Below are 56,550 nucleotides of genomic sequence, written 5' to 3' on the forward strand. Positions count from 1 at the left end.
AAGGCTATAGCCTTGTGAAATTGTCAAATTTTGGCTGAAAATGTTCACAAGGCTATAGCCTTGTGAACTTGTCAAATTTTGGCTGAAAATGTTCACAAGGCTATGTAAACTTGTCAAAAAGGTCGACCTGAGGCTGGCTTTAGAACCTGCAGAGTGCAAAGCTCTGTACTAAATTCTGTAGTAAATTCTGTAGCACACCTGTATTGTTATAAGTTCACCATTGTATATTCTTTTCACATATCATTAATTATATATTTTTGTGCTTCGACCATTATGCAATCATGTACAGGTAATATGATATTGAAAGAAAACAAAATCTTCTTACACATAATCAGGTTCCATTATAAAAAATAATGTAGAATTGTAATTGTTTTTTAACACGTGCCACGAATGATGGTACAAAAACGCCAAGTGCATGGCGTTCTGTAAATATATAACATGTAAAAAAACTACGCAGAAATATGCAAAAACCAACTCTAGATGAGGGGTTGAGGATGAGGTCCTACGGCCAATTTCATGAAGTTGCTAAGCAAGGAATGTATACTTAACGCCTTTCTTATTAGCAAATATGCAGGATACCTGTTACAACAATATTAACTTGATTACAGTTTGGCAGTGTAAGCAGAGGGTTATCTGTGCTAAGCGCAGTATTGTGCTAACAAGCTTTATGGAGTTGGGCCTCATGGCCTTCTTTAGAATTGAAATACAATTGTGGTTATTGTTGTTGTTGTTGTTGTTGTTGTTTTCTGGGGGTCCTTCTCAAAAGTAATATTGTAAACAAATTTAACTATTGAAAAAAATTAAACAAAAACAAAATGCTGTACATGTTTAGTTTTCTCCTGGTAATAAATGATGGAAATGGATGTGCAGCACATTTGCATAGCTCACGAATAAAGATTTGGCTGATTTGTAAATCATGAATTTGCTGATTTTTGAATCTGTTAACCTGTCAATCTACAGTGCACAGCTTTGGAAAGAACAACTCACTATGAAAAAAAATTTACTTACTGAAATTTGAATCTGAGAAGTGTAACTGCACAAACACTTCCCAGATTATGTAGTCCTACTAAAAGAGATAATGTTTTCTGCTTGGACATTATTCTCTCCGGATTTGCAATGATATCTCAAAAACACAACTGTTTCATAAATGACTTATTAGTTACATGCCTTGGCAACAGTTTGTATCAGGAAATATTGAAAAAGTCTTTTCTTGCGCTACTATAAGGCATCTGTTTTAAGTTACAAAATATTTGTGCATACTTGGTTTTCAAAAAATGTGACCTTTGTTACAATAATAGCTTTTTTACATAAGCACAAATTTAAGCCGCAAATCTTAGTAAATTTGAGCAACCACTCTAACACTAAGAAAAAACGAAGAGCAATAAAGTGTTGACCGAAGAAAAGTGTGACTGTACATTTAATACTTTTTTTAAAATATCACAATATGCAAAGAGGAAAACAAAAACTCTCCCGTTTACTGTTACAACAAAGGCAAGTTTGAAAATTTTCTCAACGTGTATTTTTTTTACCTCCACTGGAAATGGAGAAAGGTTGGATAGCACAAAGCATCATCGACGCCCATATCTGATGATTAACAATGGGAAAGTGCATGCGTGTATGCGCGACTCTCAGCCAATGCACGCATGCAAGTTTCATCAACGATTGTGGTCAATGACGTCACTGTACAATCCATCATTAAGTTACCGGATGTTCAGACGTCTTCAAACAGTACTGACGGATCCTCCTGCCTGGTGCCCAACACCCGGTGAGCCCGAATAGCAGTAAAACAGTGTAAGTTGTATTGAGCCGAGCAGAGCACCGATGATATTTGGTACCTGTTGGGAAATAAAGTTCAAAGTTAAGGTCATGGGGCCAATTTCAATAGAGCTGCTTTTACAAAAATATCGCTTGACACGTTTCTGCTAAGCAAAAATAAGCAGGAAAGCAGTCTCACATGCTGCACGTGAAACGGTATTTTAAAAAGAAGTAACAATAGTACATGGTTCTTATAAAGCACTTTATCATGGGATAATCAAAGTGCTTCAGCAGAGCTCATTTGAAGATTGAGACTTTTTTCACTTGGAGTGCACCGGGTAACGGTTTAGAAAGTGATGGGTGCATTTACTGCCAAATTGGGTCTCAGAATTCATCACTGCCATAACCTATGTATCTTTCAACCTAAAAGTTTGTATATACTCAGCGCCTTGAGTTCCTTGTTTGGTAGATACGTGCGCTATATATAAGACTTCGATATTATATTATTAATCAAACCAGGAAGACCTAGACGAACCCCTAATCTTTTTGTGCACTGTTGTTTTTTACGTGCAGTACACAACACCTGGGACAAATGGCCTTACGTGTACATCAGCAAGTGTCTTGCTTAAGGACACCAGAATTAGCTGTTCAGTTCAGAAACACCAGAGTTGAGTTTAGTGTTCTTATCCATGCGGCTACGACACGCCACCAAAGGCATGCAACTCGAGTGGGATTTGAACCCACCTTTCTAGAAGGAATGAGACCCACCTTGATGAAGCTATCCATGACAATGTAACCATAGAACGCCCACTCCAACGACACCAAGAAGTTAGCTAAGCAGAGCATGAAGGCCATGGAGGCTGTGCTCTTGGTTCTTATTACCTCCGCCTGAAAAAAAAAACACAGAACCAAAATCTGTCTTTGAGATGATCTTTAAAGGCACTGGACACTATTGGGAATTACTCAAAATAATTGTTGGCATAAAAACTTATTTGGTAACGGAGAGCTGTTGACGGTAAAAAACCTCTGAAGTACTTGTAACGTAGTTTTTGAGAAAGAGGTAATTTCTCACTCAAATGTTGCAAGACTTCAGGGCTGATACTTTTTATTAGGCATCTGAAAGCATGCATGTGCAACAAGGTTTTTTCCCATTCAATATTTTCTTTCAACTTTAATGACCAATTGAGTAAAAGTTCTCACAGGTTTGTAATTTTATGCATATATATGTTGGGACACATCAAGTGAGAATACTGGTCTTTGACAACCACCAAAGGTGTCCAATGCCTTTTACACCTTGCGAGTCCCGAGACAGGAATGATAGACTGGACTCCAGAACCGAGACCAGTGGTTTGAGTGTCGAGCCAATAACCTCATGACCGGACAAATCTTGCCATCTTGTTTAAAAATTAACAATACCTCTCTTTGTAATATTTTGAACAAAAACAAGTTCTTTAGTCTTGAAAGGTGGGTGCGTTTTTGAGATATCGCCTGAAATCCGGAGTGGTTGTGTCCATGCAAGAAAAATTAAACCCAATAAGAAAACACAATCTGAGAAACGTTACACGGTAATGCTTCTCAGATTCAAATGTTGGGCATGCAAACTGATATCTTTTTACATAAACACATTACTTCAAAGTGAAATGTTATACAAAATGTTTTATAACATCGAAAGCTGCGCTAGGCTTTTAACAAAAGCTTCTTATTGGCAATAATTTTAAGAGTGATTACCAAAGGCCTTCTCTTTAAGGGCTAAACCAGAAATAAAGCAAAGACTCACCACTGTACTTAAAGGAGATCCGTACATGACGACGGAACAACATGAGCAGATGAGACCGAGCTGAAACAATGCCGTGTCCAACTCATCGACGTAGAACTTGATGTAGGCAAGCACAGGGAAGACTAGTAAACTACTGTACAGCATCTTCCTATGGAGGCTGTCCTAAAAGAGAGAGGAGGGAGAAAAAAACCTAAGTATTTAAAACAAAAATGTGATGGACAGGCTACGCTCAATAATTGCAAAATAGTTTTTTTTTAAAGCCATTGGACACTTTGGGAACAGAAAAAAAAACATTACCACAATATCAATTCTCGATATCGAGAATTGCGGTTTTATAGTAAACACATGTCATGACACGGCAAAACGTGCAGAAACAAGGGTGGGTTTGTCCGTTATTTTCTCCCGACTCCGATGACTGATTGAGCCTAAATTTTCACAGGTTTGTCATTTTACATGTATAAGTTGTGATACACGAAGAATGGGCCTAGGACAATACTGTTTACCGAAAGTGTCCAATGGCTTTAACTCAAAAACAACTTCTTCTGGCGTTGACCACGGGTGTGGTCGTTTAAAAAAGAAACATCCTTAAAGTCAGTCAAAGTATACCTCTGTGACCACCCTATGGTGGAGGCTTTCTCCAGCCTCTACCATGTCTACGCGCCAGTCCATGATTAAAAATCGCAAATGTCGCCCGGCCTCCCATTTAATAGACAGATTACGCTGCCAATATTTACATGTGATCACCTGATCTATAGTGGGTATAGAAAAACACCGCTAGACTGCTACGCAGCGAGCTTACTCCACGTGCCGTGGATTTTGCATTGTACACGGCGTGGAGACGGGCTATGCCAAGGGGGACCCTTAGTTGTCCGAGTCTAGCTGACAGCTACCCGCCTCTAATTAAATAATTTGAGGGTGAAAATAAAGGAATTTGCAGCTTCTTCAGGAATTTTTTTATTGAAAATATTGGCAGCAAAATCATTAGAATGAGGGCAATGTAAAACCACACTTTTGTGCACAAACACATGACATCGTGTGAACATTCCCATGGATTTTCCTAGTTGATGGAACTGTGTTTTCCCATTACTGGCATTGTTCAGCCACCGTTCAGGTCTCATGTTACAAACTACGCAATATTCTTCCATGATTTTGAGAGTTTAGTCTTTAAACACAAAATTGCAACATTATTTTATTTATTTATGCATATACGTTGATATGCAGTCACCATGATTGTTTACATTAAATACCCACTATACGTCACGTGACGCACGAAGCACAATCGGTCTATTGTTGCTTGGGTCAACATGCAGGTTCTAGTTTGACGATTTGCTCAAAAGACAAGTCACATGTTGAAAAGTGGAAACCAGCTTACCTTTTCGTATGAGTTGAGGTAGAATATAAGAATGTAAATTGATTGTAGTATCACTCCGACTGTGTTGACGACAATCAACGTCCCATCCTGTCGTAGAATCCCGTATTTCAACCACAGAATACAACTGCAAAAATAAAAAGGTCAATTATAGTCATTAAAGACACTGGACACTATTGGTAATTGTCAAAGACCAGTCTTCTCACTTGGTGTATCTCAACATACATGTGTGCATAAAATAACAAACCTGTGGAAAATTTGAGCTCAATTGGTCGTCGAAGATGCGAGATAAACATGAAAGAAAACACACTCTTGTCACAAGAACTTTCAAATGCTTGATTTCGAGATCTCAAATTCTAATTCTGAGGTCTCAAAATCAAATTCGTGGAAATTTACTTCTTTCTCGAAAACTACGTTACTTCAGAGGGAGCCGTTTCTTACAATGTTTTATACTATCAACAGCTCCCCCATTCCTCAGTACCATGTAAGGTTTTATGCTAATAATTATTTTGAGTTATTACCAATAGTGCCACTGCCTTTAAATAATCAGGGCCAAATTTCATGGCTCTGTTTACTGCCAAATTCTTCACTTATGATCAACATTCTTCGCTTACATGGCAAGCGCCGAATTTCTGCGCTAGCTGTGTAAGAAAAAAATGCATAGTAACAAGGAGTACCATTGCAGATTTGTCCGCTGTAAAACTTTTATTGGTAGAATAATAAAAGCAATGGCAGTGGTTTGGGAAATTTGCCTGCCCCACATTTTTTTTCCAAAATAGGTAGACCAGATTGCTCAGTTGGTAGAGCGCAAGTACGTTCATCCGGAGGTCTAGGGTTCAAGTCTGTCTCTTGTAAATTTGGCTGTCTTACCTAACATCACTGGCTACGAATGGGAAGACAGAGATGTTGTTGGTGTTACCCTGTCGTCGAATCTTCATACAAATTTGTCTGAAATTCAAATTGGGATACAATGTCAGATTGTAAGCACTGATAATGTTTTGGTTACTGGCCACCGAGGTAAATGATACAGTATTGGTCGGCTACAAAATGAACAAATTATTGCTTATTTTTAGTATGAAAGCTTACTATTTTATGAAGTTCAAACTTCACAAAAGAAACTAAAATGAAATTAAAAATCAAATTCGAGAAAACTTGATATAAAAGCCTAAGAAAACAAAACAACAATTTAAAAAATCCAATGTTCAGTTGATTTCATTGGTCATCAAAATGTATCTAGAGTCAACCCTTCTATTGTCTGGCCAATATGTCTCTCTTAAAGCCAGTGGACACTATTGGTAATTGTCAAAGACAAACCTTTACAGTTGGTGTATCTCAACATATGCATAAAATAACAAACCTGTGAAAATTTGAGCTCAATCGGTCATCGAACTTGCGAGATAATAATGAAAGAAAAACACCCTTGTCACACGAAGTTCTGTGCGTTTAGATGGTTGATTTTGAGACCTCAAGTTCTAAACTTGAGGTCTTGAAATCAAATTCTTGGAAAATTACTTCTTTCTCGAAAACTATGGCACTTCAGAGGGAGCTGTTTCTCACAACGTTTTATACCATCAACCTCTCCCCATTACTCGTTACCAAGAAAGGTTTTATGCTAATAATTATTTTGAGTAATTACCAATAGGCCTAGTGTCCACTGGCTTTAATACTTATGCATGACGTCATAATTCTTACCCAAAATGAGGCTATGGGCGCACTTCCCCCATCACTTGCAGTGGCTGCGCCCATCGCCTCGTTTTGAGTTAGCATTGTGACGTACCTCATGCATAAATATTAAGAGAGGCGTATGGATAACAACCAAAGTGTTTTAAACATGTAGGTCAACTGTTCAAGCCTTCAATGCTGTGGATGCATACACAGTCAACCCTCTTACTGTCAGACCATTTAACCATCTAATGTGGTTTAATAATGCACTACATATATGCCTGCCTGCAATATTATCCCATGAGGTGAATAAACCTACAGAGTAACCAGTCAACCCTCCTACTGTCATCCACTTTTGTTTTGAACAATAAGCCAGCATGCAGTATATGATATTACAGTGGTGAATACAGCTCAAAAGTACTTAGTCAACCCTCCATCTGTTTGACCATTCAATATTCAATGTGCTTTTGAATGATAAAATAATGCACTTGATGTACGCCTTTAGTATGATATCATAAGGCCTGATACTTCACGGAGGCAACGAAGGTGATTGCCTCCGTTGCCCCTGGTCATTGCCTTGGTGCCCTTGAAATGCTATGTAGTAGAAATTTACAATCCCCGCATAGGGTGCCCTTTACCTAGGAGAAAATGCCCTTGCCCTTTCATAAATGATGCATACAGGCCTGTATCATGTTGTGAATGCATCCAAACAGTGCACAGTCAACACTCTACTGTCTGACCGATTAATATCATCAACTGTGGCTTGGAACAATGCATTATGCCAGCCTGCAGTATAAAATAGTGGAGTGAATACAGCTCCAAAAAGCACAGTCAACCCTCCTACTGTCTTGACCATTCAATAGTAACCAATGTAGTGTTGAATGATAAATGTATTTCAATATGATGCAGTACCAGCTAGTACACAACCAGTGCCATTTAATTGTTTCAAACCCACTGGAAAATGGAAACAATAGTAGGAGGGTTGAGCTAATCAAATACTTACATTCCTGTCAAGAACAGAGCTAGAGTTGAAATGGTCGCCACCATAGACACCACATCCCTGGATTCCAGGGCCATAGTGAATTATATTGACTGCTACAGCTGGGTATAATATGGACTGCTAATGCTATACTAAAAGACCTCCTGGTAGACTTGCAACACTGATGACCACTGCTAACAACCCTAGAGCCTCATGACTGCCAGTTGACGTCAGACTGCTAACTGTTTGGTGCTTGACAAGCAATAATGGTTAGGGCACTTCGCTCCTTCTTTCGGAGTCTCAATCACAGTCAAGTTTTAATAAACAACCTGTGAGAAAGAGAAATTGATGTTATGAAGTTTCAAAACAATTTGGGGGTGAACAAAGAAATATTGAATAGGACTGGACTTGAGCCAGCAACCTCCGGACTAATGGCTGCTGTAGTAGTAGTTGTATTTGATTGTTGTGTGTGTACTGTCTGTCTACAGCAGGTAGGTAACCATTGTTACGAATATGAAAAAAGTGTAGCTAGTGTTTTACTAGTTAAGTCATATTAGATAGTGAATGTAGTCAGGTAGGAACAAGTTTCCGTATCACGCCACCACTTTTTCATTCGATATGAAATAGTATTACTTATAACACATCTCTTGCTTGTTCTGTATTCTGGTTGGCTGAAACACGGTCACGTGGGATGAACTATAGCGTGCTTTGCGGGAACTAGTACCCGAGCGGGCACTAGTCTTTGAAAATAGTGCCCTGTTACAGCGCCCTCTCTTGACTTGAACCGTGAACAGCAACTACAAAACTTCCTTTCTTTTTCTAGATTTCTGTTCTTATTTGACAATTAAGACCCAGCTGTGTTATAAAACACATATTGACTGGCATAATTTGGTAACTAGTGACTTAGTGTATGTCTACATGTATTCCCCCTCGGGCCTATGAGTGACCAGAAGAGAGGCCTATTTCTCTGGTCACTCAAAGTCCCTCGGGGAATAGACGTACACTTATTACCTCATTGCCAGTCAATGTGTGTATACTTACTAATAGTAGTACAGGATAGTAATTGGAAAAGTTTCCGTATGACGCCACCACTTTTTCATTCGATTATAAATAATATAGTATCTAATTAACCTCAATGAGATATCCCTTTTTGTAAAAATGAGTGAAAAGGTGGTGGCGCCATACGGAAAGTTATCCACACAGTGTACTGCACCAGGTGGTCTGTACTGCAGTACAAGCCATACCAGTGATACCCATGGTTAGGTAGTGACTGCTCTGCTGAGTCTGCTGCAGCTGTGAGCTGTGCACTGCCCGACTTGATGACCGATCACTTCACTGCATGCAGCAGTTTAGTTCTGGAAATTTGAGGTGGAAAATATATATCAAAGGCACAATATCACTGGAAAATTTGATGGAAACAAACTCACCTCGTTGATAAAGAATTTACCTTGCTGATTTTTTTAACACGTAAGCAATATTGTTGTACGACATGTCATCTCAAACCAAAAACTAATGTGCAAAATGCGCCCTCAATAATCAAACTTAAGCCAATTTTTTTATTAGGTTGAAGAGCGCCCTCTCGTGTGACTACGCGTAATGTTATTCGGGCAAATCATGGGGCAAAAAGAAATACATAATAATACAAGCAACACCGACCTTTATCTAAGACATACGCACATTAACGGATAATGTAGATAAACAAATAAATAACGGATATAAACAAATGAATAATAGTATACAATTCATCTGTAAGAGGGCAAGGCCATTTTTCATTTTGCAAAGGGCACTTCCATAATCTGACAGGGGCACTAAGAAGGCCAAGACCAGGGCAACGGCAGATGGCCTCCGTACTATTCCAGACCTGATGAAACATAAATGCTGCCATTTTTTTCTTCTCTCACTCTTATCCGGATTGCAAACAGTGGATGCAAATTCTTCTGCATACGGCTCATCTGACTAATACATTTTAATAAACTTGTAAGTTTAACTAATGTGTTTATAGCCGTACTTTTTCCATAACTTTCTTATTTCGCGGTTTGTGGTTTTAATTATTGGCTGGTCCATTTTTGTAGTTTATATTTTTAGAATTAATTTTTTGTTTATGCTCTTTGGTTGTTTCTGCCTCTTGTTTGCAGCAATTTTTAATGTGTACAGCGCCTCGTGGTCCAGTCATGGATGTAAGTCGCTTTATAAGCGTTGTTGATTATTATTATTATTATTAAACTGCCTTCCTCATACCTCGCATTTTCATCATCGTAAAAAATAATCTCGAAAAGGAAACAGTTAAATGTCTGTACTATAAGCTCCTTGATATTATTTGAAAAGGAAGTAAGATCTGCACTTGACATGCTACACTCACTCACGGCAACCGACTTGGAAGCATTATTCACGGGGATAAAGAGACGGCCTTGGCCTCGCATCAGGACACTTGTACGACTGATACAAAAACAAATCTACAAATCAACTCTTTTAACGAGAGGCGGATTGTGTCAGGTAGTAGCAGATCAGAGGTTTGTGATGCAGTAATAACCCTCTGAGTAGTGTAAGGTATAGGATGGGTTGGTTGTTTTAAGTGTCATTCACACGACAGCATTTTAACTGGGGTCCCTTGCTAAATTTGAGCATGGATGTAAAATGTTGCAATGTTTGACAAGATTTTGCAAGAGAGCTTGGACAGTAGAAACAAATGTTGTCCTTTCATAAATTTCACAACTATGCTACACTTTTAGCAAGGGACCCTTACTAATAGCTCTCATGTGAGAGGGCCTAATTACTCGACGTTTCGACATGTGCGTGTTCAGATGGTCTTCACGGAGAAGACTAAAAGGATAAGCATCCTCGGTTCAAGCTTGATTAATGTTTCATTAAAAACGATTTTCTTATTATTATTTCAATTAAGCTTTTCAAAACACACATTTCTACAGGTATACAAAGAATAAACGAAAAAAGAAAGAGTTGACTTCGCAGATAAACAATAGTCTTCGCTCAAGCTGTTTTCTCTTTTTCTAAATACGTGCGAGACGAGGCCTGGAAACGAGAGCCGAGCTCCAACCGGGCCGCACCAAATTGTCTCCAGGCAACATGTAATGAGGCTATGCACGTTTACTAAAGTCGATAATTAACCTAGTATCCTCTGAATAAACTCAGACAGTAAACAAAGACAGATCATTAATAGCGGTCTTATTAGCTTACCGAATCAATCTTTTAAAGGCACTGGACAATATTGGTAATTACTCAAAATAATTGTTAGCGTAATACTTACTTGGTAACGAGCAATGGAGAGCTGTTGATAGAATACAGCATTGTGAGAAATGACTGTCTCTGAATTAACGTAGCTTTTGAGAAAGAGGTAATTTCTAACTCAATATTAAAAGACTTCAGGCCTGAAGCCTTGTATTATTCATAATGAAAGCACACACAATGGGCAACAACTGTTTTTTTCTTTCTTTCAGGTCTCTTGCTGCTTGCAACTTCGATGACCAATTGAGTCAAACATTTTTACAGAATTATTACTTTATGCATGTGTTGGGATTACACCAAGTGAGAACACTGGTCTTTGACTATAGCAAAGATGTCCAGTGCCTTTAATACACAGAATGTAATCTCTCTATAGAGCAATTCAAGCTGCCATAAGTGCCGAGAACAAATAATTATTACTTTATTAAAGAGGCGAGTAGAATACTATTCTTGGAACAGGACATAATACTTTAGCATCATGATGGACAAGACAAACGGCTGCGAATTATTAACTCGCCCAAAGTCCATATCAATACAAATTACAAAGGGATTTTTCCCGCATCTGAAATTGTGTCAATAAGTCTAGGCAACCGCAGCATTTTGCAAACTAAGCAAACCACTCTTGATAAAACATATAATAGTCTAGGACTATTAAACACCAACGACACCAGCGACGAAATCATCACAAGATCAACAGCAAGAACAACAACGGCGACAAGAGGAATAACCAGAACAAGAACAAGAAAAAGCAACAAGAAAAAGCAGCATGAACAACAACAAGAACACCAGCCACAGCAACAACAATTGCAATCAGAGGAAACAATACACATGTACAACCACACACAAACCGTCACGTCCTCCGCCCCCCATTTAGTCACCCCCACTTCTTTTTTATTCCACCTTTAAAGTTTTAAATTGTCACTATGAGGAGGACAGAGACCTCTTCATTTTTGTGCTAACAAGTCAATAGCTTATTATTGTCCTTTTGCGACTCCACGGCCTCTCGGCTTTGGATTCGGCTTCAGGCTCCGTCATCTCGTCTGAAACCCTGAGCACGTACGCAAAGCACGTGCAAACTCAGTCAATAAAAACCGGGGCCAAGTTAGCCTGGAGCGAATCTGGAGCCGAAGCCGTGGTTTCGAAAAGGGGCCAATATTTGGCCACATTATTTCCACTGTTATCGTTTAACTCCAGCCGTTTCAAGCCAAACCTTTAAATTATAATCTTCAAGCAACCAAACAAACACTCTAATTCCATGATTTATTACAAAGTTAACAAGCGTCCTCAATGAGTTCAGCACGATGGTGCATTATAGGCCCTGCTCTTATTGTAAATATTTTGTTCCAGTCCGAAAGCGAAGAGTGATTAAATAGACCTAGGAAATCGAGAATATTTGCTGCAATCTGCAAAAGCGTTGGTGTTTGCACTGCACTTAATATTCCAAGGAGTACTAAGAGTGGCACTGGCTACTGAGTTCAGAAAATATAACGAGCCTTTAGTTTGTGTTGGCGTTTCATTTTTTTTTTGCGGTATGCCTTTTATTATAACTCGTTATGGATCATACAAAACCACTTAAAAGAAAATAATTCATTTAGGATGTTTTTAGTTAAAAATTAAACCACAAGCCAGATCGTTAATGAAATGACCCCCTCTTTATACTGATCGCAATGGGGTTTTTTTTGCACTACGATTTTGCCATGTCGTAGTGCTTTTCAATTGGGATTTTTTTCTTCTTCTAAATCGATTCAAAAAAGAGGATGACTTATGGGTACACATGCTGCCACCGTTTTGGTCATGTTCCCTGACGGCAACTGAAGATACGACTATACTGATTCACATTATGGCAAAAGTGGGGATCAGACTATTTTGACCACAAAAATATGACTCGGTTTGGTCCGACTGAATTGAGAGCATGGAATGAATTTCTACAAATCAATAAATTCCTCTCACAATAAAACAGGTCAAATAAATTTGCAGGGAAACAAAATTACATCAGAGTTGCATAGAAAGTCCAGGCGGTTCTTGATTTGTCTGCTTCTTCTGATTAATGAAAAAAAGCTTACAAAGCTGCTGAATTACAGATCAAATCAATAAAACATTTATTTCCACATTCACATCACATGGAGGCATCATCCTAAAAGCCGAGGCTTGGCGGATGTGCCCGTTACGGTAGATAACTACACAAAGGTTTAACCATGGTTAAACAATGAAAATATAACTATGAAGCAGAACATGTAAGTGAAGTAAACAAAGGGACAACAATTAAACACACAATACAAATTAGAAAACATAGACGAATAAGTAGGTAGGTAAGTAAGTAACGGCTAAGCCACCTACCAGTATAAAAAAGCAAATCGATCAATTATGTTGGGAATTTAGTAAAAACGTTTTTAGTCGGTATTTAAACGAGCTAATTGAGGGGCAATTAGTAATTGGTGGTAGAAGATTATTCCAGTTTTTTGGTCCAGTGAAAGAAATTGTGTGTTGGGAAAGAGTTGATCTAAATAGGGGAACATGAAATTTAGCTGATGACCTAGTATTGTAATCATGTACGTTGCTGTTAAAAACAAAAAGATTGAGTAATGATTTAGGAAGTTGGTTGTTTACAAACTTATACATAAAAACATCTTGCTGAAATACATTTATATTCATAAGAGACAATAGCTTATGTTTCTTAAACAAGGGAGTGGTGTGCTCGAGAAAGGGGGCCTTGCATACAATGCGAATAGCTTTTTTCTGAAGTTTAATCAACTTATCCAGATTTGACTTGTATGTATTGGCCCAGATAATGTTACAATAGGAAAGGTATGAAAGAATAAGTGAACAATATAAGGTACGCAGAATGCTCGATGGGAGTGTATACTTCAATCTACTCACGATACCAAGATTTTTTGATATTTTGTTTTCTAATTCTTGGATATGGGTGTTCCATGAAAGACATTCGTCAATATAAACCCCAAGAAATTTTTCATTATTCACTCGGTGTATGGGCTAATTATTAATTTTAACTTGACAATTACGTAAATTCAATTTCTTTTTACTTTTTGAAAAAGCCATAAATGTACATTTCTTCAAGTTGAGTGACAGTCTGTTTGCCTGGAGCCAAATTGAAACTTTGTCTAATTCAACATTAAGTACATTGATAATAGTTTCTACATGTCTGATATCACTTGAGTAGATAATAATAGTATCGTCTGCGAAAAGGATAAAAGAGAGGACCGTTGAGGCATGACAAATATCGTTTATGTACAAAGAAAATAACAATGGCCCAAGAAGGGAACCTTGTGGTACTCCACAAGTAATATTATTCAATGAAGAGGAGCAGCAGCCAATTTTAGTATATTGATTTCTGTTCGTAAGATAACTACAAAACCAATTCAGAGTAGTACCTCTTATGCCATAATAATTAAGCTTTTGAAGCAGAATATTGTGATTGATGGTGTCGAAGGCCTTAGAGATGGAAAAATATTCCCCAACCCTCCAGATATTTTCTTTTCAACTTGCTGGAAGGGGGGGGGGGCAGTTCCATAACATTTCTGAGAGCAATCCGAAGGGTTTTGGCGTCTCAGTTGCTGACGATAGAAGTCATCGCCATTTTTCTCATTTATTCACCCCGTCAGAAATGTGTGAGGAATTTCTTCAACGGGGGGAAAAGAAAGAAAGGAAAAAATAGGACCCCCCTACGGGCTGCGGTTGTGAATAACTTGACTTTTCCTCCGCATCTCTTCAAAATTTTTCCGTTTCTACCCACCACAAAGCAACCTGTCAAACCTATCTTTTATGCTCTGTAGCGGAGCAAGCGCACGAACCCCTCAGAATGAGAAATAACCCCCTGGGCGGCCAAGAACGCGTGTAATCTCAAAAGCTTCATTTTGAGCGAGAGGTAGTAAGACTTGACTCAAGTCACAATCCAGTGTAAAGTCCTTTTACTTTCAGTCCATCGCCTAAACGTCAGAAAACTTTTGCACTGCCGATGTCCCAGGGACATCTGTCCGCCGGGAAGTTCGGTGCCCAGACGTGGGCTAACCTGACGCTGAATCCGGAGTTAGAACCCCGGTTTAGTGTTTAATTATTTTAAATCAACGCAACTCAATAATGTGATCAATATTCCTGCACGTAGGCCTATTTATAAAAATAGGCCTAGAAATGAGGCCGGAATCAACAAACAATGAACAGCGCTAAATTTAAGGTTATGCCTATAATATAACCAGTTTAATGACCGAAATTATGGTACTTAAATTTTGATATGATTTAATAAGCCATTGTTTGGCTTAATAATTCCAAGCTCTTCAGCTGTCACACACACGCATTCTATATATCCCTATGGACACATCTTTTGTTCTTGCCTTTGTCCCTGTAGTTAATAGCCTCCCTTATATAGACTTTGTACACATAATTCTTGTGGAGCATCCAGTCTTTAGAAGTCCCTTATGGGGAGACCTTTTGTTTTTCATTTTCTGTTTTGTCTTCGGTCTCCATAAAGGTGGTGAATGTCAAACCACACGCACACGTAGCTCTGTGATGCAGTCACTGTGTGGACATTCAGTCACTGTGTGGACATTCCTTTATATTATTATAAACTTACGGAAAATCGTATTCTTCAACACTAGTGAAAACGCTGTGTGGACGCGTGTTAAAGTCCATAAAGTAGGGATGTTTAGTTGCACGTTACCCGATCAAAAACGTGAACGTGAACGCCAGAAAATTTTGTTGCAAAAATCTCACGATTTAAGCATACGTGAAGTTTACATTCCTCACGTCAGGCACGTGCGTGCAGACGTCATATTATACGTAAAGCCCAAAGTGGTGACATCATGGCGCGTCATCTTGAATCGACACAATTTTTTGACGTTCACGTTCACGTTTTTGCTCGTAACGTGCAGCTAAACCTCGCTCTTGTTTCAAAACCCTGCTTCATGTGAACCTCGTTTGTTGTTGTTCTTCTTCTTTTCAAGTGCTGAATGGGTGCGTTCGTTTAGCTTCCCTGGGTCGACCCCGTCAGTGCTCGCCTGTGAACGCCTAAATGCTGTTCAAGTAGCTTTAAATGCCATCAATCGATTTGTATCCCTTCAACAAATTGATAACCTGGTGCACTTCATTTGTTTCTTTGGTCTTAAGAGTCTTATAAGAAGGAATTTAGTTTGTCTCAATGATTTTCTTCCCTGCCTTTTTAACTCTTTGGCGGTTCGGACTTTTTTTCGTACCGGAACATTGCATGTTAACTTTTGAGTCCCTTGCGTTGGTCTTCGTAGTGTTTTCCCTCCTGTGTCTAAAAAAGAAGAAGTTGCAAACAATTTCTTCGCACATGTATATTCAGGCCTGTGGGTCACAGTGCTACAGTTTGGTTTCACATACTAGTCGCACACAAGTCGCAATGATGCACTTATGGAGACCGAGAACACAACAGAAAAGGGAAAACAAAAGGTCTCCAAAATGGGAATTCTCACGACTGAGGTGCCAATCAGGAATTATGTGTACAAAGTCTAAAGGGAGAAGGGGAAAAACAAAACATATCTCTACGAGGTAAAAAAAAAAAGGGTGTTTCCTGACTCTTTGTTTCCATTTTATTTGTTTGTAAATTTATGATGGCATTGGACTGAAAAGAAAAACTGTTATTAATTTACAATGCTGATGCAAACTTGTCACGAATACTATAGTGTGTCCTGCAATTAAAGGGCGTCCATCAGACGTCGTCAGCTCGTGACTGATTTAAAGCCCAACTCCACGCGAGCATCAATAATGTCGTTTCGCGCCGTAAAAATGTCCTGTAATAGTGCGTTGCCATGGAAACGCTACTGTTCAACGCAGAGTTCAAGTGATTGTGCCATCCCCACAAGTCGCAATGATGTGCTTTGTGTTCATTTCCCCCCTCTGTGACGTTTCATATTACATAAACGATTTCAGTATTGAGTAACAATAGTACAGGGGGAAAAAAAAACCAAGAAAACAAAAAATATCATTCTCTGATAACAGTAGTACTCTTCGGTCGATTCTAATCGAGTCATTCGTTTCAAACCGTTTTCAACAAAAATGTTGTTATTTAAAAATACCTCGCTGAGGTAAAATCTGCTTTTCATCTCAAACATTTGGTAGTCACGTATAACTTAAAAAGGTTTGCACCCGATATCTCAAATTCAAATTCAAAACTGAAATGGCTATTACCGCGTATAAGTGCTCTCTTTGTCTTAGCGAACAATCACGGCCAACGCTAAGCTTGTAAAAATAACCCATAATTATGAACACCTCAAGGCCTTCCATTTTTATCCTCATAATTCAAAACAATTGAAAGGACAAAGCCAAGCTGATAACCAACTTACTCCATAGCGGCCCTGGAAACAAAGTGGGAATTAGTGCAAACGCACTTAACACTTCTTAACTCAAGGACAAAGGCCCATTTAAACCGGGTTAGAATGTGGGTTTTGTTTAAAATTTAAAGACCAAGTTCATACTAATTATTGTTTGACAAGAGCGGTTCTCATAAACCGTTGTGAAGCGCCCAAACTGCTAAGCTTTTAATAATAATTAGCACATAGTGCAGGCTGGGGTCCCAGACTCCCAATTAAAGCCGTCGATGTTTAATGATACCTGAACAGTGTCGATTTGATGATGGGGGCTTGAACAGAGGGAGATCATTTAATTACTTATGGTTGAAAACTGAAAACGTTCAGCAGGAACAGGCTTGATATTTAACAACACTGACAGTACGATACGTTACGTTTCAGGTAAGGGTTTGTTGGAGGGGAGGGGGGGGGGGTATACAGTCCGCCGGTGTGTGAGCTGACAAGAAAAACTTTACCCTCTCTACGACCCACGGGCCCTTACTTGTTTGCAAGTAGTAGGGAGAGGTTGATAGTATAAACATTGTGAAAAACGGCTCCCTCTGAAGTGTCGTAGTTTTCGTGAAAGAAGTAATTTTCCACGAATTTGATTTCGAGACCTCAGATTTAGAATTTGAGGTCTCGTAATCAAGCATCTGAAAGCACACAACTTCGTGTGACAAGGGTGTTTTTTCTTTCATTATTATCTTGTAACTTCTCAAATTTTCACAGTTTTTTTTAATTTTATGTTTATGTTGAGATACACCAAGTAAGAAGACTGGTCTTTGACAATTACCAACAGTGTCCAGTGTCTTTAAACGAAATCCCTGACGTCAGCAATTACAGCGGCCGTGGGTTCTGAATCCCAGCAGTGTTATTAAGCCCGAAATTTGTTTTCTCCACAGGTCAGGGAAAGGTATGAGTAATGCAACACTCAATGAGTAGTACAAAACCAAAATGAATATACCCTTGTTCATATATATATATAGGCCAGCCTGGCGAGTGACAAACTGTGAGGGGGGGGGGGTCTGACGTCAGCATTTACAGAAGTTATAATTTCGTCAGACCTAGGTGAGTGTTCATGTTCGCACTACTTCACTCCCTCAGCTTCTCGAGTGATAGCGAGGATGGTCGTACGTTTGGCGCCATAAATCCCTGGCCTCAAAAAAACACACTTAAAGGATTTTATTGCGTTGAGTCTTAAAGTCCTTCAAAATTTGCTGCAGTCGAGCGTGATTTCTGTCTTGGAATATTGAAGACGTGCCGAGAGGCCCGCAATAAATTATGCAGTCGTGTGTAAGAAACGAATCAAAATTAAACAGGGACAATGTTTATACATTTATGGCATTGAGAGTATATCTATCTGATTTACGATACAATCTAATGGGATCTTGGGTTTGCAAAATATGCCGAAGGTCTACAAATTACAACTTAAACAATCCCAAGATAAAACCAACATAAAATAAACTACACCCAACACCTTGGAACCACACCCCAAAACAATAAACAAATACCCCCATCCGCATAATAAAAAAAAACCCAAAACGTGCAAGCAAACAGACACCCCCACCCCCCCCCCCCAAAAAAAAAAAAAAAAAAAAAAAAAAAAAACGAACAAAAACACACACAACACGCTGATTATAAACAACGAACACCCGTAACTTCCGAACACACCTCCAAACAAACAAAACAAAAACCCACAAAGTAAAAAAACAAACAGCAACTTGTCTTGAAATCTATTCCCGCAAATCATTAATATTAGTGAAAGGACGATAACACAGCGACGACGCAAGCGAGTGTAGATTAAAATTGATATAAATGGCCTTGCTGAGTTATGTAAATGCTAATGGCGATGTAGCTAAACTAATAGGCGAGTCTTAGACTTGATTCCAAGTCTGAGACTGCGGTTAATTCTCTGCATCAGCCACGCAGAATTCCCCCAGTAATGTATCGGCTATCAGGACGACTAAAAACCACGATCACATGACTTGGAACCAAGTCTATGCGACGCTAATACCCAATGCAAAATTGATACCTTCTTAAACTCCCGGGCTCGAGGTTGACAACAGACACACTCGTGAAAACTAAGGCCGTATCCGCATTGGAGGCTACAGCTAAGGCTGTTGCCAAGGGGTTGCTTTGAACGTGTCCCAAACATGGTGACGAGGTGATCCAGCAAGCCATAGCGGAAGCCGACCGTAGCTGCGAATTTGGACACGGGCTTTAATACTCTGATTCTTTTTGAGTAACGACCCTACGTCACTTTCCAATAATAAGGCTACTTAAAGAAACACGTTGCCTCGGATCGGTCGAGTTGGTCTTTGAAAAGCGTTTGTAACTGTTTGTTATAAAATGCATATGATTAGAAATATATTTTAAAAGTAGAATAAAATGATCCACACAAGTATCACTCAAAATTGCGTGGTTTTCCTTTCACTTTGCAAACTAACACGGTCGGCCATTTGGACTCCCATAAATGGCCGACCGTGTTTGTCGACGGGGTAAAAGGAAAACCACGCAATTATTTTCTCCCGAATCCGATGACAGATTAAGCCCAAATTTTCACAGGTTTGTTATTTGATATAGAAGTTGTGATGCACGAAGTGTGGGCCTTGGACAATACTGTTTACCGAAAGGGTCCAATGGCTTTAACAGCTACGACTTGGACTGTTGTTAAGGGGGTTGCTATGAGGGCGTCATTTACCTCACGCACAATGACGCGGCGTCACAGCCCTAGACATAATTGTATTTTTTACACTCTTGTTATTCCTTTGTAATGATCCTACGTCACTGACTAATGATGCAAGTGACCTTTACATACTACATGGTTTATAAAAATGAAGAGCGACAATACGGTAATTCAACTTCAGAATCACTACATCAACCTTGAATTGAAATGTTCCCGCCATGCTATTATCAGCGGGCGGTCACAGTGGATTTCCCGCCCTCGTGTATGGAGGTAGGTAACCTTTTCCCGCGTTCATGTTTGCGATCCGTGACATTTTCCCGCGTTTATGTTCGTGGTCCCCAGACGGCCAGACACGCGAGTCGTTACATTTCCCACGGGGAGGCAAAACTGAGTTTGTGTCTCACGTGTCTGTGAGCAGTTTCGTGCCATTCATTAAAAAGAAAAAAAGCGCGGTAATAAACGAAGTCACCATCTTCGTGACATACACGGAGTTAACGATCACAGTGACTCAGTTAATTTGAGCGTGTCTAGAGGGGAAGGTTGATGCAGACAACTGGCTGGTGTATTGACAGTCGGAGGGGGAACAACCTATGACTGTATTCTACACATCAACATGAGATGCTTTCGTCATGTGTATTCATTTTGTTTTTCGTGAATGATCGAGACCTGCCCTCTGGGGGAAATGTGACTCCGATGATAAAATGATGTTTATGGATGTGTTTCTGCAGGGCGAATCTAACTGCTGTGTTTAGAATAATATTAACGTCACTGCAATGATTGAGTTTTCGATAAGGGGCCAACCTTCACCTTTTGGAGAAACTAGCCATATTTTTATTTAAAGTGAAAGCTGTTTTAAAAATAAATCGAGATAAGAAAGCGGGATCTGCTGTGGAGCTAGCTAGAGGCGCTGATTTTGAAGAGTATTGACGAAGGAAGTGGAGTCGAGAAAGTTGAGTCGGCTGGCAAAGAAAGGTGTCAACGACAGTCAAGGGAGGTGTAGGGGTGTGGAGTGTTGCGAGTAAAAACATAGAAAGGGCGTCAAAGAGAGACACTTTAGAACCGGGGCCGACAGTAACGCGTTTTGATCAACACAAACGCCGAAACTGATCGCCAAATACACAATCTATCGCTATTATTGATGGATTTTGGATAACAATTAAAACTATGTGACGAATTTACTCATCGAAAAAAAAAAAGACGGCTTATTTAATACAAACTGAAAGACGACTAAAAGCAAATAAGGAGAGACGAAAGTGCAGTATTTCAAAAGAGAAAGCCTTGAGTTCCCTGAAAGTGTCGGCCAATATTGTGTCGAACAAGGATTCCGAAAGTTTGAAACATAGTCTACAGAAAGAAGAAGAGAGAGAGGGGGAGGGAAACACGAAAGCTCTCGACATAAAGGCATCGTAAAGAAGATCGTCACTTTAAAGGATAAATAGTTTTAACCATCCTGTGTCGACGAAGAGCTTCGTCAAATAGAGCGTCGAAGATATTTAAGAAACTATTAGTGAGCAGTCGACAAAAATGCATCGTGTAGTTTAAAAGAGCGCCACTATAGAAGGAACCACAATTTTTTCCAAAAACTATCATCATCTTGTGTCGAAGGAGGAGGGGTTCGTCAAACCAAGCGTCGAATATACTCTTTAAAAAACAAAGAGAGAGCTGTCGACGGAAAAGCATCGTGAATGAAGGATTTGAGTAAAGAGCGTCATTAAAGGAACCGCAAATTGTTTTTTGTTTTTGTAAGTAATTACCTCGTAATTTTGTGTCGAAGGAGTAGGGTTTCGTCAAACTGAGTGTCGAAGATATTCTTTAAAAACAATTATTCATTAACGAAACATAATGTTTGTCCAAGATTAATATATACTCAATCATCTTGTGTCGAAGGAGGGCTTCGTCTATAACCGAGTGTCGAAGAAACAAGCAAAGAGCTGTCGACAGAAAGGTGTTGTTAGGGACGTAAGTGAATCACAGCCATTCACGGCACCCAGGGACATCCTGAAGGCTTTGGGATTCACAACTTCATGGCCAAAGCAGCCTGGACATCTAACCGCGCTGTCCCTACCATGGCTCTGAAAGACTTCCCCTCCTCGCAGAAGAGGAAAGTTGCCTTTAGACTCGACCACCAGGAGGAGGAACACCCGGGTCCGACCACGCCCCTCAAGCTACCATTGAGGGGGATATTCGACATTGGGAGTAAACATTATGACGTCACGCTGGAGAAGGACAGGATCAGTTGGAGTCTTATACAGCCGGCGAGACACGATGGTGAGTCCTCTGGGTTGAATGGTATAATAGTGGGAGGGTTAATTTCGGTAATTAAAAAGAAGATATTGAGAAGAAGGCAAGTGGTCTATACACGATTATGTAAATGAATTTTCAATCTTTCATGCGGAACTCGCTTAGGCCTATACCATTACAGGGGGGGGGGATTTTGGCATTATCCTACCCCCAAACCACACATGCATCCTATATGGGCCTGGTGTTGAAATAAAGGTTTTATACGGTGTAGCGGTTTGGCAGAATTACAAATCTTATCATGAAATCCTAAGTTAAGTCACACAATTCAATGCTGCATCATTGTCTATCTCAACGAAAACTTGACGTCAGGTTTCTAGACTGTGGAATCACGGTGCTTACAGTGAAAGTAAATACTTTTGGTAATCACTCATGATATATAAGTTATCCCCCAAAATTTAAACCTGGGAAGTGTTACTACAGTAACGCTTCTCAGATTGTGTATTCCTGTTCAGGGAGTATTCTTCGTGCGTGGACACTTTTCGCTCCGGATTTACGGCGATATCTCGAAACGCGAACAATCGAACGGTTAAAAAAAACTAAGGGTCAACCTTGTCTTTAAGGAAGCGAAAGGTAAGGCTAAGCTAAATTTATATTTATCACGAGGTTACAAAATCGGGACACTTTCTTTTGAAATCTTCACGGTCGTCCGGAAGTGTGATTAATTTAATAACTGATATTATTTGTGTCCCTAAGAATAGACTTCAAAAACACCAAGGTTTTCTTAAGACATTTCTCGATTGCGATTGGAGCAGTTTGCGACATAGAAACTCACACGTATCTATTTGAGATATTTCTAGAACCTGGAACGAACAAAACAAATATTGAAGGTCTTTATGTTTACGACTTTTGCTTTTGAGACGTGCATGCTTGTCGTGCTTTGTGTTTGTAGTTCATCAGGATGAACTCGTTCGAAATAAAACAAACTTCATTGTTGCCAAAATACAGAATGCTCCCCTGAACGAGGTTACACTAGTTATGTTGTTGGTGTAAAGAGTCACCAAAACAGCTGCTCGGGTTCCATATTTTGGTTTGCGTCGTTGTCGTTTACTTGTCGTCGTTGGTAGTGTTGTTGTTGTTGTTGTTGTTTTAATTGTTTGCTAAAAAAGATATTCAAAAGACCACTTGGTGTGTCTCAACATATTTTATGCATGAAATAACAAACCTGTGAAATTGGTCGTCGAAGTTGCGAGATAATAATAAAAGAAAAAACACATTGTCACAAGAAGTTGTGTGCTTTCAGATGCTTTATTTCGAGACCTCAAATTCTAATTCTGAGGTCTCTAAATCAAATTCGTGGAAAATTACTTCTTTCTCGAAAACTACGTCACTTCAGTGGGAGCCTTTTCTCACAATGTTTTAAACTACCAACAGCTACTCATTACTCATTACCAAGTAATTTTGTGTATGTTAATAGTTATTTTGAGTCATTACCAATAGTGTCCACTGCCTTTAAGAAGTTGATTATTGTAATTCTTATGAAAAAAACTAAACAATACAGGGCAAATTGGAAGCAGAGGCGCCTCGGTCTCCATGCACGACGTGTACGCCGTCAAGATCAAGAGGGTGCAAAAACCGGGCAAGAACCGGGGATATCCGAAGGGCGTGACCCTGTCCGTAGCCACGCCCTGCAAGAAGGATCCGAACATACTGACAGAGGACTGCGTCACACTGCGGTCGACCAATGAGGAGAACTGTCAGACGTGGTGCAGCGCTATCGACTCCGTGTTGAAAGGTAAACCCCACCCCTTTATATGTAAACTATGTAGATTTTATAGAATGCAAATAGCATATTCAAAGGTAAGTGAAGTTCTGGTTTGGGTGCTGTCAAAACAAGGTTTCCGCGCTCGTATTTTGTAGAGGTATCGCTTTTTCCAGACAACACGAATAGACTAACAGCAAATCCTGATTTATGCCCCGCAATGTTAAAGGAACAGAGTTGGTCAATAAAAAGCTTTTGTAACCGTTTGTTATGAAATGCATATGGTTGGAAAGATGTTTTAAAAGTATAATACAATGATCCACACATAAATATGCCCCGAAATTGCGTGGTTTTCCTTTTACTTTGCGAACTAACACGGTCGGCCATATGGGAGTCAGAAATTTGACTCCCATAAATGGCCGACCGTGTTAGGCGACGAGTTAAAAGGAAAACCGTGCTATTTCGAGGCATGTTTGTGTGAATTATTGTATTCTACTTTTATAACATCTTTCTACCCATACGCATTTTATAACAAACGGTTACAAATGCCTTTTTTTTAAGACCAACTCGACCGATCCATGACAACGTGTTCCTTTAAACTTACTCGAGCATTCGTAAAGTACACATTCCTTCAAGGCCACCTTCATTTAAAATGCTTTAATATCTTAGTGACCCAAATACCCAGATATTAACAAGATCCAGGGTTAAGTGGGTATTGATTTTCGTTCCTTAAGATGGTGTGAACATCACTCTTATTGAGTCCCAGTCCCAACCTCCTTGGCCTCTTGAAATATTAATCAGCCCCCCCCCCCCCAAAAAAAAAGGAGCAAGATGGAAACCCTAGATTAAGAATGTCAAGCACATCATGCCAGGAGCAGTGTGACCTTTGAATAATCGGTTACACTTTACTTATATAGAACAACAGGTTTATATAGGTTGCGTACAGTAACTGAATCATACGAGTGATTTTCCAGTGAATTCTTTTCTTCACAGAACTCGGGAAAGTACTGAGTATGCAATGCTTTAATACACATCGGTGTAAGGGTGAAATAAATTATAGCTGAAAAACATTATCATCTGAGTGTGTTGCCTGTGGACTTTTCCACAGTTCTCGGGAAAGTACCTAGTTGACATTGCTGGACACTGGACACTATTGTTAATTGTCAAAGACCAGTCTTCTTACTTGGTGTATCTCAACATATAAAAAAAGAGACACCCTTGTCACACGAAGTTGTGTGCTTTCAGATGCTTGATTTCGGGACCTCAAATTCTAAATCTGAGGTCTCGAAATCAAAATCGTGGAAAATTACTTCTTTCTCAAAAACTACGTCACTTCAGAGGGAGCCGTTTCTCACAATGTTTTATACTATCAACCTCTCCCCCATTACTCGTTACCAAGTAAGGTTTTATGCTAATAATTATGTTGAGTAATTACCAATCGTGTCCAGTGTCTTTGATATACATCGGTGTGAGGGTACATACAAATTACAACTGAAAAAAAACCCGGTATAAACTCTTTTACTGACATATTCATCAACACACAATTGGCATTCTATACTGTTTGTTTTTACTCGACACGCTGAAAGCTTTTGGGCACATCTGGACATTGGAAAGTATGAGTACTTGAACACTCCCGTGACATCTCTTGGTAACCAATCCACTTGTCGATTCTGTACTAATGTACCAGTCAAAAAATGTGACTGATTGTACTAGACCAACTCAACTGACGTCATCACACGGGTCTTTTTTTTCTGATAGCTATAGTCTTTAACGTGTTATACAGCATAGCGCCAAATTTCGGCGAGAAAAACGGTAGAAACATTTTACGCATTCATTTTAGGAGTGCCGTTATCAAACGCTAACCTTCCCTATAAAGAAAGAAGAGACACATTTACGCGATGTCCCGTTAAGTGCATTATAACTGATACGCCCCGTAGCCTAGTTTCAAGTCGTCACATAGTCCCTCTAGGCGCGTGGCGTGTTTCAACACCAATATATCATGGATCTGTTATGACAATATTTTGTTTGATTAGAACAGACGATCCTGCTGCCAGTGTCTGCAATCATTCATAAAGGAGAATGTGAAGGGGGGGGGGGGCTGAAAAGCTGTTGATTGATCGATTGTTACATATCCATATTTTAACCTAGCTTTGTGTGTCTCTATTCATAGTAGAGTCGCATTTTAGCCGAGCACTATCGTTATTTATTGCTGTGTTGTAACGAACCGGGCGCACCGGCTGTTACAAAGCCATTCAGGACGTTTGGGTTAAAGTTGAACCGTCGCGACGTTTGGTACCAGACTGTTTAGTTTTGGGGTTCAACTCTGACCCGGAAGTTAATGGCACTAAGCATGTCTACCGTTTTGGCGTACGACTTGGCTTTTATCCCATGCAATTACATAAAGATGTTAAAGGCACTGGACGCAAAAATATACAAAGAGTGAAATATACAATTACAAGTATAAGCAGATTACAAATAAGCAGCTTCAAACAAATGAGGTTTTTAACAGAGACTTAGAACAGTGTAAAGCACTGGCGAATATGCACAGGAAGACTATTCCAAAGAAATGGAGCAGCGTGAAGAAAATTATCTTTGACCGTAAAAATGGAAAAAGCGCTTGTAGTTGAAAGCAATGACTGTTTAGATGAACATTGCATTTGAAAAAGGTATCGTGCTACCGAATTCACTGTTGTTCGAAAACTGCTTTATCTACCTCTTTGTTTCATACCGGAGCACGCAGGCACCTGACAATATCATAAACAAAAAGACCTGGATATTTTTTAAACACCCACGAACAAGAACTAATTTCATGAAATTTGTAGACAAATTGGACAGTCTACAATATTGTCACCCCTCACTAAAAGGATTCCTCTTTATTCTAGAATACTGGGCCACCAAATTGGAATCGTGCCCGTAGGTGAAACGGAGCGACAAATGGGTTTGTCGCACGTGAGGAACCTTCAGTTAACAATTTAAAGTCGTTGCCAGTCGTTGTTGGTCTTCTAGACATGAAGATAATTAAGCATTCGACATGATTCAAGTAACTATGTCGTGTTCCCTATGTAAGATCTGAGGTTTGTACAGTCAATACGCGAAAGTTTTACGTTTGGTTTGTTGAAGCTTTACGTTTGAGCATAACGTTGGCCACACGGATATTACAATTCAAATCAATTCAATTCATCTCACTATTTCCATAATATTTCAAAGTGTACATGTAAACAACCAATTATAAAGAATGTAATATGACCAAAGTTCGTCCGGTAAACCGTTTTGTCGAACACATTACGTCCGACACACGTAATGTGTTCACGTATTACCTTAGGTAAGACCCTATCGTTCAAAAACCTGTTTCGTCAAACACTACGTTGTCATATTCCGTCGTCAGCCATATTACGTCCGACAAACTGTTAAAGACCAATTACTGCCGACAGACCGTCACTTCCGACAAACAGGTGTTTAAAACCAATAACATCTGACACGTGGTTATAAGTTCAAAGTAATTACGTCTGAAACGGTTACGTCAAATGTGAATTAATGTCCACAAGGTCAAAATGTTGCATCGAACCCTTGAAGTAAAACTTACAGAACCGGCCGTCAGTTAAGTTAACGATATTGGAACAAAAATTACCGTACATTTCAAATTGCCTTGCCTTTTTACATTTTCCATAACGAGGAAGAACTTATTCCTTTGTTGAATCGAAATAAATTATTCCATTATTGCATTGAAAATAGATTCACTACAAGTCGTTTCAATCCGATACTTCAATAACAAATGGAATCCTGCATATCGTTGGGAAAGTGTTCTTAAAATAGTTTGTACCAAGTCCAAACATTGTGACAGTGAGCTAAGCCAAGGTTATCTATAAATTCATCCCATTCCTTCTTTCAACCCACACAAAAAGCTCTCTATACATATTTTTTAACCTTGCAACGTTGTCGATTTGTTATTGTTTCTCCGTTGTCAATGGAAACGAACTGAACACGCAAAAAAAAACTTCATTAAAATTTGATTCCTCTAAACCGATGGAATTAAAAAAGGTAATCGGATTACTTTTGTTTACAAACATTTTTTTTGACCGTTTGATTTGATTGTTAATCTAGCCTGTATGAATGTAGGTGTACACAATTAAACCACTGTGAATTTTTTTTCAAAAGGTGGTCTTCGACAGTCCGTAAAGATTGTCCTTGCAGGAAGAGCAATCCCTATACAGGAATACACAATCTGAAAAGCGTTAGGAAGTTCAGATTCAAATTTGGGGGCACAAAAACTGTTACCTTTTTATAGAACCACATTACTCCGAAGTCATACCTTCCCTTTAAAGCCATTGTACACTTTCGGTAAACAGTATTGACCAAGGCCCACACTTCGTGTACCACAACTTATTTATAAAATAACAAACCTGTGAAAATTTAGGCTCAATCAGTCATCGGAGTCGTGAGAAAACAACGGGAAAACCCACCCATGTTTCCGCACGTTTCGCCGTGTCATGACATGCGTTCAAAATAAATCCGTAAATCTCGATATCGAGAATTGATATTGTTTTATGTTTTCTCAAAAAGTAAGCATTTCATGGAATAACGTTTCAAGTCGTTCACCATTACCTCCTGTAAACCCTGTAGGTTATTTGCAAATCTGTGAACTTTTTTGTTTTGTTTTCTGTTCCGAAAGTGTCCATTGGCTTTAAGCCTATACGCCACACAATTTTTAAATTAAACTATTGTCAAAAGAAATAAAGAGAGAGAGAGAGAGCAGTCGTATCATATTCTTCGTTACCATGAGAACCTATACCGTCTTCAAGGAGCCTTGGAAATATATATCCATTGAGTTATTTGAAAGACTTATACAATGATAAAACCTCTCTTAATTCTAGAGACGAACACACATCAGGTCATATACTTAAAGGCATTTGACTAGTTTGTAATTACTCAAAATAATTGATAACATAAAAAACTTACTTGGTAACGAGCAACGGAGAGCTGTTGATAGCATAAAACGGCTCCCTCTGAAGTGAAAAACGGCTCCCTCTGAAGTAGTTTCTGAGAAAGAGGTAATTTCTCACTCAAATAAAAAAACAAAAAACATTCAGCTGAATCCTTTTACATGCTTCTGTAAGCACACAAAGTAATGCAATACGTGTGTTTTCCTTTTATTATTCTCTTGCAACTTCAACGAGTCAACATTTTCACAGGTTTGTTATTTTATGCATAATGTTGAGATATAACAAATGAGAAGACCAAACGTGTCCAGTGCCTTTAATTCGAGAGACGAACCGAAATCAGGTCATGGGCGCACGCTGGCTAACTGTCACTCGGTCACGGAGTCAGAACAAAAATAATACCTATTTTTGTCTTAGTCGTTCTTCATTGCATGCGGCGACGACACAAATGAATAATGGCTATATTCTTCTTATTTATAGGCGATTATGCTAATTTATTTCCAAAAGAACATATATATATATTTAATATTGTATTGAAAATGTGATTATTAAAGTGAACAGTTACTAGATCTGAGGCTTGTTTTGAATAACTGTGAATTCTACCAATCCCAAAATCTATTTCGCAGTTGAATTATGTTGTTTTGCTGGGGGGGGGGGGCGGGGCACACATAACTTTGCTACTTTGTGTCCAATTGAGTTTGTTTATATATTATTATTTTATTATTTATTGTTTTATTACTTCGTACAGTAAAATTAAAATGCAAAGTATTTGAATTAAACATTAATTATTAAACAAATAATCATTAAACATTAAACAGTACACAGTTATACTTGAGGTATGACAAATAAACACGCATGCATAGTTTTTTTTTGAAGCGTGGATCTCAAGAGATGCCTGATCGACGGACAAACACACAACAGGAACAAACAATGAGAACAAGCAAACCTAAATCGATTCTCGACCATTAGAAAAAAAAACGACATACGGATATTGTTTATATATGTACGGGATCACTTTTAAAAATAGATTTCTACGTAGTAAATATGTTGATTGTGCGTATAATTTCCATCTTCAAAATCATTGTTCGGAACACAATTTCATCAACTGATTTGCATCAACTCAACCCTTCATGTAATAAAGCATCAATTTAATCAAAGAAAAATTCCAATTTCATTGAAATATTGTACTCGTTCATTATCTAGCTCGCCCGAGCACAATTTTGTTCCATGCACACCAAAATTGCCATGCCGTATAGTGCTTTACAATGGGGGAATGTTTTGCTCTAAATCGATTCAAAAAGGTTATCCTTTAAAGGCAGTGGACACTATTGGTAATTACTCAAAATAATTATCAGCATAAAACCTCACTTGGTAATGAGTAATGGAGAGAGGTTGATAGTATAAAACATTGTGAGAAACGGCTCCCTCTGAAGTGGCGTAGTTATCGAGAAAGAAGTAATTTTCCACGAATTTGATTTCGAGACCTCAAGTTTAGAATTTGAGGTCTCGAAATCAAGCATCTGAAAGCACACAACTTCGTGTGACAAAGGGTGTTTTTTTTTCATAGTTATCTCGCAACTCCGATGACCAATCAAGCTCAAATTTTCACAAGTTTGTTATTTTATGCATATGTTGAGATACACCGAGTGAGAAGACTGGTCTGTGACAATTACCAATAGTGTCCACTGTCTTTAAACAGATTAGGACACTTTTTGACGACGGCAATTCTCTACTACAGGAGAAAACAAATTGCCACTCGAGCCTGATCTAAAACTTGATTTACAATCCGAAGCAAACCAAAACCCTACCATTAAAACATGATTAAACTATAGTCGAAACTTTGAGACCAATTTTAAGAACTCGCTCCGCGGTATAGACAATGTGACCTATGTTTACATTCAAACCGCTCTCTGTTGACAAAAAAAACCCACTGTATACGTCATGTTTCGCCGGGAAAAAAGACACGTAGTCATGGTAAGATTGCATACACTTTCTAGCTGGCTGCCAAAAACCCAAGGTTTTGCCCGGCGGTATGCGCGCGAATCATGTTATGGTTTTCGTGTGACGTCAGAGGTCACATCGTCTGTAGTGCAGTTAATAAGTTCCTATAATCTAAAAGTAGTATTCCCAGCCGATTTTCTAAACCATCCAACCAGGCAATAAGCAGGACAGTTCTTTTCAGAACTGAGAAGTCTCCCGAACAATCCGATAAATCTACTCAGCGGTAGTAGAATATAATATAAGCAAGACAGTTTTTTAAGAACAAACTCTACCTGGCAAGTAGATAAACACAACTATGGTGTTCCGCAAACCAAATATATATTTATACCTCACCATGCAATGCATCAAATCTTATGATTAAACTATCTCCAAAATTCCCAGAGGACCTTACCACCTTTCACTGAAAAAAATTCCTTAGTCAATAATTCCTTTTTGATAGAAAGGATGTCATTGTTGTTACCCTATTTCTCAAAGGGCAGAATGACTTATGCGAAATTGAACACGTCATACCTTTTTACTGGCTCTGTACATCGCGCGCTTTCCTCCAATGCAATAGATTATACACGTGGGGTGTCTTTCAAACTGAGATTTATTAAAAACCCGAGAATTTCAGACACTTGACGGGGAAAAAACAGGAAATGAATGTTTCATGTTACGGTCTTTAATTTAGGAAGCACGGCTGTCAGCTATTTTGACCTTTAATCACCTCCATTTACTCGGCGATGTGTTTTTCTTCTGTCAAAATAAAAGGGGCCCATTTCAACATTTTGCCTTGCAGAACAAAATGATAATATTATGCTTACAAGATTGATTGTATTGACTAAGCAAAAAAAGTGGAAAAACGAATTATAATAAAATGTCATTTTGTATATAATTTAAAATATCATGTTGATGCTTCTTTTGTTTGTTTGTTTAAAAATGTTTTACTTTTACTGAATGCGACTAAACTATAAGATTGTTGGTGCTTAACACGGCCTAATTTCGGCTTCAGCAGACATAGGTGCTTAACGATTTTACGCTTAGCAAAAATAAACAGGAAACCAGTCTCAATCGGTATGTATTACACGTGACATTTTGGCTGGTAACCATATTCTGGTCAGAACAATATTTTAAGCTGCTTACATTTTTTGCTTAAGAAGCTCTACAACTTAATTTGGTACAGTTTATACGGAAATTGGAAATTGCGTAATCGAAATAACTGTTTCCAATGTTTGATACAATTACATTAAAACCACGAGCCGACAACTTGTCACAAATCTCCCCAAAATCAAAAACCCAGGTTAGCTTTTACTCAACATTCTCAAAAATGGTGACTTTAAAATGTGGGTAAATTTGCCCAGGTCGCTAGAGGCATCAAACCGGGGCGATAAAGCGTAAATCAACTGCATACGGTGCCACGTGCGTCACGACCGATAACTCAGAGGAATTACTTTTCCCCAGCCTGGCATTTTGCTTAAAAAGGAAAGAACAAGAAGAGGTAGAATAAAAAGTAAGCCTGGCATTTACTTGTGTAATTACACGTCAAGCCTGATCTGTGTTGAATGAAATAAAACCCACTTTACTTTACTCCGGAAATGAAAATAGTGAAAGCTAAACCCTTGTAGAAAGACTAGTCACCTATAGCCGAAGAATCTGTGTTTATGGTTTTTTTTTTTACACTGTATTATACGCGCCCAATCCACCCCTAATCATAATCCCGTACCCTATCGCATTGAATTGAAAGGAAGATTAGGTTTGGGAAAGAGCGTCTTAAAGGCAAGGTACACTTCTGCTTTTCGGAACCATTCGATTGTGTTAATCCTAGATAAAATTGTAGAATAGATGTAAACAATAAAACTAATACCTGCAAATTTCAATTCTAAAGATATGCTAGATACGGCCAAACGCCCTCACTAATATTAACCGTAACACTACAACATACACCGTTTGTCGTGATTTTGATAAAGAGGTAACCTATGGCTAATTACACTCCCAAATTTGAACCTCAGATTCCAATTTGGGAGCATAAAAGCTGTTAAAAAGGCGCTAAAATGATAATCGGCGTACGATCTAATTCTACGGAGCCCCTTAAGGGAAAGGTAAAAACATTTCTTCCCCCCTAAATATTGTTTCGTTTCCTCGAAATTGAACATAATAATATTTCGAACAAATTGAATTATTATTTCGAGGAACGAAATAATAGTTCACGGGAATGAAACGACATTTCGAGAGAACGAAATATTTTCAGTATATTTTGTACCTTTTCCCATATATTTCGGATAAGGCAGACATTATACATATACAATCGGCTTCGCTGTAGTGTTTTGTTATAATTTATTATTCAATGCAAACTTAATGAACAGTGATAATTTATCGGCTTCATTTTCCACTCCATGTGCACGCGTCATCAATCAATGTAGAAGACATGTCCAGGTACCCGCAACCATCTTTTTGTAACAATGAATTCACAATTCCTGATTTCATGTAGTATAAAAGAAGCAATTTCTTAAAAGCCTTCTCAAGGGAGTCACGTGACAGAGTTCCTTTTTTTCTCTTTGTACGTTTCTTTCTTGTTTGTTTGATGTTAATACGTTTGATAGATGCTTATTTTTGTATATTATGAAAGCATGCAGGGGAATGTAGCAGAGAGGGATGGGTAGAGTGATGTATCGCCGGCCGTACACATGACGATAGTTGGCGTACCTAATATTATCTTTGGGCTTTGGGGGAGCTGAGAAAAGTCTGGGAGAGTGGAGTAGTGGGGCTGATTGGTTGCTGGGGGACTGTGGAGTCTTGGTGGTTGGGTGACTGGGTACTTGGGAACTGCGTGGCTGGGTGACTGGGAACTGTGGGACTGGGGTTTGGGGGACCGTGGAGCCTGGGTGGCTGGTGTGGGGGGGGGGGGGGACTGGGGACTGGATAGGTGACTTTGGAACTGGGTGACTGTGTTATTTTTGTATATTATGTGTGGCTTGGTGACTGGGAACTGTGTGGCTTGGGTTTAGCGGGCGGTGGAGTCCAGGTGGCTGGGTGACTGGGGTTGGGTGACTGTGGGACTGGGGGACTGCGGACTGGATAGGTGACTGTGGGACTAGGTGACAAGGGGAATAATGGACAACTATTTTGCTTATCGGTAAAACTTGTAGGTACGTCACACTTGCTTTCAAAACGTCACAGTATTAAACTCAAAAACCCTCTAAAATCATAATAAAAACAAATAAAAAAAGTACGTGCAGTAATGTTGTGTACATATAAAATCATTCACGAGCGGTCGATCCCATTATACTGGTTTTTCTGCCCTATTTCATGAGTAAGAATGGTGTTTTCTTGTTTCAACGAGAAAACACAAACGAGCACCATCGAGTTTAAGACAAACAATCAAACGAAAAGAGAGAAACTATCCACGGTCATAGTAAACGGTTTTTTTCCCCACCGGGTTCAGACCGTGTGTCTTTCTAAATTGTTTTGTTTTGGATTTTTGTACATGATCTTCCCCTCGGCTCGTAATAGCACGAATGCAGCCGTTGTTCAAATCACGACCGCGTCGGTGCGTGATGACATACAAGAAGGGGAGAAACAAAATGCCGTGGCAGTGGGTGAAGCTCATTAGACATAATTTCTGTGGATTTTTGCCTCTTCGACAGAGAGCGAGTGTTGATGTCTTAGGATGTTGAGGATCTGTGTAGAAGAAATCTTGACAGTTTTGTTATTTTACTCGACGGAGGAGTCAGGCTGGGTTAGACCCGTAACCAGGAATCAATATAATGTTTCATTTGTTTACTTACTACGTATTTGTTCGGGGGGAACTATCTTTTGCCGCGGTGTGTTATAACGATGCAGGAATATGTTTTGAAAATCAATGTCAACATTCAAGCAATTTTTGCGATTTTATTTTGGTTTAGTACGTACCATTTTTTTTTACATTTTTATTTGGGGGTCGACTTTTTGTGTTTTCCTTTTATTTTTTATTTTCGGGACTTTGGTATTTTTGCGGGAGAGGAGGGGGACTTCACTCGGCGTGATTCGAACCCACGACACCTTCAATGCTAAAGCAGATAGACATATTGCCGCGAGTCCACCGAGCTAGCCCGGTAGCTACAGAGGCAGTTCGAATCTTGTTAGCAGCAGGTACCGTAACGATTGATGTTATTTATGTTAATTTTGAAGCTTAAGTCAATTCCAAGCCCCGGGTAATCAAGAGCCGAAATACAAAAACCAAAGTCTCGAAGATCTCTTCAAATTGAATTTTGCCTTCAACTTGAAATTGCATTTTTGTTGTCTGTACACCTTACCTCGTCCTATGACACTATTGAAAGTTAATACAGATATTATGTTAATATTTTGAAGCTTGAGTCAATTCCAAGCCCCTGTAATCAAGAGACGAAATACAAAAACCAAAGTCCCGACGATCTCTTCAAAAATGAATTTTGGTTTTAACTTGAAATTGCATTTTTGCAATAATCCCTCCCCTGCCTCTTCCTATAACTAAAAATTCTTTTTAATATTGAACTGATTAAACGGAGCAGGAAATTTGTTGGGCACTAACAAAAATTCTTTAATTTTTGAGTTTCCTTTTGTAAACTGACGCACAATGAAACAAAACAATGACATGAGATTAAACTGTCAAATTTGGAGATATTGAAAGACGAAAACTTTGATTGAGGTTTGACGTTGACAAAATAAGGAGATGTACGACGTAGCAATATAAATCCATTCTGTCCAATTTTTTTTTGAGTCCTTGGCATTTCCCCCTCTCTATTTGTCATTTAACCACATGAACACAATAAATGCTTTATAAGTAATGCAGAAAAGCCACCAAAAGCACATATTATTTTATTTTTGTTTTGTTGAGGAAATTTGAGAAATTATATAGTCATACAAAATCAGATACAATTTCCATCGTATAACTGAACATCTGTCAGTGTTGTATAAGACACAAACGTCCACAGATATAATATATTAAACTTAAACCGTTTACAGATAATGATAGAAAGCTGCCCTTTAAATTTTACTTGCTGGGGTGCTGTTGTTTTTATGAGTAAACCAATTTCAAAAAAATTACTTTAGCATGATATGTACAACGGATTTACGCAACCCTCCTGAAAACATTGCTCTGTTGTTATCTTTTTGTTTACTCTCAAAAACTGACGACTAATGAAGCTGAAACTCTCATCACATGTAAGTTGTACTACATACATCTTCATTCACAGTGAATTAAGATTCATGTCATGACCAAAAATTTGATATACAAAAGGTATCAAAACCCTTTCAGATGTTATCATCCCGCATCTCTGGATCTCAAGACGTTAGAAATAGCACTTCCTGAGCTCGATTAGAAGTAGAATGTTTTTTTTTAATTTTATTGAAAGGCATCGGACACTATTGGTAATTACTCAAAATTATTATTAGCATACAACCTTACTTGGTAACGAGTAATGGGGAGAGGTTGATAGTATAAAACATTTTGAGAAACGGCTTTCTCTGAAGTTATGTGGTTTTCAAGAGAAGTAATTTTCCACGAATTTGATTTCGGTACCTCAGAATTAGATTTTGAGGTCTCAAAATCAAGCATTTGAAAGCTCTCAACTTCGATGACCAACTGGTTTCACAGAAATATTATTTTATGCATATATTGAGATACACCAAGAGTGAGAAGACTGGTCTTTGACAATTGCCAATAGTGTCCAGTGTCTCTATTAGATGGACATTTGCATCGGGGATAAAGAATCTTAGGGGTTTACCCATTGCACCGGTGTATGTACTGTTAGCACTGTATACTCAGTACTTACCCGAGTTCTGTGAAGAAACAAAAATCACAGGCATATTACTCGGTTGGGATTCGAAGCCAAAACCTTATATTGTTTTCTTGTAAAGTTTCTTATATATTATTTTTTCCATAAGCCGATCTCCTTTAGAGATCAATACGTCTGATTTCCAAATGAATTCTTACATTGCGTCAAAGGGTTACCTTTGAGTTTAACTATACAGTACTGCTTTTCAATACTAACAAACGCTATCACAGCGCAAGGTCGACTAAAGACATTTCACATAATATAAAATAAAATACACAAAGTTGACATTTACAAGAAACTGCCAGTACTATTTCCGCACGGTTAGAGTAAAGTTCGTGTGTATATTAGGAGGAAAGCATTGATTAGTTCTCCCCAGCAGAACGCCGTAATTACGTTTATATAATCGGCGGTTCGGTTTATTTGCTCAGTGTGGTCGTTGGGAGAAATAGACCATAGACGGCGGGAAAATGTGTCCAGCGCTCGGTGCTCGATCTTCCTTAAATGTCAGAGAATATCGACTTAACTTAACCTGCGTGCTTCGACTAGGTGACTTTGACCACTTCAAGAGTGCTATTTGATTAAAACAATGTAATAATAATAATTTGATATACATTTTCACCCACAGCGTGCACGGTCGTGTAAGGATAGTATTTCAACCTGTCAGTGTTTGTGGAGTATACAGGGGTGATTTCGTATACAGGGGCGATTTCATATTTTGTGGACTTTACTCAATGGGTCCACTTTTATGAAGAGTACATTCTTTGGGAGGGCAGATCATGAAGCAAATTTTCTTCTCAAATTTAAATTTGGTTCTCAAAGTTGAGACCCGAAAAGTCTGAACACTTTAAGGCTGGCACTTGTGGAAACTAAGGGGAACGCCAGAGGCTCGAATCCGTTCTAAACTATCGATTAAGGTTCATTCAAAACTTGTTTTGAGTACTAATAACGAGCTACTTTTTAACGGCTCTGAGCATGCGTACACACATGCTCAGTTTTGCGCGCGTAGGTCTATAAAAATATTAAGCACGCGCACAACTCTTTGAAAAAGCGCCGTACAAAAGTCTCCCTTTGAGTGCTGATAAGTAAAGGGGTGACACATCTCATTCAATTGACTATTGACTAAATTTTATAATTTGGTTCAATCTCTTAAATGAACGATCTCACGATTGATCCGCCGACCAATCGATCAATCGATCGGTACAAAGATTGGCAAACTGTTCGATCAAATCAAAACTAGGGAAAATACCATTCGCGTAAAAGGTGTACTCGAAAGCGACTTTGACACGAGAGCAATTTAGCAAGGGTCCCTTGCTAAATTGTAGCATGGTTGTAAAATGTAACAAAATGTACCTCGTGTGGAAGGAAAGCAATTTGTTCTAATGTCCAAGTTCTCTTGCAAAATCTTCTTACACATCGCTACATTTTACAACCATGCTAAAATAAGCAAGGCACCCTAGTTAATTTGATGTCGTGTGAATAGCACTTTTATCCACACAACCAATCTATAATACAGCCCCATATCGCACCACCAAAGTAAACGCGAACATGCCATTATCGCCATTACTACAAGAAGCTAGTTGTCATGGAGATAAAGAAAAAGGGGGTTGAATCGAGCGAAGGAGCAATAACATTTCACGAGCACGACGTTTAATCAATTGTATAACCACTATTTAAAAGTGGATTGGGTGACTCAAATTGACGCCATTTGTCGCTAATGCATCCGCGTTAATGGGTGAGCATGACAATGGGTTAGTGCACACTCTTACTTAACTTATTGCCAGCCAAACTTGATTATATCCCCCTTAAAATGTGAGTCTAACGAAATTAAACTGTAATTGCTGGGTCCGTCCAGGTGGGATATTGTTTATGGCTCTTAGAGCATCTCCGTGATTAAGTGTGGGGAGAGACGGGAGGGGAGGGGCGTAGAAAAGAAAAGTATTTTTTTCGTGCGTATTTTTGGCTGTTTGCAGAGATTTTATTGTGCAATGCATTTTGCTCGTGTACTTGCTTTGTGATCCCAGACAATCGCGTTTTCATTCACACAGAACCCAATAGTGAGTGAGAGCCACACAACAACAACGTAGTATTTGAACTTGTATCTAAAGCACTGGACACTATTGGTAATTACTCAAAACAAATGTTAGCATAAAAATTGGTAACTAGCAAAGGAGAGCTGTTGATAGTGTAAAACATTGTGAGAAACGGCTCCCTCTGAAGTAATGTAGTTTTTTGAGAAAGAGGTAATTTGATTTGGTAGGAAGTCTACAACAGCTTTCGAGGCTTTTTCTTGAGGAACGTTTCACTTCGAGAAGTAAGGTGGTTATGAACTAAGATACATGTTTGTATGCATCAATAGTTTAATCTGATAGAGTTAACTGCTAACGGTGGGGCTTTTTAGATTGCGTATATTCCTTTTAGGTATAATTCTTCCTGCTTATTGAAGGATATATTCGCTCCAGATTTTCAGCGATATCTCAAAAACGCGACCTTCTGAAATGAATTTGTTTACATGTTAGTTAACTGTATATCTACATTTAAAAAAAAATTAACAGTTAAAAAACCCGAAGGTTTTCTTTCCCTTTAAAGGCAGTAGACACTATTGGTAATTACTCAAAATAACTAATAGCATAAACATTTCTTGGTAACGAGTAATGGGGAGAGGTTGAAAGTATAAAACATTGTGAGAAACGGCTCCCTCTGAAGTAACGTAGTTTTCGAGAAAGAAGTCATTTTCCACGAATTTGATTTCGAGACCTCGGGTTTAGAATTTGAGGTCTCAAAATCAAGCATCTGAAAGCACACAACTTCGTGTGACAAGGGTGTTTTTTCTATCATGATTATCTCTCAACTTCGACGACCAATTGAGCTCAAATTTTTACAGGTTTGTTATCTAATGCATATGTTGAGATACACCAAGTGAGAAGACTAATCTTTGTCAATTACCAATAGTGGCCAGAGTCTTTAAAGGCAGGAACGAAATTGTCAGTGAACAGTGCGTAAAAATTAACAGCTTTGCATTTGTCTGACAATCAAAAGCAATTATAGAAAACACTTGCTCGCTAAAGATTTTTTTCTCAAACTTGATTAGTAAACAATTATTGAGCCTTCATGATTCTTAAAATGGTCTTCAACTCTTCAACTAGAAGACTCGTGTGTCGCGGGGAGGAGAGGGGGTCGATGGAACACGGGTAATGACCTCGACTATCAGAGTTCAGATGAACTTCTTGTTTAGAAGAAGGAACAGAATGCTTTAAAAAGCTGTCTTACAAAGATGCTAGCTCCACGGAAGCATTTTTTTGTTGCACTTTATCATCAAGAATGTTCCTGATTTTTGTTAAAGTCACCTGGAAATAGAATTTTGTTTTCTTTTAAACATAAGAGTATATGCTTACGAACAATAAAACAATTTTGTTTAGTAATTGTTTGACACGATTTATATGTTTAAAAAATATATAAAGTTGTTTGGGGGCTGACTCCGCCTACCCCTTTTGTGACGGTAATCGAGGCAGACTTTGCCTGCAATGCGAATAGTAAACACACGTGCAAAGTACATGTACGTCCAAGTCGTGAGTTGGTACATTTCAAAAAGTATTTTTCTGCATTCAGCAGCAATACACCTGGTCGGCATTGCCGGAATTTTTTTTTTTTTTTCTTTGAAACGTACAAACTCACGACTTTGTCCGACATGTACTTTGCAATTGTGTTTACTCTACGCATTACAGGCAAAGTCTGCCTCGATTGACGTCACGAACAGCGCCCTCTCGGGTCGGGGTCTACTCTTAAATTTGTAAATAACATAAGAACTGATTTTTAAAAACCTTAGTTAACTGTTTATTCACATTCCACTCATCAAAACACATATATTAGTGACAAAAGCTTTATTTTGAAAAAATACCACTTCCAGGTGACTTTAAGGATTCCCTTTTTTTAATCGATTTAGAGAAATATTTTGAAGTTATACATTATGAGACCCAATTATGTGGCACCTTATAATGGTTTACAAGGTGCTGCAGCGCATTAAGCAGCCACTGCCAGGAACACATGGCGATAGGTGTTAATGGGAGCTTTTACGTGCATTACACAACGCACGCGACCAACGGCTTTACGTCCCATCCGAAGGACGACAAATCGCAAAGTAAATGAAAGCACTTTGATATTTTTCTGTTGTATTTTCTCACCAGGGTTTCCAGAACGACCAAGGCGCCTACGTGTGTTTGTTAATGGTTGGCTAAACGATGGTGCCGCAACACGCGTCTTCTACTCTAAGGTGGTACCGGTCTTCCAGGCGGCAGGAACCAGACTTGACGTCATAGGTGATTAAAATTAATAAGAAATGACGGCCATTGCTACAGCTATATAGACCTTTCTTTGCAACATCACAGGCCGAGTTGTTGCCAACCTAGAATGGAAAACTATTGGAAGCAATAATGCACAGCAAAAACAGTTTTACGGCTTTGGCAATGACCATACTATGGTTATGGCTTAATTACTGCTGGCTATATGTTACAGCAAAACACATAAAACAAAAAGCCGGTTGCAGTCCTAGACACACTTATTTTAGTGCTCAAAATGATTAGTCACTTAGTGTACATATTTTCGCCAATCTACATATTACCCGCAAGTACACTTCAACTTTAATTACCGGTTTAACAGACGAACAGCATATAACAAGAAAGCGTATGACGTCACAACGAAGCAGAACCGTATCTAAAGCCTTTGAAATGTTGTTTGTCTTCTTACCATTAAAACAAATTGGTTCCTAAATGAAGATAATGTCTTTTTGCAACAAATTTTATCCACTGCTTTCCCAGACAGCTCCGTGTACTTTCAAGGCAGACTGCTGACGTTCTAATAAAAATGTAAATTTTACCCTTTTGCATGGTGCCTAGAATGTATACGCTGCAAATTTAACCAAATTATATCCCTTGGATTATTGAAATGAACAGACCATGGGTAGGGCTGTTTCATAATTCCTGGTTGGCTTTGTTTTGTTCAATGTTCTGGCTACGTAACTCTATGTATGCACTAACAATTTATTCAGTTACTGATGCTATTGGTAAGGTGCAGTTACATTAAAGATGCTATGTCAGATTTTTGGCCGATTTTACCCAACAATTTTGATTTAAAATTCAATAGTCTTTTTGATGGGGGTCGAGAAAGTTACAAGCTTTCATTTGAGCCATTGCTCAAAAAAGTCCGCAAATTATTAGTAGCAGGGAAATAAAGTGCTCAAACATAGTTTTTGTCGGGATCCCGACAATATATCACGTGACCAATTTGTATGTGTTTTATAAGAAACGTTTTAAATATTTGTCATGATGGTTCCTGACAGTTAAAAGTACAAGTTAAACTTGTTTTCGTACTCTTTGAAATACCATTCACTCAAAAACAAAATATTTTTTAATGTCTGTGGCCAAAAAAACTGACATAGCCTCCTTAAAGACAGGCTGTACTTTTAAGTATTATTGTCAAAGATCAGTCTTCAAATTAAAGTTTATCTCAACATATTATTTTTTTCATTTTATATTTTGTTTTTGTTATGCACAAAAACAATATACCTTTGAAGGTTTGGGCTTACTTGGCCTTTGGAGATGCAAGAGAACAATGAAGCAAAAACACACTCCTTTTTTGCATACAGCATTGCGCTATCAGGATTTATATTTTCTGTTTTGAAATGTCAAAGACGAGTATTCTCATTTTGGTGTATCCCAAAACATGCAAACAAAACAAAACTGTGGAAGTTTGGCCTTAAAGGGTCTATGTACTTTTTGTAGGACAAAAAGCACAATATCCACGTACTTACACAGTTTGAAGATCATGATAGTAGAAAGCTTCCCTGAAAATATTACTTGCTGAGGTGTTGTAGTTTTTGAGAAATGAGTAACACAATATCATGAAAATATTTTTTTTCGTCATTTAAAAACGTATTTGCATGACATTGTTTTACTAATTTCTCAAAAAATACAGCACCTCAGCAAGTAATATTTTCAGGGAAGCTTTCTACTATCATTATCTTCAAACTGTAAGTTTAATGTTAATCTGTGGACATTGTGTTTTATGTTACAAAAAGTACCAAAATCCTTTAATTGGTAAAGAAATAATAAACGACAAATTACCCTGTTGCATATAGAATTGTGTGATTTCAGATGCCTGAGAAAGAATTCATGCCTGAAGTCTTTCTCAGATTGAAATGTTGGGTGAAAACAAATATTTATTTAAAACAACTACTTAAAGGAACGTTACAGAATTGGTAAGAAACAAAGATCACACTCTACATAAAACTTACACGGTCTAATGATGATGATAGTTGAAAACATCCCTTGAAATATTTCTGTCTGAAATGTCATATTTGATGAGAAATAATAATAATCTAACTTCGCGTTTGGAGTTTATCGCTCAGTGAGCGTTTTATTCATGTTTATTTTGGCGTCGATGCAATGCAAAATTTGTAATCGGTTTTTCACTATTCTCTCGTGAACCAGATGGCCGATCGATCTCAAACTTCTACAGGTTTGTCGGTTTGTGTATATGGTGGATTTCATAAAATAGTGCTTACACTGTCAGCAACTGTTTGGTTAGCAAAAACCGATTCTGTAATGTTCCTTTAAAAATGGGTCGGTTCGAACAAGCATCAACAGCTCTCCAGTGCTCTTTACAAAGGAAGTTTTTATGGTCAATAATTAATGGAGTCATTACTAAAGGTATACCCTCCCTTGACAATAAGCGAATAGTAAAGTTCGTATGCAATTGTTTTTAGAAATACAAGTTAAACCGAACATGATGACAAATGCAGAAAATGTTACATTTTTTTTCTACCAACATTTCCCCCTAGTTACATCAAGAGAGGGCAGTGCCCACCAGATTCTTCAAACCGTTGATTTAGACAGTTACGATGGGTGAGTGTTAATAATGTCCGATTTGAATGTTCATGATTCAAATTTAACATATGTTAAATATTCATGATCTTGTTGAATATCATATGAATGAGCTTTCCCTCAAGAAGATAATATACACAACGATGAACTCACGCTCTACCGCAAACATCTACTGACCTCCCAAACTTTAGCTCAAAACAACGGCTTCCCTCTTGGCTCCTACCCCGCCCCAATTCATGTATTTGCCCCCACTGGACCCGCCCCGTTGACAATTTCTGGTTACGCCACTGAAAAACCACAAATAATTTAATATCACAACAAAGGACACCTTAAAGGGAAGGTACACGTTTGGTAATTACTCAATACAAACATGAACTTAAAAACTGACCGGTAACGAGCATTGGAGAGCTGTTGATAGCATAAAACATTTTGAGAAACGGCTCCCTCTGAAGTAGCATAGATTTTGAGAAAGAGGTAATTTCTCACTAAAATAATAAAAGACTAGCCAGAAGTCTTTTATTCCTGTTTGAAAGCACACAAATTCGTCCAACAAGTGTGTTTTTTTCTGTCATCATTTTCTCGCAACTTTGATGACCAATTTAGCTCAAATTTTCAATTTTTTTTTAAATTTGGTGCTTATGTTGAGATACATCAATTGACAAGACCGGTCTTTGACAATTACTAATAGTTTCCAATGTCGTTAAGTCATGATAACAATTAATAGCACCAATAGTTTCAAGCTGCCTCTAGCATAGAGCTATAAAAGCTCCACGGTAAGACACTCACTCTAGAATTGTAAAGGTCGCGGGTCCCAATCCCACTTGAGTGACACGTCTGTCTGTTTTTTCCACAAAACTCGGGAAAGTACTGAGTTTACCTTGCTAACACACATCGGTGTATAATATGGGTAAAACCCAAAAATTAATATTCTTTATCCCCTATGCAAACTTAACATCTAGTAACACCAGTTATATTTAAACTAATACAAATCCTTATCTGTCCTGTATTTAGGGTTGTTTGTGTGGGCGGTGAGGACACAGTGAACGAGGTGGTACATGGTCTCTTGGAGAGGACTCAGGTGGATTCGGACCTTGTGGACATTGATCCGGATACTAAGCTTACTAAGTGTGACATACCGCTTGGTATCGTCCCAGTTGGTGATTATCTCAATTTTGATCAATTTTTAAATTCTTGTATCCAGCTTTATTTTCTTCAAAAATGTGTACTGTGACGTAAACTTTTTGTGTCAAGAAATCAAAATAACTGACTCTAAGTTCGTTTTTCAGGAATGTTTAACACCGTTGCTCATTCGTCGCAGGGTACCAGCGATGCATTCACAGCAGCTCTCAACATCGTTCTTGGTAAATTTGAATTTTAAAATACGGATTTCTAAAACAGTAGGTGCATTTTGTGTTTTTCAACAACCAGCCCGAGCTTTGTTTGATAATAACTTGAGTTGAAGCACCCATTAATTCATAGTTTTGGTCGAATAAATTACTAACAGAAAAAAATGTAATGTAGCATTACGTAACGATACGCTACGGTATGTTCGTAACGGTACGTACTAAACGTCAGGTTAAACATTACGTAAAATACGTAGAACGTTACAGTACGTTTCTTTTCATAACGTTATGTTACATTTCGTAGCGTGAAAAGTGACGTTACGTTAAATGTATTTAAATATTGTTACGTTTTATGCAACGCAACGTAAAAAAGTATGGTCCAATGCCCACACTTCGTGTATCACAACCTGTATATCAAATAACAAACCTATGAAAATAACGGGGAAAACCCACCCTCTTATCCGCGCGTTTCGCCGTGTCATGCCATGTGTTTAAAATAAATCCGTAATTCTCGACAACGAGAATTGATATTGTTTTACTGTTTTCTCAAAAAGTAAAGCATTTCATGGAATAATACTTCAAGAGAAGTCTTTCACCACTACCTTCTGTAAACCCTGTAAGTTATTTGTAAATCTGTGAACTTTTATTTTCTTTCTGTACCGAAAGGGTCCAATGGCTTTAAGTAACCATTGTTATTCTCCTTTTCTTGACAGGTCACCGACACCCATTGGACGTGAGTGCAATCTTCCACAACCGAGCTTTTATTCGGTTTGGTTTTTCCCTGATGTACGGCTTCGGTGGCGACTGTCTCCGGAGGGCTGAGAGGAGAAGAACCAAGGGCGTGGTCGGGTCAAGAGCAGCAGAGTACGCAACAGTCAGAAGTGTCTTCAAATTGAGGTAATTCCGAAACAAAGTCTTCTACTATCATCATCATTAGACTGTGTAAGTTTTATGTAAATCTGTGATCTTGTAAATTTTTGTTTTTACCAATTCTGTAACGTTCCTTTAAAGACACTGGTCACCTTTGGTGATTGTAAAAGACCAATCTTCTTACTTGGTGTATCTCAACATAAATATGCATAAAATAACAAACCTGTAAAAACTTGAGCTCATTGGTCTTCGAAGTTGCGAGATAATAACGGAAGAAAATACACCCTTGTCACCCGCCGTTGTGTGCTTTTAGATGCTTGATTTCGACTGAGAAATTACTTCTTTCTCAAAAACTACGCTACTTAAGAGGGAATTTTGTTACTATCAACAGCTCTCCATTGCTCGTTACCAAGTAAGTTTTTATGCTAACAATTATTTTGCGTAATAATTACGCAATAGTGTCCAGTTCCTTTAACCTTACACTGACATCGTTTACAACATACGTCATTTGTTTTCGCGTGAACATTATTTTCATTGATGCTTGTTTTCTTTTTATAGACCGTATCGTTGTTCTGTTGAGTATCTACCGTCCGAGTCAAGCCTGGTGATAACCGACAGATTGCCTTGTAGAACGGGGTAAGTGAAATGGCCCGCACGGTAAACGTTTTCGTTGGTAAAATATTATGACATAAAAATGGTGTGTCGTGGTCTAGCGGTTATTAAGAGCACCGGACTCAAACTCTGGTGTTTCTGAACAGCAGAGTGTGGGTAAGCAAGATACTTAACCATGATACTTTGTCCTTCCGGATGGGACATAAAGCCTTTGGTCCCGTGTGTTGTGTAACGCACGTAAAATAACACATTGCACTTATCGAAAAAGATAAGGGTTTGCCCCAATGTTCATGTTTTAATTGGCAGCATATTGCGCCACAGCACCTTGTTAAAACAATAACGTTGTGTCAAGGAATATGTCTCATAATTACAAAACGTTGCTCCACAGGAAAAAGACTGAGCTCTTTGATACGCGCCCCTTAAGTTGTGTCAAAGCGATATAAGAACCAAGTAGGCCTATTAATTTGACTACAATTTCACTTTAAAGGATTCGGGTACTTTTTCAAAATGTCCACAGATTTACATTAAACTAACAGGGTTTGAAGATAATGATAGTGGGAAGCTTCTCTTCAAATATTACTAGCTAAGGTTGATGTGTAGTTTTTGAGAAATGAGTAAAACAAGTCACAACATAATTTTGGTCTCATGAGACCAACATTATTTTAGCATGTAAAATCCCCTTAACCAGTTATGATATTATACCAAAACCATAGCATAACTGGTTAATACGTTTTAACATGCTAAAACTGAGACGGAAATTATTACTTTTACTCATTTCTCAAAAACTACAGCACCTCAGTAAGTAAAGTTTCAAGGGAAGCTTTCTACTATCAAAATCTTCAAACTGTGTAAGTTTAATGTAAATCTGTGGACATTGTGGTTTTTTTTTGTTAGGAAAAAGTACATATACCCTTTAAAGGGTCTACTGGGTACTTTTTGCAGGACAAACAAACACAAAAAACCCACAATGTCCACATATTTACATTTGAAACTTACACAGTTTGAAGATGGTAGAAAGCTTCCCTTAAAATTTACTGAGGTACGTTAGTTTTTGAGACAATGAGTAAAACAAGTCACTTCGTCTCAGGAGACAAAAACTAAAAGCATGTAAAACGTATTTTCGTGCACCGTTTTACTCATTTCTCAAAAACCTCATCGAGTATTATTTTTAAGGGGAAGCTTTTTATTATAATTTTCTTCAAACTATGTAAGTTAAACGTAAATCTGTGGACATAGGATAAACATTGCTAAATTGTCGAATAAAGAAGATAGAACCTGTCACGGTAAATATTATGTGCACAAGTTAAACACAGTAGACATAAGACAGGCAGCTCGAATTTTCTGATTGAGAAATAATGGCAATAATTAGCCTAAATAAATTGGCAATGTGATGCAGTAACACTGGAGATAGCCTGTGAACTATAGAGCTTCGCTCGCGAAAACCCGTTGACCTCAAATTGTAATACAATCCACTAGAAACTCCAGCTAATTATATCTTAATTTGCTCTAAATGTAATCAGCACATCGCTCAATCTATCGATCGACAGGTGTGCGACATGCAAGACCGAGCACCCGAAGGATAGGACACAGGGTGAAGACCCCCCCGGGGAACCAGGAGCGAAAGACGGCACTAGCGAAGTGCCCGAAGTCGGTGGTGGTGGAGGGACCGGACACGGCAGAAATGGGAGAGCTAATGGGAAGTGTGTTCGTGTTGTAGAGGGCAGTAGTGAAGAGCAGCCGGATAGGGGAACGACAGGTAATTGTCTTTGATGATCGGTGTGTGCTCATTTTGGTGCCCATGTTATGGTCAGTTCCGAAAGGTTCCGAAAGGTTTCGGGTTCGAATCCTACCAATGAGTATATAATAAGTTACTTGGTTTGTTCTAATCATACAACCAATGTTTGTATGAGAGGGACTGGCTGTTGCCAGCGCGGTTTTTTGTTATCCCCTTTTGGGAGTTTGCCGAGTTCCATTGACGGGAACATCATCTAAAAATAAACAAATGAACAAACAAAACAACAGCTCTGGTCTCAACCGACCGAGTTCCACTTTGTCGTCAAACCAATCCCAAAGCAGGCCATACCGTCAAAGTAACTAACTTGAGGTTGAACTGCTAAAAATGTTTAAAATAAGCCACTCACTTCACCAGCCCTTTTAACGCTAACTCACGGCCAGAGACTCCCAAATTTGTTGAAGATTCTTAATACTTTCCACTTGTCCAATTTATCAGACTCTCACATACCTGACGGTGAATGGATCAGCCTGACGGGTAACTTTCTTAGCATCAGTGCGTTGACCCTTCCTAACCTCTGCAGCTGGTGCCCCCGTGGCCTTTCACCTTTGACCCACCTAGCGGATGGTCGGCTTGACCTGGTGCTGGTACGGGACACGGCCAGGGGGGAGTTTGTGCAGCATCTAAGGCGGCACGCAACCACCAAAGACCAGGCAAGATTCCATAACTTTTTCGTAATCAATATTAATGGGAAAGGTACAAATATTGGGATGGGTTATATGCCAACTTTGTAAAAAGTACCATCGCCCTTTCTCTTACTGAACGCAATTGGACAGTAGAGTTGTTACCAAGCGTAAATCATACACACACTTTTGCATTAATTCACGATGGACGAATAGTTCACTATCTATAACTTATTATAATAATTACCCATATAACCCATATTACAATAATAACCCATCCTTTCATTAAAAACATCCTTTGTCCTCGCCACTTCATTCCTATTGGTTCATAGCCACCAATATTGTCTCTGAAATAGAAACTTTGATTGGCTGTTATTTTCCCGCTTCCCTCTGGATCCTTTCCTTAATCCCTTTCCCCCTCTCTTTTTCTATAAATGGATATGTATTTGTTTGTACTTGTTTTATGCCTCTGAAGAAGGTCCGGATTGGATCGAAAGCTAAGGCCATCTACCCTATTCATTATTATAATAATTATTACATAGTGGTTTATTTCGCTTACGTGCACTCTAAGCTGCTAACCTTCCTGAACCCGTCAACCGCCGGTTCTTTTCACAACCAACACTACCCAAAAGAGAATGTCACTCTCTTCTTGTATAATTATGGTGCTACCGCACACCTCACCTGACTTCAGTTAATTGTTGTGTCAAAACAGCCAGAAATAGGACCTATCATAATCGGAAGCAGCCTGCCACACTATAATTAGGCCAAACTACTCTTTTTGTTTATGCATATAATTATCGTCTGTTGTTTATTTCAGTTCGACTTCCCATTCGTATCCGTCCACTGCGCAAGAGCCGTGCGCATCCTCCCCCTGGGCTGGGATGACAAACCATGTACGTCACTCACCGAAGACAGTCAGAGTGACGTAGGAGATTTCAACAGCGAAGAAGCCTCTCTCAAAACAGACATTGGGGGCGCTGTAACGGCAACCACGAAGAAGGAGTTCTCCATGTGGAACGTCGACATGGAACTCATGGCACCCGTTGCCATGGAGATGAGGTAAAGACCTGAGACGCGATGGGTCCAGCTAGGACTGAGACTTTATAAGGTGCAAGTGATGACACGTTAGGTGTCACTCAGTGTCACAAAATAATCACAAGGAAGTGATGACACGTTAGGTGTCACTCGGTGTCACAAAAAAATCACAAGTAAGTGATGACCCGTTAGGTGTCACTCAGTGTCACAAAAAAATCACAAGGAAGTGATGACACGTTAGGATGCTCTCAGTGTCACAAAAAAGTCACAAGGAAGTGATGACACGTTAGGTGTCACTCAGTGTCACAAAAAACACAAGGAAGTGATGACACGTTAGGTGTCACTCAGGGTCACAAAACAAAATCACACTGAGTAAGTGATTGCATTATCATTATTACTGTGGTCACATGAAGACATGCTACTGATTGTAAACGCCATTTTCATTCACTAATTTATTTTCATTAGTATTATAGTCTTATGATCAATACTGAAGAAAAAGTTTCTTACAATTCCTGACAAGAACAATTCTGAAACCCGTGTTTGATTTATTTCTGGTTTTTTTCCCAAAGGGTACACAACCAACTGCTGACTCTATTCGCATCAGGCATTCAAGAAGCGGAACCTGCGCATGTCAGCTGCGGATGCCTCTGACGTCACAAGGCTCTGCGTCCGTTGACCGCCATTAACAAAAAACAAAGCCAAGATCAACAGACCTTGGGTCACTACCGGCTTATAATTATTACTTCCGGTACATATTGCATTCGTTACTGGAACCAGTACCAAGGAACCAACTCGTCCGAAACCAACTCGTCCAGAACCAACTCGACTCTCGTTGGATGACTTCCCTGATGGGTTGAACAAGCCACATCAACCCCTTGCCATTGTTTAATAAAGTCCGTCTTCCTATTTTTCTATGACACGTTATAATGAAATGAAACCACTAACTTGGTTCATCAACACCTTGACTTGTGGACAACTCGTTAAAATGTCTGTCGTGGTGATACCGAGACGGCTCTCTCGCAATTATCTCACAAGAGGGCTGCTCTCTGCACGAGAGGGCTGCTCTCTGCGCGAGAGACTATTGCTGAGAGCTAGAGCAGTATGTCTCCTCACTCAGATATCAGCCCTCTCGTGAGATAGTTTGGCGAGAGCCGTTTCGCCATCACCGCGGCAGACATTTTAACGACTTGTCCACAAGCCTAATCAGCAGCCAAAGGTGAATGCCACAAGGCAACAGAGAGATTGGCCCTGAAACATGAGAAGTTCTTCCGAAATACAAGTGTTACTGGCTATTCATGAGCTACTTCTATATACAGTGACTAGAGTTGTTCGGGCTTCAAGTATTAAGAGTATTATTTTAGTGGACGCTATAGGTAGCAGCAGACATGCGTTAAGACATGTCAATGTTCTGTATGCACGAGCAAGATCACCACGTAGAGTGTGATAGAGTGTTGAGGGTGCACTTAACACAATCAACCACTAGAGGGCTCCCTTTGTAATAAATGCGACTGTTACTAAAAGATTATCATTGGTGTGAATACCATCTTTGAGGAAACCTGGTGCAGTTCCACCACTAGAGGGCTGTCACCACAGGAGCAACACAATCTCCACGCGACAACTCGTCTTGCAGACACGTAGCATTAGACTATAATGCTTAACTGCACTTTCACTTTATAGTTTTAGTTAAACATTTTGATAAACATACTTTGAACAAAATGTAACTACTTTATCTTATAATTTAGTGTAAAATACGAAAAAACGCTACGGTGAAGTTATCTTGAGTGAACACAAACTCAAAACTACGGGAACAATGAACTATTATCTAGCCAACGTCCCTAAATTCCCGATTGTGGAACTACCAAAAACACCAATCATTCCATTAATACAACGTGGTAATAAACAACAACTGATCTAATCATGTAGCTATAGACAGAGTGATCACATGGTGTTTATTTCAAAATCCAAGTTTCATTACTTCATGTTCTCCTTTATGCTCACAACAGCTTCATGAAATTGGGGCCCATCAATTCAATTCAATCCAATTCAATTTTTAATGATCCTACCATGGAGGAAGTTCATTTTAAATACATGCAATACAGACAAAATTAATAAAGCACAAATAAATAAACTACTGGAAATACATTATACTAATTAATCAGGAAACTACATAATAAACCACAATGGAATCATACTGAAAACAACATCTAAGCAGAAAGTAAACAAAGTAGTTAAACACTGAGGTTGAGTAGACGGACAGAGTATGGTATGAAGGAGTTGAGGAACCTGTTTGTTTTGCATCGAAGTGACTGCCATCTCCTACCACTTCTTGGTTCTATGAAGACTTTGTTCAATGCATGGTTAGTGTTACATTCGACTGCCTCTGCTTTAGATCGAACCTTATCTTTGCAAGTTTCATCAAGATCGATGTCTATCCCTAGGATTTTGGATGCTTGTTTCACAACCCGTGCTTTCACTTCGTGTCTGAGAACAATGAACTTTCGATGCTGCAGGCTAAGTCTAAAGTGAGCTTTCATAGCAGGCCTACATCTAAAAACGGGTTTAAATTGTAATGATTTCCCAAACAAAATCAGCTGCCAATCTCTCCTAAATCTACACGAAGTAGGATAATATTTCTCTGATTCCCAAACAAGTCGCTATTTGAGACAATACGGAAGGGACGGACGTCCTTTTCGTGTGAAATTAACACTCACGCAATGACATTATAACAACACGCAAGCCCGAGTCATTGTTCCGATCGAAACGAACATCACCAGACAACATGGATTGAATGTTAACAAGTTTTGTATCAAGTTCCATTTTGCTTTTGGGTTTATACAGACATTGTCATCGAGATCGGTTTCAATCTGGCATTTTTAGCCCGAAGCGATGCAAAATTTAAAGGCACTGGACACTATTGGTTATTACTCAAAATAATTATTAGCATAAACACTTACTTGGTAACAAGCTATGGAGAGCTGTTGGTAGTTTAAAACATGGTGAGAAACGGCTCCCTCTAAAGTAATGTAGTTTTGAGGTAATTTCCCACTCAATTGTTAGTAGACTTCAGGCCTGAAGCCTTTTATTATGCATCTGAAAGCACACAAATTGTGCAACAAGGGTGATTTTTAATGGGTGGTCACTCTCTTGTACATTTGACGACCAATTTGCGTCAAAATTTTCACAGATTTGTTGTTTTACAAAAATATGGGATACACTAGTGAGAATACTGGTCTTGACAATTACCAAAGGTATCCAGTGCCTTTAGGTTGACCAAAACATCGTGTTTTTGTTCATTATTCTCTTGCAACTTTGATGACCAATTGAGTTCGAATTTTCACAGGTTTGGTATTTCATGTATATGTTAAGATACACCAATTGAGAAGACTGGTCTAAGAGATTGTACCAAGGTGCGCCTTTAGAAAATCAAGACGTTGCACATTCAAATGTTGTTGCTGCAAGTTTGCGGTATGTCTGATATGAACAACGTCCCTCCAGGAAATACGATTTGGAACTGGGTGTGTGCCAATATATTGTTGGCTGTACTGTTCCCATAATCACAAGTTTGTCTGTTCTGCCAAGCAACACCACAATATTTGCATGCCTATTTTGGACACGGAAACACTTGTAAGACAATGCTATTTCGGACAATCACACGTAAAATAATTTAATTTTTGATGGCATACTATTAAATTTTTCATTGGTCATAAACAAATGAATTATGCAGCCTCAAGAAACAACGATCTTTATGACATGTGAATGCTCCGATTGAATTTCTCACTTTGACTTTTGAACGCAGATTCAAACGGAGCATTAATTGGGAAACGAAAATTGAATGAGGTGGGTGGATAATCTAATGGATTTTTTTTTTATTGAAATTGGCTGGGAAAACATATATAACGAATTAGGTGACGATTCTTAAATAACAAACATAAACAAAAAACAAGCAATTTAGCAAACAAACACCCGATAAAATATCGTCCCAACAAACAAGCAAACAAACAAAAACACCCCAATCAACAACAAACACTACCCTTACTAACAAAGAAACAAACAAACAACAAAACAAACAACAAAACAAAAAATAACCAATTTACATACAATACACTGATGTCACACATGATCGATTGGTCGAAATGCATTGATATTGATCAATAGCTTGGCCGTGAAACTCAAGGGCGAACAAAACACCCTTGGTCACCCAGAATCGATGTATTGATTAGTTTTATTGCCTTCGTGATCTAATAAAAGAATTGTATTCGACAAAGCAAGCTTAACAATGATGACGTTCCACCCTCGACCAATCTATAGCAAAAGTGCTTTGCCATTGTGCCGCTCAAGGGCATGTCGTAATGTTGCAATGTAATGTTGTGGCTACAGTACTATTGGCTTTACACATCAAACGGCATACTTGGTTTATATTTCAACTAATTACAGATACACATTATTTTGTTATCACACTTTTAACGACAGTCACATGTAATTATGGAGTAAAACAAAAATAACGTTAAAGGGAAGGTACACGGGTCGTTTGGTAATTACTCAAAACAAAGTAAACTTAAAAACTGACTTGGTAACGAGCATTGGAGAGCTGTTGATAGTATTAAACATTGTGGGGAAACGACTCTGAAGTAATGTAGTTTTTGAGAAAGAGGTAATTTCTCACTAAAATATGCAAAGACTTCTGGCTAGAAGTTTTTTTATTCCTATCTGAAAGCACACAAGTTCGTCCAACAAGGGTGTTTTTTTTCTTTTACCATTTTCTCGCAACTTTGATGATCAATTGAGCCCAAATTTTCTCAGGCTTGTTATTTTATGCTTTAAGTTGGAATACACCAAGTGAGATTACTGGTCTTTGACATTTACCAAACATGTACAGTGCCTTTAAAGTAGCAGGATAAGTGTTTTGATAAGCAGAAGCTTGTAAAAAAACAGCCAGGTCTACAGACAACAAACAAAAGGACGGACCAACAGAAGACATGACGACTACTCTGACACAAGTAATGTATAGATCAGAGCGTACTACAGCGAATTCAAAAGTGCGAAAAGAAAGATTGCAGAACAGTGACACAAGACATTGACAACCCTGCAGTGTCCATTTTGCAATATTAATAAGTTTTGGATTATTTTCAAGTCTGAGTATGACTGACGCACGCTAGAGAAAATGTGCGGGAAGTGATTAACACATTTGCTGAACAGAAACAGGTAACCAGCCAAAAATATCATTAAGTTTGTTGCTCATGGCTTGTGCCCCATCCAATTTTTTCTTGGCAAAGAAATTTGTCAGGCAGTGTTTTCTACTTATCAGTTAGCATTGTTTGCCAGGGAAATCTATTTAGAGTGTTGCTGGAACCCTGTGCTGTGGCGGTTGTCGGTTTCATAAACTTTGAAAACAGGAAAAAGTGACATGTATTTGGCTCGGGATGTTACAACACTAACAGCTTTATGAAACTGGGCCCAGGGCGCAAGATTCATAAAGCCTGTAAACACAAAAAACCTGCTAAGCCAAGGGAAATCTTGCTTATCAAAAACAGGTTTCCAGCCAACATTCCATAAAGTTTACATTGTCTCGACTGATGCTCAACAAATGTTTTGCTACGCAAAGAATTTCGCTGAATAGTATTTCCTGCTTAAAGCCATTGGACCCTTTCGGTACAGGAAAAAACAAAAAGTTCACAGATTTACAAATAACTTACAGGGTTTACAGAAGGTAGTGGTGAAATACTTCTCTTGAAATATTATTCCATGAAATGGTTTACTTTTTGAGAAAACAGTAAAACAATATCAATTCTCGTTAGCAAGAATAAATTACGGATTTATTTTAAACACATGTCATGACACGGCGAAACGCGCGGATACAAGGGTGGGTTTTCCCGTTATTTTCTCCCGACTCCGATGACCGATTAAGCCCAAATTTTCACAGGTTTGTTATTTTATATAAGTTGTGATACACGAAGTGTGGGCCTTGGACAATACTGTTTACCGAAAGGGTCCAATGGCTTTAACAGCTTTATGAAAAATTTGACACTGGTAGTTTGCCAAGGTTCTTGAACCGATCTGTATTGTGGTTTCTATATCAGGAACAACCTGAGCAAATACTTGTCACTTTTTCCTGTTTTAAGGTAAATTTTGCTGGTAATCAGTTTCAGCTTTGCAATACTATTTTGTGCTAAGCAAATTTTGTGCCACTACGAAGGCATTATGAAATTGGGTCCTGGCACGTCGGGAGCACGTAACGCCGCGATCGCATTCCAAACTGCATCATGGCTGTGCGGCAGTATGTCTAGTTTATTGGGGCCAGGAATGCTTTATTTACTCGTCCCTGTCCCATCACATTCTGGGTTAGTTTCTTTGTGTTCTCCGTGACGATCTTTGGATTTACGTACGTCGAAGCACAAAGGTCTACCTCCATCGTCGAAGGATTTGCCTGAACCGTTTATGCTGGTTGTATGGATAGACTGGATCCTTATGCTGCGTCATAGTAAAACGTTGCTATAAACAAAGCACCAGTCTACTTACAACATTGTGCGACAATGTCACAAAGATTTTACAGTTGCAACGGTTGGAAACACGTATACGCTGGCCTTTTACCGCTTTCGGGTTTTTATCATTTTCCGCTAAATACGTGACATTTTTATGATTCTACATCCCTAAATTGCGTAAACGGTGAGCCGGTGTGTCCCTTTAAGGGGGAACAGCACCTGGAACGACTTCAATGCAATGTCATGTCTGAAGGTTAAATGTACACTGTGATCCATGATTGATGTTTTAGAAGAGTATTCTTTATCATCTGGTTTTCAGGAAACGAATTTCCTCACTCAAAGAATTGCGGTTAGCAACAAATCAAGCTATCCATGCCTCGTCTTGGATTTTGTCTACCCCTGAAACCGGAACATAGACTTGTAAAGG

General features: G+C 38.7%; 2 protein-coding genes across 4 annotated transcripts; one reads left to right on the forward strand and one right to left on the reverse strand.

Annotated features, from left to right (window-relative positions):
* Window positions 1–350: 350 nt before the first annotated feature.
* LOC117300304 (sugar transporter SWEET1-like) lies at window positions 351–9,064 on the reverse strand. 3 transcript variants are annotated; one of them, XM_033784042.1, is made up of 7 exons: window positions 8,970–9,064; window positions 7,567–7,871; window positions 5,772–5,849; window positions 4,905–5,028; window positions 3,533–3,694; window positions 2,524–2,643; window positions 351–1,835 (listed from the first exon to the last, which is right to left on the reverse strand). In XM_033784042.1, exons 2-7 carry the CDS (start codon window positions 7,638–7,640, stop codon window positions 1,722–1,724), a joined length of 672 nt encoding a protein of 223 aa, XP_033639933.1. In that variant the 5' UTR covers window positions 7,641–7,871; window positions 8,970–9,064; the 3' UTR covers window positions 351–1,721. The 3 variants fall into 3 exon arrangements, with proteins under 3 accessions (XP_033639933.1, XP_033639934.1, XP_033639935.1); XM_033784043.1 differs by having other exon boundaries at window positions 8,990–9,014; XM_033784044.1 differs by lacking the exon at window positions 8,970–9,064 and adding an exon at window positions 8,787–8,901.
* Window positions 9,065–20,269: 11,205 nt separating this feature from the next.
* LOC117300384 (ceramide kinase-like protein) lies at window positions 20,270–51,685 on the forward strand. The gene is made up of 12 exons (XM_033784164.1): window positions 20,270–22,053; window positions 23,585–23,818; window positions 40,676–40,807; window positions 43,327–43,390; window positions 44,381–44,526; window positions 44,656–44,730; window positions 45,426–45,609; window positions 46,141–46,218; window positions 47,742–47,950; window positions 48,425–48,639; window positions 49,427–49,668; window positions 50,214–51,685. The coding sequence occupies exons 1-12, from the start codon at window positions 21,810–21,812 to the stop codon at window positions 50,293–50,295; spliced, it is 1,905 nt and encodes a 634-aa protein (XP_033640055.1). The 5' UTR covers window positions 20,270–21,809; the 3' UTR covers window positions 50,296–51,685.
* The last annotated feature ends 4,865 nt before the right edge of the window (window positions 51,686–56,550 follow it).

This window comes from Asterias rubens, chromosome 15 (genome assembly GCF_902459465.1).
Source record: "Asterias rubens chromosome 15, eAstRub1.3, whole genome shotgun sequence".
NCBI classification, from domain to species: domain Eukaryota; kingdom Metazoa; phylum Echinodermata; class Asteroidea; order Forcipulatida; family Asteriidae; genus Asterias; species Asterias rubens.

Bases quoted from the DNA above. Each gene is read 5' to 3' on its own strand.
- LOC117300384 (XM_033784164.1), top strand. From the start codon at position 21,810: ATGGCCAAAGCAGCCTGGACATCTAACCGCGCTGTCCCTACCATGGCT. The intron at 44,731-45,425 runs GTAAATTTGAAT...TTTTCTTGACAG, and splicing joins AGCTCTCAACATCGTTCTTG to GTCACCGACACCCATTGGAC. The intron at 48,640-49,426 runs GCAAGATTCCAT...TGTTTATTTCAG, and splicing joins ACGCAACCACCAAAGACCAG to TTCGACTTCCCATTCGTATC.
- LOC117300304 (XM_033784042.1), bottom strand. From the start codon at position 7,640: ATGGCCCTGGAATCCAGGGATGTGGTGTCTATGGTGGCGACCATTTCA. The intron at 5,850-7,566 runs GTAAGTATTTGA...TTTGAATTTCAG, and splicing joins GCTCTGTTCTTGACAGGAAT to ACAAATTTGTATGAAGATTC. The intron at 5,029-5,771 runs GTAAGACAGCCA...TTATTTTTGCAG, and splicing joins TTCGTAGCCAGTGATGTTAG to TTGTATTCTGTGGTTGAAAT.